Genomic DNA, 72,089 nt, shown 5'->3' on the forward strand with positions numbered 1-72,089 from the left:
TACTCATTGATCTTCACTTATATCTTTTGGAGTAGTTTGTCATTTGCTCTAGTGCTTCACTTATATCTTTTTAGAGCACGGCAGTGGTTTTATTTTGAAGAAATTGTTGAACTCTCATTCTTCACTTATATTATTTTGAGAGTCTTTTAGAACAGCATGGTTGTTTGATGTGGTTATGAATTTAGTCCTAATATGATAGGCATCCAAGAGGGATATAATAAAAACTTTCATATAAAGTGCATTGAATACTATGAGAAGTTTGATACTTGGTGATTGTTTTGAGATATGAAGATGGTGATATTAGAGTCATGATAGTTGAGTAGTTGTGAATTTGACAGATACTTGTGTTAAAGTTTGCGATTCCCGTAGCATGCACGTATGGTGAACCGTTATGTGATGAAGTCGGAGCATGATTTATCTATTGATTGTCTTCCTTATGAGTGGCGGTCGGGGATGAGCGATGGTATTTTCCTACCAATATATCCCCCTAGGAGCATGCGCGTAGTACTTTGTTTCGATAACTAATAGATTTTTGCAATAAGTATGTGAGTTTTTTATGACTAATGTTGAGTCCATGTATTATACGCACTCTCACCCTTCCACCATTTCTAGCCTCTCTAATACTGCGCACCTTTCACCGGTATCTTACACCCACCATATACCTTCCTCAAAACAGCCACCATACCTACCTATTATGGCATTTCCATAGCCATTCCAAGATATATTTCCATGCAACTTTCCACCGTTCTGTTTATTATGACATGCTTCATCATTGTCATATTGCTTTGCATGATCATGTAGTTGACATTGTATTTGTGGCAAAGCCACCGTTCATAATTCTTTCATACATGTCACTCATGAGTCATTGCACATCCCGGTACACCGCCGGAGGCATTCATATAGAGTCATATCTTGTTCTAAGTATTGATTTGTAATTCTTGAGTTGTAAGTAAATAAAAGTGTGATGATCATCATTATTAGAGCATTGTCCCAGTGAGGAAAGGATGCTGGAGACTATGATTCCCCCACAAGTCGGGATGAGACTCCAGACAAAAAATAAAAGAAAAAGAGAAAAAAGAGGCCAAAAAGGAGAAGGCCCAAAAAAACAAAAAAATTGAGAGAAAAAGAGAGAAGGGGCAATGCTAATGTCCTTTTACCACACTTGTGCTTCAAAGTAGCACCATGATCTTCATGATAGAGAGTCTCCTATGTTGTCACTTTCATATACTAGTGGGAATTTTACATTATAGAACTTGGCTTGTATATTCCAATGATGGGCTTTCTCAAAATGCCCTAGGTCTTCGTGAGCAAGTGAGTTGGATGCACACCCACTTAGTTTCTTTTGTTGAGCTTTCATACACTTATAGCTCTAGTGCATCCGCTGCATGGTAATCCCTACACACTCACATTGATATCTATTGATGGGCATCTCCATAACTCGTTGATACGCCTAGTTGATGTGAGACTATCTTCTCCTTTTTGTCTTCTCCACAACCACCATTCTATTCCACCTATAGTGCTATATCCATGGCTCACGCTCATGTATTGCCTGAAGATTGAAAAAGTTTGAGAACACCAAAAGTATGAAACAATTGCTTGGCTTGTCATCGGGGTTGTGCATGATTTAAATACTTTGTGTGGTGAAGATGGAGCATAGCCAGACTATATGATTTTGTAGGGATAGCTTGCTTTGGCCATGTTATTTTGAGGAGACATGATTGCTTTGTTGGTATGCTTGAAGTATTATTATTTTCATGTCAATATTAAACTTTTGTCTTGAATCTTATGGATCTGAATATTCATGCCATAATAAAGAGAATTACTTGGATAAATATGGTAGGTAGCATTCCACATCAAAAATTCTGTTTTTATCATTTACCTACTCGAGGACGAGCAGGAATTAAGCTTGGGGATGCTGATACGTCTCCAACGTATCTATAATTTTTTATTATTCCATGCTATTATATTATCTGTTTTGGATGTTAATGGGCTTTATTTTACACTTTTATATTATTTTTGGGACTAACCTATTAACCGAAGGCCCAGCCCAAATTGTTGTTTTCTTGCCTATTTCAGTGTTTCAAAGAAAAGGAATATCAAACGGAGTCCAAACGGGATGAAACCTTGGGGAGAGTTATTTTTGGAACGGAAGCAATCTAGAAGACTTGGAGTAGACGTCAGGGAAGCTTTGAGGTGGCCACAAGGCAGGGAGGCGCGCCCTACACCCCTAGGCGCGCCCCCACCCTCATGGGCCCCTCGTGGCTCCCCTGAACGACTTCTTTCGCCTATATATATCAATATACCCTAAAAACATCAGGGAGCAGAATAGATCAGGAGTTCTGCCGCCAGAAGCCTCCGTAGCCACCGAAAACCAATCTAGACCCGTTTCGGCACCCTGCCAGAGGGGGGAATCCCTCTCCGGTGGCCATCTTTATCATCCCGGCGCTCTCCATGACGAGGAGGGAGTAGTTCACCCTTGGGGCTAAGGGTATGTACCAGTAGCTATGTGTTTGATCTCTCTCTCTCTCTCTCTCGTGTTCTTGAGGTGGTACGATCTTGATGTATCGCGAGCTTTGCTATTATAGTTGGATCTTATGATGTTTCTCCCCCTCTACTCTCTTGTAATGAATTGACTTTTCCCTTTGAAGTTATCTTATCGGACTGAGTCTTTAAGGATTTGAGAACACTTGATGTATGTCTTGCATGTGCTTATCTGTGCTGACAATGGGATATCACGTGAGCCAGTTGATGTATGTTTTGGTGATCAACTTGCGAGTTCCGTGACCTCGTGAACGTATGCATAGGGGTTGGCACCCATTTTTGTCTTGACTCTCCGGTAGAAACTTTGGGGCACTCTTTGAAATTCTTTGTGTTGGTTGAATAGATGAATGTGAGATTGTGTGATGCATATCGTATAATCATACCCACGGATACTTGAGGTGACATTGGAATATCTAGGTGACATTAGGGTTTTGGTTGATTTGTATCTTAAGGTGTTATTCTAGTACGAACTCTATGATAGATCGAACGGAAAGAATAGCTTCATGTTATTTTACTACCGACTCTTGAATAGATCGATCAGAAAGGATAACTTTGAGGTGGTTTCGTACCCTACCATAATCTCTTCGTTTGTTCTCCACTATTAGTGACTTTGGAGTGACTCTTTGTTGCATGTTGAGGGATATATGATCCAATTATGTTATTATTGTTGAGAGAACTTGCATTAGTGAAAGTATGAACCCTAGGCCTTGTTTCAACGCATTGCAATACCGTTTACGCTCACTTTTACCATTTGCTACCTTGCTGTTTTTATATTTTTTCAAATTAAAAAAACCATTATCTACTATCCATATTGCACTTGGATCACCATCTCTTCGCCGAACTAGTGCACCTATACAATTTACCATTGTATTGGGTGTGTTGGGGACACAAGAGACTCTTTGTTATTTGGTTGTGGGGTTGCTTGAGAGAGACCATCTACATCCTACACCTCCCACGGATTGATAAACCTTAGGTCATCCACTTGAGGGAAATTTGCTACTGTCCTACAAACCTCTGCACTTGGAGGCCCAACAACGTCTACAAGAAGAAGGTTGTGTAGTAGGCATCAGAGTGGAGTCAAATTTGAAATCCTCAGTGAAGCCATCTTCGCGAAGATCGTCTTCAGAGCACAGAAGTGTGAGACTCTTCCATGCGAAGATCGTCTTCAGAACAGAGAAGTGTGAGACTCTTCCATAATCTTCATCTGATGTCTTCACATGTCATAGTCTTCAATGTGAATCTCTTCACAGACCACCAATGTCTTCAATGTCTTCACACATTTTTAGGGGTCATCTCTAGTAGGTAAACCGAATCAATGAGGGACTACTACCTGTGTTATCCTGCAATTCTCACAAACACATTAGTCCTTCAACCAAGTTTGTCGTCAATACTCCAAAACCAACTAGGGGTGGCACTAGATGCACTTACAACATCCACACTATTCAGCCAAGGATGATCAAGGCCTCATCGGCCACCATCGCTCGGGGCCGCTGATACGTCTCCGGCGTATCTACTTTTCCAAACACTTTTGCCCTTGTTTTGGACTCTAACTTGCATGATTTGAATGGAACTAACCCGGACTAACATTGTTTTCAGCAGAAGTGCCATGGTGTTATTTTTGTGCAGAAATAAAAGTTCTCGGAATGACCTGAAAATCAACAGAGAATTATTTTGGGATATATAAAAAATAATGAAAGAAAGATCCACGTCTGGGGGCCCACCACCTATCCACGAGGGTGGGGGCGTGCCCTACCCCCCTGGGCGCGCCCCCTGCCTCGTGGGCCCCCTGATGCTCCACCGACCTCAACCCTGACTCCATATATTCTCTTTTGGGAAGAGAAAACCCAGGGAGAAGGATTCATCGCGTTTTACGATATGGAGCCGCCGCCAAGCCCTAAACTCTCTCGGGAGGGCTGATCTGGAGTCCGTTCGGGGCTCCGGAGAGGGGAATCCGTCGCCATCGTCATCATCAACATCAACCTTCCTCCATCACCAATTTCATGATGCTCACCACCGTGCGTGAGTAATTCCATCGTAGGCTTGCTGGACGGTGATGGGTTGGATGAGATTTATCATGTAATCGAGTTAGTTTTGTTAGGGTTTGATCCCTAGTATCAACTATGTTATGAGATTGATGTTGCTATGACTTTGCTATGCTTAATGCTGGTCACTAGGGCCCGAGTGCCATGATTTCAGATATGAACCTATTGTGTTTTCATCAATATATGTGAGTTCTTGATCCTATCTTGCAAGTCTATAGTCACCTACTATGTGTTATGATCCGGCAATCCCGAAGTGACAATAATCAGGACCACTCCCGGTGATGACCGTAGTTTGAGGAGTTCATGTATTCACTATGTGTTAATGCTTTGGTCCAGTACTCTATTAAAAGGAGGCCTTAATATTCATTAGTTTCCAATAGGACCCCGCTGCCACGGGAGGGTAGGACAAAAGATGGCATGCAAGTTCTTTTCCATAAGCATGTATGACTATATTCGGAATACATGCCTACATTACATTGATGAACTGGAGCTAGTTCTGTGTCACCCTAGGTTATGACTGTTACATGATCGATCGCATCCGGCATAATTCTCTATCACCAATCCAATGCCTAAGAGCTTTTCCTATATTGTTCTTCGCTTATTTACTTTTCCGTTGCTATTGTTACAATCACTATAAAACCCAAAAATATTACTTTTGCTACCGTTACTTTTGCCACTGTTACCACTACTATCATATTAGTTTTTTACTAAATACCTTGCTGCAGATATTAAGTTTCCAGGTGTGGTTGAATTGACAACTCAGCTGCTAATACATGAGAATATTCTTTGCCTCCCCTTGTGTCGAATCAATAAATTTGGGTTGAATACTCTACCTTCGAAAACTGTTGCGATCCCCTATACTTGTGGGTTATCAAGAACATTTTCTAGCGCCGTTGCCGAGGAGCATAGCTCTATTCTTTGAGTCACTTGGGATTTATATCTGCCTATCATTATGAAGAACTTGAAAGATCAAAGAACCAAGATCTTTCCCTCAAATACGAGGGGAGGTAAGGAACTGCCATCTAGCTCTGCACTTGATTCACTTTCTGTTTTGAGTAAGCTTGCGACACCTAAACCTGCTTCTGCTATTAATTCTGATATGTCGCATGTTATTGATGATGCCACTTCTGCTTTGCATGATACTTATGATGAAAGTACTTCTATGCTTGATACTACTGTGCCACTTGGTGAATTTCTTGATGAACAACTTGCTAGGGCTAGAGAGGATGAAATTATTGAATCCAATAATATTGATGAAAGTGATGATGAAGATTCTCCCCTAGATATGAATTACCTGTTGTTCCTGAAGGTTATGTTATGGATGAAGAAACTGCTAGAGACTTTCTTGCTTGCAATGATATGAGTGATCTTAAGAAACTATTAGGTAAGCTGAAACAAAAATCTCTGAATGCTAGAATGAAATATGATCCTGCTTATGCTACTTCACCTATCTTTGTTACTGATAAGGATTATGAATTCTCTGTCGATCCTGAGTTAATTACTTTGGTTGAATCTAATCCTTTCTATGGTTATGAATCTGAAACTGTTGTGGCACATCTTACTAAATTAAATGATATAGCTACCCTATTCACTAATGATGAGAAAACTCGCTGCTATTATATCCTTAAATTATTTCCGTTCTCATTAAAGGGTGATGCTAAGATATTGTTTAATTCTCTTGATCCTGGTTGTGTGCGTAGTCCCCAGGATATGATTTACTATTTCTCTGCTAAATATTTCCCCGCTCATAAGAAACAAGCTGCTTTAAGGGAGATATATAATTTTGTGCAAATTGAAGAAGAGAGTCTCCCACAAGCTTGGGGGAGGCTTCTCCGATTACTTAATGCTTTGCCTGATCATCCTCTCAAGAAAAATAAAATACTTGATATATTTTATAATAGACTAACCGATACTTCCAGAGATTACCTCGATAGTTGTGCTGGTTGTGTTTTTAGGGAAAGAACTTTTGATCAAGCTGAAATTCTATTGAATGATATGTTGACCAACGAAAATAATTGGACACTTCCTGAACCAACTCCTAAGCCAACTCCGAAGAAAAGGGGCATTCTATTTCTCAGTCCTGAAGATATGCAAGAGGCAAAGAAATCTATGAAAGAAAAAGGTATTAAAGTTGAAGATGTTAAGAATTTACCTCCTATTGAAGAAATGCACGGTCTTAATTTGTCGCATGTTGAAGAAACACATGGTCTCGATAACCCGACACAGGTAGTAAAGGTAAATTCTCTCTATAGATATGATAAAGATGAAATCCCTCCTGCTAAGTTTGCTAGCCAATGTTTGGATGAATTTGATAACTTTATGGTTAAGCAAGAAGATTTTAATGCTTATGCTGGTAGACAATTGAAACATGATGCTTACATGATTGAACACTTGAGTGATTATATGGCTAGTGTTAAAGGTGAACTTAAACTTATTAGTAAACATGCTTCTATGGTTACCCCTCAAGTAGAACAAGTGCTTAAAGCTCAGAATGATTTGCTCAATGAATTAAATAATAAGAAGAATGATAATGCTGTTAGAGTTATGACTAGAGGAGGCAAAATGACTCAGGAGCCTTTGTATCCTGAGGGTCACCCTAAGAGAATTAAGCAAGATTCTCAGAGAACTACTATAGATGCACCTAGTCCTTCTAAAAGGAAGAAAAAGAAAAATTATAGGACTTTGCATGCTTCTGGTGAACCTGTTGTAGACACACCTGAGAATCCCAATGATATTCCTATTTCTGATGCTGAAACACAATCTGGTAATGAACATGAACCTAGTGATAATGTTAATGATGATGTTCATGTTCATGTTGATGCTCAGCCTAGCAATAATAATGATGTAGAGATTGAACCTGCTATTGATCTTGATAACCCACAATCAAAGAATCAATGTTATGATAAGAGAGACTTTGTTGCTAGGAAGCATGCTAAAGAAAGAGAACCATGGGTTCAGAAACCCATGCCGTTTCCTCCTAAACCATCCAAGAAAAAGGATGATGAGGATTTTGAGCGCTTTGTTGAAATGATTAGACCTATCTTTTGCGTATGCATTTGACTAACATGCTTAAAATGAATCCTTATGCTAAATATATGAAGGAAATTGTTACTAATAAAAGAAAGATACCGGAAGCTAAAGTTTCCACCATGCTTGCTAATTATACTTTTAAGGGAGGAATACCAAAAAACTTGGAGATCCAGGAGTACCAACTATACCATGCTCCATTAAAAGAAACTATGTTAAAACTGCTTTTTGTGATCTTGGAGCCGGTGTTATGCCTCTCTCTTTATATCGTAGACTTGATTTGAATAAGTTGACATCTACTGCAATATCTTTACAAATGGCTGATAAATCAACTGCTATACCTATTGGTATTTGTGAGGATGTGCCTGTTATGGTTGCAAATGTTACTATTTTAACAGACTTTGTTATTCTTGATATTCCCGAGGACGATAGTATGTCTATTATTCTTGGAAGACCCTTTTTGAATACTGCAGGGGCTGTTATTGATTGCACCAAAGGCAATGTCACTTTTCATGTTAATGGTAATGAGCATACGGTACACTTTCCAAAGAAACAACCTCAAGTCCACAGTATCAATTCTATTGGAAAATTTTCAACTATTACTATTGGAGGTTTTGAATTTCCTCTTCCTACTATCAAGAAGAAATATGATATTCTTATTGTTGGGGACATGCATATCCCCGTTGAGATGACCTAGTGTTATTCGAAAATTCTCCGGTTTCATGTTATTCGAAATGAGTTTGTTAACAAGACCTAATCAATCTTGTTAGTGGATTTCTTTTGATGAGCATGAGATGGATGAAGTTAGAAAACACAACTCTCTGTACCCTTTCTTTTTACTTTCTGTTATTTATTTTAAATAAAGCAAAAATAGTATTTTCTGTCTGTTTTTTGAATTATCCATGCAATAAAAAAATAGCCCGAAAATAGAAGTTCTCCAAATGCCCTGAAAATTAAATATGATTTTTTTCTAAAATATTTGAGAATATCTTGCACTGAGAACACAGCAGGGGAGCAAGCACATGGCCACGAGGGTCCAGGGCGCGCCCACCCCCCTGGGGCGCCCCCTGCCTCATGGGCCCATGGTGGCTCCCCTCCACTTATTCCAGCCACCACACACTCCTTCCTCCCACAAACATCGCTAGCAGCTCAAACCCGAGTCCAAGCTCATCTTGCTGCCATTTTCGATCTCCTTGCTCAAAGCTCCATTCACAAAACTGCTTTGGGGGATTGTTCTTTGGTATGTGACTCCTCCAATGGTCCAATTAGTTTTTGTTCTAGTGCTTTATTCATTGCAATTTTTTGCTGCTTAGGTGACCCTGTTCTTGAGCTTGCATGTCAAATTTATGTGGTCAAAAGTAGTTTTGATGCATGATACTGCCTCTAGGCACTTGTAGGACTAGTTGCTATCAATATTGTTGAGTTTGGTTCACTTTTATTTTGAAGTTACTACAAATTTCAGAAAAAAAATTCAGAGGAAGAAATATGTTTAGGAAAATGTACCAAGGTGGTTCTTCAAGGAAGCAAGGACCCAGACTCACAATACGCGATGCGAACGAGGAACCACCAAGGGATGCTCAAGTGCGGCCCTGTGAATGGCCGTTAGAGGACTTCATGGTTCAAGCGGGAATCAAGGAGGAATTTGAAGCTTATGTGTGTAATGCTGATCTTGAGAGCTTCGAGGCAGATAAGTGTCGTCAGTACCTCTATTTAACTGATTCATTTGTGAGAAGATTTAAATTTTCATCATCACGCAATTCTCAAACTGTCCTGTTCGATCTTTACGATAAATCTTATACCATGGACTTAGAAGATTTTAACACTGCTTGTAAACTCCCACAGTAGGGTGATGTTAGTGAACCACGCAAGTCTGAATTTAGAGATTTTCTTGCTAGTATAACTGTGGGGGGAATCTAGGGATGTGACGCAAGCTACCATAGGGAGCATTCATTTTCCTGCTATACATTATTTTGCTCTCTTCATAGGTAGATGCATTAATGGTAAAGATGAAGCATGTCACATGTGTGTGCCTGATCTTCGCGTTCTCAGAAGCGTTGTTTTAAGTGATAAACAATACAACTTGGGGGCTATCATTGCATGTAGGTTGCATAATAATCGTATTCATGGAGATTTCTTTGGTGGAATTTATGCAACCCGTATAGCTAACTTTCTTGAGATACCCATACGTGGACATGATATTGAGTTGCATCCTTCTTATCTAGATTATGATGCTATGGTTCATCATCAGTTTGTTGAGAGGAACGATCAATTTCTCCAGTACCGACTAATATTTGACAGACGACGCACCTATCACGTCGCTCTTCCTGCTCCTACTTTCTTTGACTTTCAGGCAAAGGGGAGATATGTTATAGCCAGGGAGGAGGCGACCAAGTACGAGAGGAGGGCGGAGACAGCTCGCCTCCAAGCTGCAGCTCATCAGGCAATTGCCGCTGCAACTCATCAGGCAATTTCCGCTGCATCTCAGTACGACCCCAGCTACAACTTTGGATATCTGCCAGGCCAGTCGTGGCCATAGACCAACTTAGGCCAAAAGCCTAAGCTTGGGGGAGTACGTATTTATCACTGACGTTACATTCATGTTCACATACTCATGCTAGTTGTTGGTGCTCATACTTTTTCACTGTGTCATCCATGCTAGTTTATTTCTTTTTTATACTTTCTCTTGTGTGTTTGATAAACCTTAAGAAAAAACAAAAAAAAATTAGTTGTAGCTTTTTAGCTAGTTTACTTTCCATGCTTGTAGTCGTAGTAATTAAAAAGAAAACCTAAAAAGATTTCTCGTTCTTCTTTTGCTTGTTGGGAGTGTTCCCGTGTAAATAGTTTTGTTTCTTTTCTTTGGGGGTCGAGAGAAGAAGACCATGATTAAAATGTTAAGTGGCTCTTATATGCATTATTGTTGATCTAACAAAGAGCCCGTATTACCTTGTCTTCTCTCTTGAATTGAATGCTTACAGATTCCAACTTAGTCCAACGCACGTGCATTATTATTATTATCCACACTATTCGGTCGTGCAAGTGAAAGGCAATAATGATGATTATATGATGAACTTATTGAGATGAGAAAAGCTGGTATGAACTCGACCTCTCTTGTTTTTGTAAATATGATTAGTTCATCGTTTCTGATTTAGCCTATTATGAATAAACATGTTTGCAATGACAATTAGAGATTGTAGTTGCTTATGCCATGCTTAATTAGCTAGGAGCTTATAATGGTTTGCCTTGCGTGCCAACATGCTATTAAAATGGTTGTGATGTGGTATGATAGGGTGGTATCCTCTTTTGAACGATTCGAGTGGCTTGACTTGGCACATGTTCACACATGTAGTTGAAACAAAATTAACATAGCCTCTACGATATTTTATGTTCATGGTGCATTATATCCTACTTATGCTTGCATTCGGTATTGATTAATTTTAATGCATGTTCATGACTGTTGTCGCTCTCTAGCTGGTCGCTTCCCAGTCTTTTTCTAGCCTTCACTTGTAATAAGCGGGAATACTGCTTGTGCATCCAATTCCATAAACCCCAAAGTTGTTCCATATGAGTCCATCAAACCTACCCGTATACGGTATCTACCTGACGTTCCAAGTAAATTTGTATGTGCTAAACTCTAAACCTTCAAATAAAGATTCTGTTTTGTATGCTCGAACAGCTCATGTATCAACTAGCGTTGTCTGTATCTTCCATGCTAGGCGGGTTATTCTTAAGAGTGGACTCCGCTCCTCACTCACGAGAAAATGGCTGGTCACCGGGATGCCTAGTCCCATGCTTTATGCAAATCAAATCAAAATAACTGCAAACAAAACTCCCCCAGGACTCTTATTAGTTGGAGGCACTCGTTGTTTCGAGCAAGCCATGGATTGATGCTTGTTGGTGGAGGGGAGTATAAACTTTATCATTCTGTTTGGGAACCGCTATAATGTGTGTAGCATGGAAGATATCGAGATCTGTTGGTTGTTACATTGACAATGAAAGTATACCGCTCAAAATATTATTCATATCTATTTCAAAACCGAGCTCTGACACCTCTACAAATCCCTGCTTCCCTCTGCGAATGGCCTATCTATTTATTTTTATGTTGAGTCATCATCCTCTTATTAAAAAGCACCAGTTGGAGAGCACCGCTGTCATTTGCATCCATTACTATTAGTTTACATTGAGTATGACTTGACTGGATCTCTTTTACCATGAATTACAATGTCTAGTCAGTCCTTGATCTTTAAAGGTGCTCTGTATTTATGTTTTACGATCTCAGAAAGGGCTAGCGAGATATCATCTTGTCATATCATATCATGATTGTTTTGAGAAAGTGTTATCATCTGAGATTTATTATTATTGCTCGCTAGTTGATTATGTCATTGATATGAGTAAATATTAGACCTAAGTGTTATTGTGAATATGGTTAGTTCATAATGTTTGCTGAAAACTTGAATGCTGGCTTTACATATTTACAACAACAAGAGCAAACAGAGTTTGTAAAAATTTTTCTTTATCACTTTCAGTTTATGAACTGAATTGCTTGAGGACAAGCAAAGGTTTAAGCTTGGGGGAGTTGATACGTCTCCGTCGTATCTACTTTTCCAAACACTTTTGCCCTTGTTTTGGACTCTAACTTGCATGATTTGAATGGAACTAACCCAGACTGACGTTGTTTTCAGCAGAATTGCCATGGTGTTATTTTTGCGCAGAAATAAAAGTTCTCGGAATGACCTAAAAATCAATGGAGAATTATTTTGGAATATATAAAACATGATATTACAAACATGGGTCTCATGACCCAACATACAAAGTCATACAAGCAACAAGCGAAGCATAAACCTGTCTGAGGACAGACGGCTGGAAAGAAAGAAGGCTAGAAGCTCGTCTACCTACAAGATCCTCCAAAGAAACCATACCTCCGTCTGGGATTCCCAAGCTACTCATCCAAGCCCATGTGGAATTACTAATGAGCCTGAAGTCTCCTCTGCAAAAATATAAATTAAGCAAACATGAGTACAAATGTACTCAACAAGACTTACATCAAAACTAACTACATATGCATCAGTATCAATAAAGGGATAGTGGAGTTTAACTGCAGTAAGCCAGCTTTAACTCAGTGGCTATCTTGTACTACGACTATCAGTAAATTTTTTGAGGTGAGAAAGTGCACACGAGTCCACATATTCACCATATCAATACACCATTATGGATCCGCTCCCGTCTCCCTCTGAGAAGGCCGTCCATAGCACTCACGCTTATCTTGCGCATTTTAGAGTATCCTTTTAAGTTGTCTATGAACCATATAAGTCTCCAAGTAGTCCATATCCGAGGATGCGACTATTCGAATAGATCATTTATAACTTTGCGGGGTGTACTTCACACATGTTTGCACCATTTAGCGCCTGCACAAGACATGTGCTCGGTAGACTTCCAAGCGAAAGTCGGCATGGGTGTAGACCACAACCTGACTAACCACACAAGACTCTAGTCCAGGTTTATCGCCTATCTGAGAACTGACCTGCAATGGAAGTCCGACCGATGTTTCCATTACGACCTCAAACGATGTGTATAGGGTTCCCAAGTCCACCTCGTCGGATGGTACTACGCTTGGTACACCGTGCCAAAGTGCCTGCCACATCAAAGCCTACCCCTTCGGTCAGCGCTAAGCACGGCCCCTAGCACAACCAATAAACACTAGAAACTGGTTATAACTCTTGGACAGAGATCAAGGCGATTAATAAGTCGAGTGGGGTCATATTTCAGGGCCCAATGTGTGGTAATAGTTGTTCTTGGATAACATACACATGACTCAGTTCTTAAAGACGGTCTCAATGAGACAACCCACCATGCACTTCTACATGGCCTCTCATTGCTACTTTTACCAAACCGTGTTCACACATTTAGCCCTCACACAGTAAGACATGTTCACCATCATTCCAATTCATCCCGGATGAATCAGACCTGACACAACTCTAAGCATAGCGGGCATAACAAGCAAGCATGAATGAATAGGCACATCATGGCGATGCAACTTGAAGTGGCCGAAAACAGCGCCGGCGCTGAGGTATGCGGCGGCTGGAGCTATGGGTATGCTCAGTTTGGCACTACGGAGCGTATCCGGGCTCCGCGGGTTGCTAGGGAGGTGCCGAGCACATTCCAGTACTCAAACGCAAGTGATGGCGGCTGTGGCTACGTCAACATCAAAGCCGACGGCGAGGAGTTATCGGGCTTGATGGAAGCAACGGCTATGCAACACAATCGAGCACGGGGAGAGAGAGAGAGAAGCGGTAGAGGAGCTCACAACGATCACAAAGAGATGCTCGATGTGGCGGAGGAGACGCTGGAGACAATGGATCAACGCCAGCGGTCTTCGAGCAGAGGCGGCCGGGACGAGCTCAATGGCGACGCTTCCGGGCGTCCGGCCTTGCGTGATTGGGCGAAGAGGCGCGCGAAGTCGATGCAGAGCTCGGGGACATGTAGGCGAGGCGTGGGTTGCACGATGGCTGCAATGAACTGTGACAATGCTCTCTGAGGGTGCTCAAGGCTGAGAGAGAGAGAGAGAGAGAGAGAGAGCAGTAGGAAAGACGAAAGGGCTAGAGAGCGAGGAAGAGGATAGAGGAGGCATGGGCGGGAAAGCAAGCAAGGAGGAGGTGGACGTGAGCGTGCGCGTGCGCACACGCAGCTGCTCCTACTAAGAGGTAGGGGACGATGGGGAGTTGGGTTGGGCCCCAACTACAACAGTTCTAGGCCGCACAGGTAAACCAGGTACAATTTCTGCTTTTCCTTATTTTCTTTATGTTTTCTTTTATTTATTTCTTTTGTCATTGTTTTCAAATATAACAAATTCAAACCCAGTGACAAAATTCCCCTGAATATTTTTATGTTGCACAGTAGAATTATCCAAAGGCACATAAATTATTTGAAATTATATTCTGATTATATAATATAAATACAAATACAAATACAATATCATTTAAATTCAAAGTCCCAAAAATAATTCCTCAAAAATGTTCCTAAATTTTGGTTTGATATATAACTCGCCAAAATTCTTAGAACTATTTTAAAGGCATTTTTGAAACATTGAATGCATTTTTTTGGGTTCTTTGCCCTTTATTTAGCAGAGGCTTTGAAAATTCCCTCAATTCAAAATTTTGAAATTTAAGGATGATGCATGATGCTCACAATACATGTATCCCAACTGCAATTAAACTAGCATGTTGTGTAAACAATTTTTTCAGTATGCTTGCCTACTAGCAATATGTTCAAGTTCCACCTTCGGAAAGGATCATCTACAGTTCCACTTCAAATACTCCCTTCAACATTTTTCTTAAACTCAAGAGCAGCTCTGACGACGTTCCCTCTTGTGATGATTCCAACCTTACAAACCGAAGTTTGTTTTAAGATAAATTAACTAGAGCAAGAAAAGGAGAAAAATAGCAAGGCTTGGCCCACTCACCAATTTGCCCGAACTGTCGACTACTGGCAGCCTGCGGTATTTAGTAACAAGAAGTAACCTGCATGCCAAAATATCACCACCATCTAATTAAGTTATCTTTAAGAAACATTAACATACAAGTTGGTCCATATAATCTCTGGAAACCAATCAGTGATGTACACGTACCTTGCAGCATCTTCAAGGTTAGTAGTTTCACGCACCACAAGAGGTGCAGAAGTCATAACATCACTAACTACTTTCCCATTGGTTTTGCTTAAGAGCTTTTGTATCTGATGGAAAGTCTACAGGCAGGGGTTCGAGTAGAATCAGAGAAAAGCATGAAAATAAACAATATATACTAATACAAGAAATTAAGCATGCAGATACACATGCTTGGAGAACTCATTGCATTCTGATTCGCGCCAATGTCATTTACTCTTTTTCTAACTGGTTATCAATGATTTGGTGATGTTCCATTGAAAATGCAGGCTACCTCCTGTGATATCTCACCATTCAATATGCATAGGGATTTGCACCGTTATATTAGCATGGTGTATTCTTTAATATAGCTCATTCTACATTTTCTTGTATAAGTAGTATAAGGAGGTATTCCTTGCACAGACTATCCCCTCCTGGCTCACTCATCCCCATGCTCCTGTGCCAACCCCCAACAACGAACAACGACATCATCATTAACTTATGAATCACATGCATGTGGATTTTGTTGAGATCAGAGTTTTGAATCATGCAACACATCTAATATTCAGTTTGTACCAAGCTTTTAGACTGCAATATTATTTCAACTTTACAAATATCACAAGTTTATGTTTTTGCACCCATTTTAAAATTGTAATATGGCTTCAACTTTAAAAATAATTTATGTTTAATGCATTTAAATAATTTTCAAGATGTAGTAAATGTTAAATCAAATATATTTTCATGAAGTTATGTGTCTTCTATAAAACTAAGAATCGCATCATGGGGTAACTAATAAATAGTGGATTGAGTGATTGTTAAAATTTCAAATAAAAAAGAATGAGAAATCCATATACTAGAAAAGATTAGTATATGTGGATTGAGTAACTCTTGGAAAAATCATGATACAAATTCCACAAAATCACGTCTTTCTTTTTATTCCTAGTAAAAACCCAAGAACTTCGTGATAATAATTCTAGAAAAACTACATACTAAGTTTTTCTCATGTAAAAAAGCTATGTTACTACTAATGTTGCCTGCTTTTATCTTCATGGTCCAACAAAGATGAATTAACACTGATTACATTGCATGCAGTCGTTTGTTTTCATTTATTAAAACATGGTTAATAATATAGCCAGGTGCTTGTTGTAAGCCATCATGTCATCCATAGCCATCATCTATAACCACTCATACAATAGTGTGGGCTATAAGGTTGGCTATTACATTACTACTTTTTTTTCTCTTCTCTCTTTCTCTTTCATCACATTTATTGTATTTGCCTAAAAATACGCATATAGCTAGCCTCTTGCATGAAAACCCACTTTCCTTACTTTTCACATCTCTCTCCTCCACATAAACAAAAATGTCATGTAAGCAGGCTATAAGCCCACTATTGTATTTGCTCTTAACTCATCATTACTTCTCTACAATGTCATGCGAGTCATACTTATTTGTATTAAAACTGTATTGGCTTAATAGGGAAACTAAAACGATTTCAGTCTGCATTCCAATGGTTCGAATTACAGGGAGGTGCGCCTCCATGTGCTCCTCGTCTGCATCATGTTCCATCATCTACAAAGCAAGATACTGCTATATACTTCTCCACAGTTGTACAAACAGGTACGATCCAGCAGAAGACCGAACCATTCATAAACAAAGCAGGACACTGCTGTACACGTGTCCACGATGGAAAAGAAACGATTGAACCATATTACAAAATAAAACTAGCCAGATGGTTTTATAAAGATCACTCTGAAAATTCTGCAAGACTGAGAGTGATGTTATTCCGCATCTCTTTTCCAGAGAATATGAAAAAATATGTTCGCATAAAGAATAACATGAAACTAGATTCAAATCCACACAAACCACAACCAGCGGAGTGGTAGCAATGGAGATCGAGACCAACCCAAGGCCACTCCGGGATGTCCAAACAAGCCACAACCAGCAGAGGCTCATGGCGCAGGAGAACTTGCCGAGGTGGAGATCTCCAAGCCCTCCCAGATCGGCTGGACGACAAACATGCTACCAATTAACCTTGCATTTTCCACCATAAATCCTTTCGGTACAGCCCCAAGTAGAAGGAGTTGGCCATGAAGAAGCCAAGGAGCAAGGAGGATCAGAAGAAGAAGAAGAAGAAGAAGAAGAACGGACGAAGCCTCAGCCACCGGACAACCGGCCGGGACCGGACGTCCGGAGCCTGAAGCCCCAGCCGAGCTACAGCGAGCAGACGTCCGGCCCGGACCGGACGACCGGCGACACCGCACCCGAGCCAAACGAGCGGAAGTCCGACGCCACCGGACGTCTGGCGACCGGACGACCAGCCCCTTCCGGAAATCCGCAACTTCCACATCCGAGCCAGAACCAGTGGATGACCGGCTACTACCGGACGTCCGGACGCCCGTGAGCCACCGGACGACCGGCCCCCCGCGGGCGTCCGGTACCTGGCTGTGTCCAGTTTCGGGCCTGAAGCCCATGTACCCCCTCCTTTCGCCCCCCATTTGCACTAAGACTATAAATAGATCTCATATTCATCCTAGCTAGGGTTAGCATTGGTTTAGCTCATATTTAGAGATAGAGCATTGCTCATCCACATCGGATCTACTCCACGAGAGAGACCGCGGCCCCTCTTTGAAGAAGATCCCTTTGGATTCAAGACCCATCTAAGGGAAGATCCCCTCGTGGATTCAAGACTTCCTCACGGAGAAGACCGGCTACCTTTGTATCGTCCGTTGTTGACTTTGGATCTCGTATCTTCCTTTGTGTTCATGGATCTAGCGCATGTGTGATCATACTTGTTGGTTTGAGTGTTCTCTTGTGTTCCCCTTGTGATTTTTCCCTCGTTTCCCTCGTGTTCTTCGTGTTCATCGCGAGATCCGCTCCTTTCATGAAAGATCGGCCGATTAGGGTTCCTACCCTACATGAAACGCTCAAGTATCTTAAGGGCCAAACCAAGTTGAACAAGCGTCATGCTAAATGGAGTGAATTTATTGAGTCTTTTCCTTGTGTCATCAAGTACATTAAATGTAAGGAAAACATTGTGGCGGATGCCCTTTCCCGCATATGCATGCTTGTTACTCAACTTGAATTGTATGTCATTGGTTTTGAGCATATAAAAGACTTGTATGAGCATGATCCTACTTTTGCTACTCCTTATGCCAAGTGTTTGACGCACACCTCTTGGGAATGCTATTACATCAAAGATGGATATCTTATGAGAGCTAACAAGCTTTGCATCCCCGAGTCTTCTCTTCGTTTGTTACTTTTGCAGGAATCTCATGGAGGAGGCTTAATGGAACATTTTGGACGCGACAAGACTTTTGCCACGCTCTCCAAGAACTACTATTGGCCCAAGATGTTTCGTGACGTTAACCGCTTCACCAACCGATGCTCTACATGTCACAAAGCTAAGTCTAAAGCTCAATCCCATGGCCTTTACATGCCTCTCCCAATTCCATATCAATCATGGGAAGACATTAGCATGGATTTCGTACTTGATTTGCCTAGGACTAGAAATGGGAAGGATTCGGTATTTGTCGTTGTGGACCGTTTCTCTAAAATGGCACATTTCATTCCTTGCAACAAGATAGACGATGCTTCACATGTTGCTAATCTCTTTGTAGAGAAATATTGCGTCTACATGGAGTGCCAAAGACTATCGTCTCGGACCACGACGTCAAATTCCTTAGCTACTTTTGGAAGACCCTATGCGCCAAGCTCGGAATCAAGCTACTCTTCTCCACGGCGTATCATCCACAAACCGACGGCCAAACGGAGGTGACCAACCGCACACTCTCCGCTCTACTTCGAGTACTCATCAAGAAGAACATCAAGGAGTGGGAGGAGTGCCTACCTATCGCCGAGTTCACCTACAACCGAGCAAAACACTCAACAACCGGCAAGTCCCCCTTCGAGGTCGTCTACGGATTCAACCCATTATCACCATTGGACATTCTTCCTCTACCACTCCAAGAGCGCATCAATTTGGACGCAAGTGCACGTGTGACCCATCTCAAGAAGGTGCATGAAGATACAAGACATACTATCGAGCGCCAAGTACAACGACTTGCGACCAAGCTCAACATCAACAAGCACCCCATGGTCTTCAACATTGGTGATCTCGTGTGGCTACACCTTCGCAAGGACCGCTTTCCCCAAGAACGCAAGTCCAAACTTCGACCACGAGCGGACGGACCCTTCAAGGTGCTTGCACGCTACAACGACAACGCTTACAAGATCGACCTTCCCCGCGACAAGTACAAAGTGAGCGATATCTTCAATGTCAAGGACCTCTCGCCCTTTCATGGTGATGAAGAATTTGATCCGAGGACGGATCTTCCCCAAGGGAGGGGAGATGATGCAGAGCATCCCAAGGTCATCCCTATGGACCCAACTACATCTCCTACAACACCACTTGGACCCATGACACGAGCACGTGCAAGAGCTCTCGAAACCAAGGTGACATCTCTCCTCTCACATTTCCACTTCGATGCACATGAGACATGACTACTACCTCAAACGGAGACATTGTGCATACTCAGGTATCAAGGAGTTGGCCATGAAGAAGCCAAGGAGCAAGGAGGATCAGAAGAGGAAGATGGGCGTGAAGACGGAGAAGAAGAGCTGCGGACGAAGCCCCAGCCACCGGACGACCGGCCGGGACCGGACGCCCGGAGCCTGAAGCCCCAGCCGAGCTACAGCGAGCGGACGTCCGGCCCGGACCGGACGACCGGCGACACCGCACCCGAGCCAAACGAGCGGAAGTCCGACGCCACCGGACGTCCAGCGACCGGACGACCGGCCCCTTCCGGAAATCCGCAACTTCCACATCCGAGCCAGAACCAGCGGACGACCGGCTACTACCGGACGCCCGTGAGCCACCGGACGACCGGCCCCCGGCGGACGTCCGATACCTGGCTGTGTCCAGTTTCGAGCTCGAAGCCCATGTACCCCCTCCTTTCGCCCCCCATCCGCACTAAGACTATAAATAGATCTCATATTCATCCTAACTAGGGTTAGCATTGGTTTAGCTCATATTTAGAGATAGATCATTGCTCATCCACATCGGATCTACTCCACGAGAGAGACCGCGGCCCCTCTTCGGAGAAGATCCCTTTGAATTCAAGACCCCTCTAAGGGAAGATCCCCTTGTGAATTCAAGACCTCCTCACAGAGAAGACCGGCTACCTTTGTATCGTCCGTTGTTGACTTTGGATCTCGTATCTTCCTTTGTGTTCATGGATCTAGCGCATGTGTGATCATACTTGTTGGTTTGAGTGTTCTCTTGTGTTCCCCTTGTGATTTTCCCCTCGTTTCCCTCCTCGTGTTCTTCGTGTTCATCGCAAGATCCGCTCCTTTCGTGAAAGATCGGCCGATTAGGGTTCCTACCCTACATCATTTTGCAGATGCAAAGCATGAGGTGCTACTTGAGTCAGAACCTATTCTACACCTTGTCTTCTCATTGTGCGGCTACTGAAACACCTCAGATTGCAATGACAACACATGCCACTCTCTCCTCTGCTATAGGCAATCCTGTTCAAGCTGATTTGGAGAAGAATGTTGTTCAGACCCAGGACAAAGAGGTTCAAACTGCAGACAATCTCCAGCTTACTGCTGTCTTCTCTCAGGAAGGAAGAGCTGCCAGGGAGAAACACTTTTGTCCTGCTTTACCAAACTGCCAGTCTGTCTGTTCCAGTATCTTGGACTGACTTTTTCATAGCTAAATTGCTGTCATCTGAGGATTTTGTGTGGGTAAAAAATATTCTCCAATCGAAGCTTTGGCAGTTAATCCAGGAAGGCAATTCAAATGGACTGTCTTTTCAGTTTTTCTGGTCCCTCAAGGCTGCCCATCAGAAGCCCCATCAGTGTGCTCTCTGTTTTTGGCTGGACAGAATGCTACCAAGGGTTATTCCACCCCACAGGCACTTAGATCCTCTCATGTTGTGCAAGTGGAGCATTTTAGTACTTCTGTGGTGCACATCAGGAAAAGGCAACAGAAAACTCCCCTAGTGGTCTCAGAAGTTAGGAGTGCTAGACTCAAGCAACTGGCCAGGGGCTACAAGGGTAAGACATGCCTTGACAAAGATTGTCTTGCATGTGCTGCAGATGCTCCTCCACTTAACAAGAAGGTGGTCAAGAGCCTCTATGATAAATTTGGGATGGTGGAGAGCAAGCCTCCAGTGCAGAAGAAGCAGAAAACATCCAAGAAGGTTCCTAATGATGCCAAGACCAAGAAGAACCCCAAGAAGAAGGCAGTGAAGGAAAGAGGAACTGCAGCTCTAGTCAGCTTCCTTTGTTATCCTATGGCTTATTACTTAGCCTTCCAGTTATGTTCAGTTAAAGGTCTATGTGACTATGATGATTATCTGCAGTTTGTATATGTTGTTGCCTTGGCCTGGTCCCTCTCAGGTCATTGCTATGTACCCTTGTGCACCCCACTCCCTCTATTTGTTCACAATGACCAAGCAAGCTTGGAAAGTACTTAACTGGGACATAAGAGGCGTCAATTCTCCAGATAAATGGCTGCATATCCAGAATAAGATTGATGAGAGTGGTTGTTCTATGGTCTGTTTTCAGGAAATCAACAAAGAAATTATAGACATTTCCTTCATCAGAAAATTCTGCCTAGCCAGATTTGATTGTTTTGCTTATTTACCATCAGGAGGATTACTAATTGTCTGGGCCTCATCTCAATTTTCTGGAGAAGTGCTCAACGAATATGCCCTCTCAGCAATGTTTTCGAGTCGATGAGTCGACGAGTCGCTCAGGGGGGCGACTCTAGACTCATGGTCGATGAGTCGACATGGCGACGAGTCGACGTGAGTTAAGCAGCAGCCAGGGGAGGAGCACAAGTGCTCAACAGCAGCAGCAGCAGCAGCAAGGGGAGGAGCACACCAGCAGCCACATCAACCAGGGGAGGAGGGGAGGAGCACGAGTGCTCAACAGCAGCAGCAGCAACAAGGGGAGGAGCACACCAGCAGCCACATCAACCAGGGGAGGAGGGGAGGAGGGGAGGAGCACAACAGCAGGAGCAGCAACCAGGGGAGGGGAGGGGAGGAGAACAACAGTAGCAGGGGAGGAGGGGAGGAGCACACCATAGGAGGGGAGGAGGGGAACGACAGCAGGGGGTGTGGCGGCTGGAGAGGGTTGGATCGGGGGGAGGGGGAGGGGTGGGGGATGATCGATCTAGGTTTCCAGGGGAGATGGGCCGGCCCATACTGTAAACAAAACATATAACAGTTGGGCTCAATTTAAGTGAGTCGCTCGACCCAGAAAGAGCGACTAGTCGTGACTAGTCGCTCGAGTCGCTTGACTCATACCAGGAGTCGAGTCGAGAGTGTGAGTCGAACCTGGAGCAGCGACTCATCGACTAGTCGTCGACTAGTCAAACGACTCGAAAACAAAGCCTCTTAGTTGGCTTTCAATCGACCAGATGTGGCTCATGTTGGACCCTAACTAACATATATGCTCCTTGTCAAGATGATAAGAAGCTTGAATTTCTCGCATGGCTTGATGGCATTCAAATTCCTGAAGAGGCAGATTGGTTATTAGTAGGGGATTTCAATCTCATCAGAAGTTTTGATGCTAGGAAAAAACCAGGGGGTAGTATCAATGAGATGCTTATGTTCAATGCAGTCATCAGTAAACTTGGCCTAGTGGACATACCTTTAACTAGTACCTTTAAAGGGTAGGAAATATACCTGGAGTAACATGCAGACTGCTCCTCTTCTTGAAAGATTGGATTGGTTCTTCACCTCACCAGCCTGGACCCTTTCCTACCCTAATACTCTGGCACTACCTCTGGCCATGACCACCTCTGATCATGTACCCTGTGTCATCAACATACAAACCTCTATGCCCAAGAGTAATCTCTTCAGATTTGAGAATAGATGGCTGGAACATGACCAATTCCTGCCCCTGGTAGAGTCAGTTTGGACACGAAGTACACTTTGCAGATGCAGCCAAAAGACTCAATGCAAAGATGAAAATTCTCAGGAAAAATCTCAAGGTTTGGGCCAAACTTTATCCAATCTCAAGCAAGATATTTCAGATATCAATGCCCTAGTAGCAATGTTGGATGCCCTTGAAAATTACAGAGTGCTTATTGATACAGAAACGGTTCTTAGAATGGACCTTAAAGCACAGCTCCTCAGTTTATTGAAACAACAAAAGGTTCATTGGCAGAAGAGGGGTAAAATCAAATGGGTTATTCTTGGGAATGAAAACTCACAATTTTTTCATGCCTTGGCTACCATTCAGTATAGGTCTAATTGTATTGCTTCTCTCACCAATGCTGCTGGAGACACGGTAACTGATCATGAGGCCAAAGCACAACGCTTACATGGTGCATTTTCGCGCGTGCGTCCGCGGTGTCCTCCTGCGGCAACCGTCGACCCAGTACCAGTCGACTCCAGCAGCTTTCCCCCTCCCTGCGACCCGCCGAAGCAAGCGCACCGGTCGGTCGAGGCTTCAGCGGTGGGTGAAGCATGCGGTGGCCTGCCAATGGGCCACCCCTCAAGTCGCGGCGATCGAGCCCGACGAATCTCTACGGCCTGTTCGATCTGTCGACTGGCTCCGTAGAGACCGTATCCGAGTGCGGCAGCAATGACTCGGCGGCGGAAGTCCTGATGGTCAATGGACCACGCAGTCCTCCTGGCTTCAATCGTGAAGACGGAGGTGACGGGAACGGCGATCCGTCGCGCGTTCACGAGGAGTACCGCCCCGAACCTCTCTCCTCACAGCAGAGGGAAGAACTTCGTCGCCGGAACATGGATGCCCTGCACACTCCTATAGTTGGAGAAACCCCCGAGGCCCAGGCCTTGGAGCAGGCGTGCTTGGCCAATCTGGCTGAGCGCAATCGACCGGAGAACCTCCAGCGCGCACTCGACGATCGCGCTCGACAACGTGCTTCTGAGTCCAGTCGGCGCCAACTTTTTCCACCTCCAACTCAGGTATACCGAACCCCGATCCAGAATCTAGCTGTTGCTGCCCGGATAGCGGAGTCGATCCAACCCTCCCAGTCAGAAGCTGGTCGAGGTCTGGTGCAGATCCGAGCCTTGCTCCGGGCGGCGGGAGAGCAGAATACAGTTGTATCTCAGTCGCGGGATAGGATCCACAGCAGATCCGTGATGGCAGATACAGTTCAGTCGGCCCATAGCCCAAGATCGCCTCCGAGGCGTGAGGGACGTGGGGATCGACGAGATCAGTACAGAAACCGAGAGCAGTATGATCGCCGAGTCGATCGTGATGATCGACGTCGAATGCCCACGCCTCCCCCGAGGAGCGGGTCGTACGTGCCTCGGCAGCATGAAGACAGACGCCCTCACAGTGTTGGGCGAGGTATTCCAATCGACCCCAGGGAGCCAGGCTTTAATGCGAGATCTATTCTCGTGCAGGACTTGGTCGACAGAAACAGAGCTCACCGAGAGGGCCATGATGGAGGTCCACAAACCAGCAACAGGGTGCATGTCTCTGGTCCAGAGTGCTTCAGCAGAGCTATCAGAGCTGCGGTGATTCCCCCCAACTTCAGGTTGGCGTCTGGAGTTAGTAAGTTCACCGGAGAGTCCAAGCCTGACACTTGGCTTGAAGACTACCGAGTGGTTGTCCAGATTGGCGGCGCAATGATGAAGTGGCCATGAAACACCTTCCTCTGATGTTGGAAGGCTCAACTAGAGCATGGCTGAATCAGTTAGCGCCTGGCAGCATCTATACTTGGGAAGATCTCGCCCAAGTGTTTGTCAGAACATTCAAGGGCACTTGCAAACGACCGGCGGGTTTGACAGAGTTACAGTGTTGTGTCCAGAAGCCGAATGAAACTTTAAGGGATTATATCCAGAGATGGATCACCCTACACCACACGGTAGAAGATGTGTCAGATCATCAGGCAATTTGTGCCTTTAAGGAAGGCGTCAGGTATAGGGAGTTGAATATGAAATTCGGACGGACAGGAAATATGACTCTGGCTCGGATGATGGAAATTGCCACCAAGTATGCCAATGGTGAAGAAGAAGAGTGACTCCGGAGCGGCAAGCACAAAGTAGTCGCCCACGAAGCCGGAGGAGGAAACTCCAGTCGGAAATAGAAGCACAAGGCCGAGCCAGCTGCTCCGGGTAAAGCCTTGGCTGTGGTTCAAGGAAAGTTCAAGGGGAAGCCCAAAGGGCCGTGGAACTCCAAGAAAGTAAAAGTTCAAGATGGAAATGACGTGTTGGATCTGCCGTGCCATATCCACACCAAAAAAGATGAAGAAGGTAATTTCATTTACCCGAAACACACCACTCGGCAGTGTCGGCTCCTAATCCAGCAGTTCCGAGAGAAACAGCCCAAGGAAAAAGAGAAGGAGGCAGACAAGGCTGAGGATGAGGAAGAGGATGACGATGGTTATCCCCACGTGAATTCCACTCTGATGATTTTTACTGACGTTGAGAGCAAAAGTCGATTGAAAGTCATCAACAGGGAAGTGAACATGGTCGCTCCGGCGACACCCAGTTACTTGAAGTGGCCGCAGACTGCCATTACATTCGACCAGTCTGATCATCCAGCGCACATCGCCACCCCTGGGAGGCAAGCACTTGTGGTCGACCCGGTGGTCGAAGGCACTCGACTGACAAAGGTCCTGATGAACGGTGGCAGTGGCCTGAACATACTGTATGCAGAAACATTGAAAGGAATGGGCATTCCGATGTCCAGACTCAGCGAAAGCCATATGAGTTTCCATGGTGTCATTCCAGGCAAGAAGGCTGCATCCCTCGGTCAGATTGCACTCGACGTGGTTTTCGGTGATTCCAAAAATTACCGTAAAGAAAAGTTGACGTTTGAAGTTGTGGATTTTCAGAGTGCTTATCATGCAATTCTGGGCAGGCCAGCTTATGCACGATTTATGGCTCGACCATGTTACGTGTACCTCAAAATGAAGATGCCTGGTCCCAGAGGAGTGATCACTATCTCTGGCAATCGGAAGGTGGAAGAATGCTTCCAGAAGAGCTCAAAGATCGCCGATGCCCAGATGTCTGTGGTAGAATTGCAAGAATACCAGAAAAATGCAGATCCGAGTAACTTGCTGCGAGCCAAGAAGCCAGCCACAGATTCAGCATTCCAGTCGTCTGGTGAAATGAAGCCGATTCACATTCACCCGACAGATCCCAATACTGCTCCGACTCACATTTCGGCTTCACTCGACTCCAAATAGGAAGCGCTCATCCAGTTCCTCCGTGAGAACTGGGACATCTTTGCATGGAAGCCTTCTGACATGCCGGGTGTTCTCAGGGAACTGGCTGAGTATCGTTTGCGAGTCGACCCGAAGGTGAAACCAGTCAAAGAACATTTTCGACGGTCCGCCGTCCAGAAAAGAAAGGCAATCGGGGAAGAGGTGGCTCGGCTTTTGGCAGTTGAGTTTATCCAAGAGATTTACCACTCCGAGTGATTAGCCAATGTTGTCATGGTCCCAAAGAAAGACGACTCACTTCGCATGTGCATCGATTTCAAGCATATCAATCGGGCCTGCCCGAAAAATCACTTTTCTCTCCCTCGCATCGACCAGATAGTCGACTCGACTGCAGGGTGCGAACGTTTGTCCTTTTTGGACGCCTACTCCGGGTACCACCAGATCCGTCTGTATGGACCCGACGAAATAAAGACAGGTTTTATCACCCCGTTTGGGTGCTTCTGTTATGTCACAATGCCACTCGGTTTGAAAAACGTCGGAGCCACATTCATGCGGATGATTCATAAGTGCCTGCTCACTCAGATCAGTCGGAATATGGAAGCATACATGGATGACATTGTGGTCAAGTCACGTAAAGGTTCCGACCTACTGACTGACCTTGCTGAAACCTTTGCCAACCTCAGAAGGTATTGATATCAAGCTCAATCCATCGAAATGCACGTTTGGAGTTCCAAGCGGAAAGTTACTCGGTTTTTTTGTTTCCGAACGAGGAATCGATGCTAACCCAGAGAAAGTAGGCGCTATACTCCGAATGAAGCGCCCTGTGCGTGTGCATGATGTCCAGAAGCTTACTGGTTGCTTGGCCGCCCTAAGTCGATTCATTTCTCACCTCGGTGAAAAGGCGCTGCCTCTTTACCGACTGATGAAGAAATCAAACAAGTTCGAGTAGACCCCAGAAGCTGATGCAGCGTTTGCAGAGCTAAAAGCCCTGCTTTCCACCCAGCCGGTGCTTGCTGCTCCAATCAGCAAAGAGCCTCTACTGCTTTATATAGCAGCCACTGGACAAGTCGTCAGTACAGTACTTACGGTCGAGCGAGAAGAAGGAAAAGCTTATAAGGTTCAACGCCCAGTTTATTATATTTCTGAAGTCCTGACCCCGTCAAAGCAGAGATATCCTCATTATCAGAAGCTTGTTTATGGGATTTACATGACCACGAAGAAGGTTGCACACTATTTCTCAGATCACTCTGTTACAGTCGTCAGCGACGCTCCATTGTCAGAGATTCTGCACAACAGAGATGCAACTGGTCAAGTGGCCAAATGAACGATTGAACTCCTTCCCCTGGATATCAAGTTTGAGGCAAAGAAAGCCATCAAGTCCCAAGCAATAGCAGATTTCCTCGCCGAGTGGATCGAACAGCAACTGCCGACTCAAGTTCACTCTGAGCACTGGACCATGTTCTTTGATGGATCCAAGATGCTGAACGGTTCTGGTGCTGGAGTAGTTCTGGTATCCCCCGAGGAGACAGACTCAGATATGTCCTCCAGATTCACTTTGATTCCTCCAACAACGAAGCAGAATATGAAGCACTCTTGTATGGGTTGCGCATGGCCATTTCACTCGGCGTCCATCGCCTCATGGTCTATGGCGACTCAGATTTGGTAGTTAATCAAGTGATGAAGGAGTGGGACGTCAGAAGCCCAGCCATGACTGGTTACTGCAACGCAGTGAGAAAGCTCGAAAAGAAGTTTGAGGGGTTAGAACTCCACCACATATCCCGACTGAAAAATCAAGCAGCCGACGATTTGACAAAGATAGGTTCCAAGAGAGAAGTCATCCCCAGCAATGTGTTTTTGAAATATATTCACTCGCCGACAGTTCAGAAAGATCCTTTACTGAAGAGCCCCCACAACCTAAGAGCGCCACAGATCCGACTGAAGTCAAGGTCCCAGCGTGGTCGACCTGATCATGGAGGTTATGGCCATTACTCCCGACTGGACGGTGCCCTACATTGCGTACATCCTCAGGAAAGAACTCCCAAAGGATGAAGAAAAGGCTCGACAGATCGTCCGTCGGTCTAAGGCCTTTACTGTGATAAGAGGATAGTTGTTCAGGGAAAGCGTGACTGGAGTCAGTCAGAAATGCATAGCATCAGAAGAAGGTCGAATGATCCTCAATGACATCCACTCGGGGACCTGTGGTCATCATGCGTCCTCCCGGGCCATCGTGGCTAAAGCATACCGAGCTGGATTCTATTGGCCACGAGCAAATGAAATGGCGAAAAATATAGTCGACAGATGTGAAGGCTGCCAGTTTTACTCCGACATGTCTCACAAGCCAGCGTCTGCCCTGAAGACCATCCCCCTCATCTGGCCCTTTGCTGTTTGGGGACTGAATATGGTTGGACCACTGAGAACTGGCAGGAGCGGCTTCACTCATGTGCTCGTTGCAGTCGGACAAGTTTATCAAATGGATCAAAGCTAAACATATCAAGAACCTTGATGCTAGCACCGCTGTCAGTTTTATCAGAGAATTGACGTTCAGATATGGAGTCTCACACAGCATCATCACGGACAACGGGTCGAACTTCAACTCCGATGAATTCAGAACTTTCTGCACCTCTCAGGGTACTCGAGTCGACTATGCTTCGGTCGCTCACCCGCAGTCGAACAGACAAGCAGAAAGAGCCAATGGCCTAATTCTCAAAGGATTGAAACCCCGACTGATGCGTGATCTCAAACACGCAGTAGGTGCTTGGGTTGATGAACTTCCGTCAGTTCTGTGGGGCGTGAGGACAACTCCTAATCGGTCGACTGGACGAACTCCTTTCTTTTTGGTTTACGGAGCCGAAGCAGTTTTGCCAAGTGACCTGCTCCACAACGCACCCCGAGTCGAGCTCTTCTCCGAAGAGGAAGCAGAGCAGGCCCGGCAAGATTCAGTCGATCTCTTGGAGGAGGAAAGAGAGATGGTCTTGATCCGGTCGACCATTTACCAGCAAGATTTGCATCGATTCCATGCCAGAAATGTGAAGGGTCGAGCCTTTCAAAAGGGAGATCTGGTTCTTCGAGTTGACCAACAGAAACCACACAACCTCGCCCCGACTTGGGAAGGCCCCTTCATCTTCACCAAAGTTCTTCACAATGGAGCATACCATCTTTACAGTATTGAGCATCAGAAAGACGAGCCACGGGCTTGGAACGCGGAGCTGCTCCGCCCCTTTTATACTTAAGCACTCGGTCGAATAAAATGTAATAAGAAACACCTTTTATAATTTGTTTATCAAAGACAAGAGCTTATGGTCCTATCATTAGATTGTTGTGTTCTTATTTACTTCTGAAATCCCCCAGTGGGTGGCTTAGTCGCGAATCCGTTTCGCCTAAATTCGAAAGAAAATCCTACCGAGTGAAGAGCAACCCTCCCACTCGGGGGCTTAGTTGCAGTCCAGCACTCGCCTAAGTTCTCCCACTAGGAGACTTAGCTGCAGTCCAGTACTCGCCTAAGTTTGAAAAAATCCTACCGAGTGGAGAGCAACCCTCCCGCTCGAGGGCTTAGCTGCAGTCCAGCACTCGCCTAAATTCTCTCACTAGGAGGCTTAGCTGCAGTCCAGCACTCGCCTAAGTTTGAAAAAATCCTCCCGAGTGGAGAGCAATCCTCCCACTCGGGGGCTTAGCTGCAGTCCAGCACTCGCCTAAGTTCTCCCACTAGGAGACTTAGCTGCAGTCCAGTACTCGCCTAAGTTTGAAAAAATCTTACCGAGCGGTGAGCAACCCTCCCGCTCGGGGGCTTAGCTGCAGTCCAGCACGCGCCTAAGTTCTCTCACTAGGAGGCTTAGCTGCAGTCCAGTACTCGCCTAAGTTTGAAAAATCCTACCGAGTGGAGAGCAATCCTCCCACTCGGGGGCTTAGCTGCAGTCCAGCACTCGCCTAAGTTCTCTCACTAAGAGGCTTAGCTGCAGTCCAGCACTCGCCTAAGTTTGAAAAATCCTACCGAGTGGAAAGCAATTCTCCCACTCAGGGGCTTAGCTGCAGTCCAGCACTCGTCTAAGTTCTCTCACTAGGAGGCTTAGCTGCAGTCCAGTACTCGCCTAAGTTTGAAAAATCGTACCGAGTGGAGAGCAATCCTCCCACTCGGGGGCTTAGCTGCAGTCCAACACTCGCGTAAGTTTGAAAAATCCTACCGAGTGGAGAGCAATCCTCCCACTCGGGGGCTTAGCTGCAGTCCAGCACTCTCCTAAGTTCTCTCACTATCTCATCGAAAGACAGGACATCTTTGCCTCTATCACGTGCATATTTACGTTCACCTGACAATCGCTTTCTTAATCTTTGGAGTTATTTGACACCGCTGGTTGCCGGTCACTACCTACTGCATGGTAAGAATTTGTAAGACTTTAATATTTGCTATATTATGAGCGTTTTACCACCTCGTCGCAATAGTTATAGGAATATTATTTTTGGATTTTGTTTCTTATTTCTACTAATCATGACAGAATTCAAAGTCAATTTATGGGCTTTGTCGATTGTGGGAGACTTGCCACCACATAAGAAAACACAACAACCGTCACAAGAGGAGCAACGACATCAAAATGCGCATAATCAGGTTAATGTTTCCATGCCACCCTTTAATGGTCGTTTTAGGCCTCATTTATATATTGGATGAGAGTATGAAATAAATGATATATTTGTTTCACATAATATTGATGAGTGTGTAAAATTTCAAGTTGCGGTTAGTACTTTAAGTAGCTTTGCCTTAATTTGGTGGAGTGAATATTGTCGGTTAAACCCTGATTTTATACCTAATACTTGGGATGATTCAAAACTTGTTATGAAAGATAGATTCGTTGATGTTTATTATACTCGTGGCATGATTAAAAAATTACAACATTTAAAACAAGGCACTAACACCATATCAAAATATTATGATGATTTACAAACTACTTTGTTGCGCTCATTTTTAGAAGAAAGTGAAGACAATTTTATGAATAGATTTTGGGGAGGATTAAACTGTGATATTTAAGAGATACTAATTCATGAAGAGTGTTATTCTATGGACCATTTGTCTTGTCTTGCTTGCAAAGCTGAACAGGAAATAAAACGACTTGTTGTCTACTAGGCAGACTATGACAACCGCATCCGTTGTTGTGAGGACTACATCACCTTCGCCATGTGACACATCACCACCAAGAGTGCCTACATCATCTGAGTTGACCATAAAAGGTAAAGACAAAGGTACTGATCTTCCACCTCCACATGAGTATGATGAATGCCTTGTCAATTTCAATGCACAATGTGATGACCTACCCACCACTTTGATTACACCACCTATTTTAGAGGACTACGTTGATTATTTGACTTTGCCATGTGATCAAACAAATGCAATATCAACAATGTCAAGTGCACCCATTGAATTAACTGTTGATGCAAAAGAACCATGTGAATCAGGGAATAAATCAGATTTGGATCAAATACATTTGAAAATAATTGTGCCAATGTTTAATCATTTTGATATGACCCTAATCTTGGTAGAATTATGTGACCAATGACTTATTGCATGTTTGCTTATTTAAATATGTTGTAGCATGTAAATTTGATGCAAGTAAGATATATTCATCAATGTTGGGATGGTTTGATGATGAACATTGTCAATCTTTTGATATGAATAAAAGCTTCACTTATATGTGGAAACTGAGTTGCAATATTTTCATGCCTTCTAATTCTTGTGATAATATTTTGGCTTTATATTTTATGAACTATGAAAGTTACTCATGTATATATATGTTATATGTAGAAAAACCAAAGGAAGTAAAAATGGATGACATGGTCCTTAGTACTTGGTAGACCATGACAATTTGATAAAAATTCTGTACACCATGATAGAAACAATCAATATACTCTTGTTCATAAGAATAAACATATTACTTTGCTTCCTATGCCTCCTGATTCCATTTTAAAAGATAATATTCATAGAGCTAGTAAAGCAAAAAAAAGGTAAAATAAGAGTGAGAATCAGACTGTGGCAAAAGAATTTGAGCATGAAGCTTAATAATAAATTATTTAGTGTTGTTTCTGAAATTAAATTGAAAAGTGAATGTTTACTTGCCACCAAATTATTGATGATCTAGATTTCAGCAAATCTGTTTGTTATGCTTTGTGTGCAAAGAGACATTATTTTCATTCGAGGACGTGCCTTCTTCTTTACCTCCTACAGTCACTAACATTTTGCAGGAGTTCGCTGACGTCTTTACAGAAGATGTGTCACCGGGATTACCACTTATTCAAGGGATCGAGTATCAAATTGACTTAATTTCCGGTGTTTCATTGCCATTACCACCTATTCGAGGAATTGATCACCAAATTGACTTAATTCCCGGTGCTTCGCTGCCAAACCGTGTGTCATGTCGTACCAATCCAAAGGAGATTATGCGTCAAGTACAAGAGCTACTCGACAAAGGTTACATACGCGAATCTCTTAGTCCTTGTGTTGTTCCTATTATACTAGTGCCAAAAAAATGGTACATCGTGTATGTGTGTTGATTGTAGAGGCATTAATAATATTACTATTCGTTATCAGCATCATATTCCTAGGCTAGATGATATATGAATTGTGTGGCTCTACAATATTCTCCAAAATTAATATGCGTAGTGGATACCATCAAATTCGCATGAAATTGGGAGCTGAATGAAAAACAGCATTTAAAACTAAGTTTGAATTATATGAGTGATTAGTCATGCCTTTTGGGTTAACTAATGCACCTAGTACTTTCATGAGATTAATGAACGAAGTTTTAAGTGCTTTTATTGGACGATTTGTGGTAGTCTATTTTAATGATATACTGATTTATAGCAGATCTTTGAAACAACATTTGAAACATTTACGTGATGTTTTCATTGCCCTACATGATGCACGTTTATCTGGTAACCTCGGGGAGTGCACCTTTTGCACGACCGAGTATCTTTTCTTGGCTATGTTGTTACTCCACAGGGAATTGAAGTTGATAAAGCCAAGATTGAAGCTATTGAAAGTTGGCCGCAGCCCAAAATAGTGACACAAGTAAAGAGTTTTCTTGGACTCGCTGGTTTTGATAGGCGTTTTGTGAGAGATTTCGGCACCATTGTTGTACCTCTCAATGAGCTTACGAAGAAGAATCTGTCTTTTGTTTGGGATACCGCACAGAAAGAAGTCTTCACAGTATTGAAAGATAAGTTGACACATGCTCCTTTACTCCAACTTACTGATTTTAATAAGACTTTTGAGTTTGAATGTGATGCTAGTGGAATTGGATTAGGAGGTATGTTACTACAAGGTGGTACCACCTGTCACATACTTTTCCAAAAAATTGAGTAGGCCTAATCTGAACTATTCTACTTATAATAAAGAATTATATGCTCTTGTTTAAACTTTAGAAACATGATAATATTATTTATGGTCCAAAAATTTGTTATACATTCTGATCATAAATCTTTGAAACATATAAAAAAGGGTAAAGAAAATATTATTGATGATGCATTGTGTCGTCGTTATAATATGCTTTCACAACTTATGCTTTCACAACTTGACTTCAAAATATTTGGTTTCGAGACTATCAAAGGTTAATATGTACATGATGCTGAATTTAAAAATGTGCTACAAAATTGTAAAGGGAGAATATGAAACAAGTTTGTCCTTAATAATAGATTTGTGTTCCGTGCTAACAAGCTATTCATTTCAGCTAACTCCGTTCGTCTTTTGTTGTTGCAAAAAGCTCATGAAGAAGGATTAATGGGACACTTTGGCGTCAAGAAGACGGAGAACGTACTTGCTACACATTTCTTTTGGCCAAAGATGAGACGGGATGTTGAGAGTTTTGTTGCTCGCTGCACTACATGTCAAAAAGCTAAGTCACGACTCAATCCTTATGGTTTACATATACCTTTGCCTGTATCTAGTATTCCATGAAAGGATATATCTATGAATTTTATACTAGGATTATGTCAAACAAAGAAAGGAGGGATGGCATATTTGTCATCGTGGATAGATTTTCGAAAATGGCACATTTATGCCATGCCATAAAAGCGATGATACTACTAATGTTGCTGATTTGTTCTTTCGTAAAATTATTCGTTTTCATGGTGTACGAAATACTATTGTTTCATATCGTGATACTAAATTTCTTAACCACTTTTAGAGATGTTTATGGACTAACTTGAGGACTAAGGCCCTGTTTGGTTCATAAGTCCTAGGACTTTTTTTAGTCCCAACTTATAAGTCTCAAGTCCCTACCTGTTTGGTTCCTGGGACTTAACATGGACTAAAAGACCATATTACAATTATAAGTCCATATAAGTCCCTCCTTGAGAGTCTTATTCCATAAGTCCCAAGTGCTCACTTTAAGTCCCTATAAATCCCTCCTGTTTGGTTTAGATGGGACTTATGGGGACTTTTTTAAGTCCTTAAATCAATAAGTTTCTGAAAACAAACATCCTTTAAACTGCTTTTTAGTACTACTTGTCACCCCCAAACTGATCGACAAACTAAAGTAGTCAATAAAACATTATTTACTAAGCTTAGGGTTGTTTTAAAGAATAAAAAAATATGAGAAGAATGCTTGCCTCATATTGAATTTGTTTATAATCGTTCGCTGTGTTCTAATACTAAGATGTGCCTTTTTGAGATTGTGTATGGTTTTCTATCTCGTGCACTTATTGATTTGTTGCCTCTTCCATATTCGGAGAAGGTTAATTTTAATGCTAAACAACGTGCTGAATTGATCTTAAAAATGTGTAAGTTAACTAAGAAGAACATTGTTACGGCATATCTCTCTCAAGGTAGTTTTGGTGATTGATGACAACATGTTTGCGAACTAATCTTGTGCGTTGAATTATTCACAGATTCTCCCCTGGCACGAGACGCTTTCTTCCCCTCAGAGTGTATTTCAAGACGGTGTAGCTCTTTTGTTTCTTTCTCGGTGGACTAGTTGCATAGAGGGCACCGTACTATCAAGAGGGGGTCCGCTGGGGTTTTGCTTGGATGGAATCATCACGTATACATCAGCTTCTCACCCTCCGAGTTTTTCCTGTCCATTGAAGAGATCTCTCATCTCTTCCTTGTTCTGTCTAGGTTTAAGCGGCAGTACCGCGCACCCAGCGGTAGTACCGCTGAGAAGCCACAAGCGGCAGTACCGCTTCGCAGCGGTAGTACCGCCGTGGCTCCACAGCAGTAGTACCGCTGGGGCCTGGCACCTCCGCCTGGTCCTCAGCTTTCTTGAGAGATCCCTTCTCCCTCTCTCTCGTGCCCCAGCAGTAGTACCGCACTGCCTGCGGTACTACGACCGAAGGGTCACAAGCGGCAGTACCGCTCCACAGCGATACTACCGCCCTTGACCCCTCTGCCGTAGTACCGCTGGGTAGTCTGGCTCCTACCGCCTCAATTTGAGAGGTCTTTTTCTCGTGTCGGGTTTTGCGGCACTAGTCACGGGTGTAGTGGCGGTAGTACCGTTCCAGGAGCGGTAGTACCGCCCTACCACCGCGGTAGTACCGCATTTGGGTCCGTTCCCTACTAAGTCTCCTCAGCGCGGCAGTACCGCTGGTTGGCGCGGCAGTACTGTCGCCTGGCGGTAGTACCGCCCCCTCTCAGCGGTAGTACCGCCCTGTGCGGGGCTGGTTGGTGGGGGGCAACGGGATTGTTGCCCCCACTATAAAAGGGAGTCCCCTTCCTCCTTCTCACCTACCTCTTCCTCCCCCAAAGCTCCATTTATTGCTCAAGCTCCATTAAATACTCCAAACTTCATTTCCGCCCAATCTATCTCTCTAGCCAATCAAATTTGTTGATTTGCTCGGGAGTGGTTGAGAAGGCTCCGATCTACACTTCCACTAAGGGATTTTCGATTCCCCCACTCATCCCTAGCGGATCTTGTTACTCTTGGGTGTTTGAGCACCCTAGACGGTTGAGGTCACCTCGGAGCCATATTCCATTATGGTGAAGCTTCGTGGTTTTGTTGGGAGCCTCCGATTAAGTTGTGGAGATTGCCCCAACCTTGTTTGTAAAGGTTCGGTCGCCGCCTTTAAGGGCACCAATAGTGGAATCACAGCATCTCGTATTGTGTGAGGGCGTGAGGAGAATACGGTGGCCCTAGTGGCTTCTTGAGGAGCATTGTGCCTCCACACCGCTCCAACGGAGACGTACTTCCCCTTAAAAGGAAGGAACTTCGGTAACACATCCTTGTCTTCACCGGATCCACTCTTGGTTATCTCTTACCTTTACTTGTGCAATCTCTTTAGTGTTTCTACCCTTGCTTGCTTGTACGCTTGTTGTTATTGCATCATATAGATTGCTCACCTAGTTGCACATGTAGACAACCTACTTTGATGCAAAGTTTAATTTGGTAAAGAAAAGCTAAAAATTGGTAGTTGCCTATTCACCCCCCCCCCCTCCAGTCAACCATATCGATCCTTTCAAACATTGAGCGTATGAATGCTAAATATAAACTCGCTGGAGATAAGGATAAAAAATATGTTGTGTTTGCACCTGTAAATCTTGTTTGGTTACATTTGTCTAAGAATAGATTTCATGATTTACACAAATCAAAGCTAATGCCATATATTGATGGTTCTTTTAAGGTGTTAAAGAAAATAAATGATAATACATATAAACTTAAGCTGCCTGTAAATTTTGGGATTAGTCTTACTTTTAACATTGCATATTTAAAACCTTATTTGGGTGAGAAAGATGAGCTTCCGTCGAGGACGACTTCATTTTAAGAAGGGAGGATGATGAGGACATCAATATCATTGTTACACCTACAGCCACTGTTGCTATACATACTGGACCAATTACTAAAGCTCACGCACGCCAATTGAATTATCAGATACTTTCATTTTTTGATAATAATTCTAATGTTCATGAGAATAAGATGCTGCCTAGGTACATTTATGTTGATTACTAATAAAGGACCTAGCATGGGAGAAGAGGGATGAACACAAAAACAAGATCAAGTATGGAGATAAGGCGTGCACGAAGGGAACCAGAACGGCATTTCTAATGCATATTTTAACACTTTGAAGCCTCCGTGATGACATACAAAGACAGGGATGAAATATACAAGATGTTCCTTCATAAATTTCGTCCATAGCTTATTTTAGGTGTTGCGCCACCTTGTTTTTGGGTCAGGCCCATGTAATTTCAAAATACAACCTCTTAGGTTGTTTCTAGAGTCCGTACGTGTGGGAAAACAGAAATAGGGTTAGTTTCGGATCCCTCCTCCAAGGAGTCACGAAATTCCGCCCTATTCCTCCGTATATACAGCCCTTAGGGCGTTGTTTAGACTTTTGGAATTTGTTTAGTTAAAAGTTAGCCATTGCAACTTCGTGTATTTCGTTTGTGTCCAACGACCAGACCAAGACCGCTTCCAGATCCCCACTTTTATCAATACTTCACATATATTCGCAACATTCAAATTGCATTATCATATTCTTACTTGTTCTTCGACTGCATGTAAGAATAGATCTTCGCGGTCAGGTTGATCATGCTTCCGGTATCGTCAATAACCTCAGGAGATTGGTTTAGCGATTGCTAAGCCGCAACGTCGTGCATGTTTGTAGTCGGATCGTCAAAATCATCTCCATCAAATCGATAGTTATCATCTCATCAAAAGATCAGGACACCCTCGCCTCTATCAGATTTGGAGAAGAATATCTCTCAAGACCTCCATATCTCCTAGAGATTGGAGAACTACCCTTGTTACTTGTTATTTTCACTGGTTCTTGAATCAAAGATGCACCTTAGCCTGAGGTTTGAGGAGTACTTGGTGTGGACCTTGTCCAATAGCGTTATTCTCTTGTGTTTCCTTTGGATTTGTGCCTTGTTCTTATGCTACTTTTTAAATCCACCTCCAATTCGTGAAGAACGGGCCACCCTTGCGGTCTTGCCCCGTATCAGGAGAGATTGTGCAAGCCCTGGCAGTGGTAGGAGGGCTTGGGAGAATGTCTAGCCATTCCTGCCGTGATTGTCAGGGCAAAGTCTGCATCAAGCCCAAGTTCATGTGGCTGCCAAGCCAAGGTGGCTATAAGCTCAGATCCGTTTCCACCATCGCCAGTCTGATTTGACTGAGCCCAAGCCTATCATTCCCTTTTACAAAAGTAATTTTTATTTGAGCTCTCCTACAATCCTACATGTCATCCCACATCCAGTGACAAACTACATCTACAACTTGTGTGTATGCGTATGCGCGTGTGCATGTGAGGGAGGGGGGTGGTCAAGGTAGATGCATAACCATGCGACACAATTAAGTCTATTATCCGTCCAAGCCTTTCAAAATGTACCTTCCAAGTGCTGTCCACCTCAGGAAATATGTCCGCTTCAGCCTGTCCATTTCCTAAAGGGAAAGAAATTGAAACGTTAATCAATGCAAGATAGCTGATAATATGGACAAAATATTATATAAACAAGGTGAAACTTACACAACAATTCCAAACAATACCTGATATCAAGTCCAGTGCTAACAGATCATAATCTGAGACCACACCAACCTGTTGTATGAAATAAATTGCAGCACGAGTGAATACTGTGCTTAAAAAATGTCGTATATTAACACTGCGTACAAGAACATCATGATATTAAAGCTCTATGAAAATCTACAGATTAATACCAGGGACAACATAGGTTAAGTCAATGGGATACTGGGATATACATGCTTTCAGAGTTCATGTTCATTCGACAGAACAGGAACTAAACATCCAATGGAAAAGACATTTTCCAGGTAAATGTCTCCTACTAAATATCAATATTTAGAACTATCCAGAAGAAATTGCTCGAGATGGCTCCGCTCCGCGCTCCCTAGCTCTCCCCTGCCCAGCTAGCCTCCAGCACCACCGCCGGTGACCCCTCGCCGGCTGCTCCCCCAACGCACCCCCTGCCGGCTGCTCCTACTAAATATCAATATTTAGAACTATGCAGAACAAATTGCTCGAGATGGCTCCGCTCCGCGCTCCCTAGCTCTCCCCTGCCCAGCTAGCCTCCAGCACCACCGCCGGTGACCCCTCGCCGGCTGCTCCCCCAACCCACCCACCCACCCACCCTCCTCCCTCCTACTTCCCCCGCCCCTGCCCCTGCCATGGCGGACTCCGGTGCTGACCCTGTCGACCGCCGCACGACCCTCTCCGGCGAGCGCGTGTCCTCTGGTGACCGCTGGCTCAGCTCGGAGAGCGAGTCCCCGGCGCACTCGTACAGCGACGTCGCCCGCACTCCGCCCCACCCCCCCCCCCCCCCCCCGGCCCCGCAGAGGCAAGCTCCCCCGCCCGCCAACGGTTCCATGAGGGCGCGTCCCAGGCTGCCGGCCATAAACCGCCTTGGCCCCCGCTCGGAGGTGCACCGTGTCTCAGGCGGAGACGTGGTCGACGAGGATGGATACCAACTGCCCCGGCGCTGGAACCGCCGTCGTCGCCAGCGATAGATGGCCACCCCCCAGCCCTCCGGCGCCTCGCCGACGGAGTCCCTCGCCTGAGGAAGTTGCTGGGCTCTGCTTCCGTTGCCTGGACCACCGCCACCGCGTGCGCGACTGCACCAACGACATCCGGTGCCGCACATGCCTGCAGTCTGGCCATGACTCCCGTTCCTGCGACCCGAGCCGCCGGGACAGTGCGCCACATCGTCAACAGCACAGCAACCCGGCTGCTCCGGCGCACGCGCGGTCGTCGTCCGCGCTCGTTACGTTGCCGCCGCCAGCAACCCCCGCCACGGCGCTACCGACGGCTATCCTGCACCAGCCCGAGCCCGTGCGGGTCATCATGGCGCGCACCGTCGAGATGGAGGGCGCGGAGACAGTCATGTCCCGCGCGATGGTCGCATCCATCACTGGCAATCGCCCGTCTGTCTCCACCGACGAGGTTGTTGCGCTGCTCTGGGACTCATTCGACCTCGTCGACGGCGACTTCACCGTCCACCGCCACCATCCGGAGGACTTTCTGATCCTCTCCAACTCGCTGGCCCTCAAGGAGCGCCTCGCCGGCGACCACTTCATCCGCTCGCCGCGCTTTTCCCTCTCGATGCGGCCATGGTGCAAGCTCGCACATGCCGGCTGCGGCGAGTTCGAATTCCACGTCGAACTCGAGTTGCGTGGTGTCCCTGCCCAAGCTTGGCACCTCTCCACCGCCGAGCACATCCTCGGGCAAAGCTGTTGGATCGAGCACCTTCATCCCCATACCCGCTCCCGTGCCGACCTCGCCACCTTCCGGCTATCTGGGCGCACGCACGACCCCGACAAGATCCACCGCGCTGCCATTCTGGAGGTGGTCGAGCATGTGCCGGCGGCCTTAGACTCCGACGCACCAACCATACGCACCCTGACCTACCCCATCGCCATCGCGCTGGCCCGCTCCGTCAAGATCAGGGCGCCGGCGATACCCAGACCACGAGCGCGACGCCGGCGGGACCCGTGATCCCGCTCCCGACCGTGGCCCGGGACGCACGCGCCGCCGCGGACGCAAGCGCAGATGCTCGAACGCGCCCGCTCAAGGCCAGGCCGACGGCATGGCCATGGACGACTTGGGCTGGCGCGTTGCCAAACAGGCATGGGCGGATGGTCTATCCTCGTCGCCGGCGTGGCCTTCCAGCTCCGGCGCGGCACCGCTCGCGAACCCGCCGCGTACGGGCATGCTGCCCTGGCCAGGCCAGCGCGGGGGCCACCGCCCACATCACCATGCCAGAAGAGGAAAAGGCAGCGGACAGCAAAAGCAGCAAACAACCAAGGGCCAGCCTGGCAACACTGACGCGGCCGCCGCAGACGCCCTGCTCAGCCCGGTCGGGACGCGTGTCGATCCTCAACCGGCCGCGAATTCGAATCCGGTGGCCTGCAACGATCCCCATGATGATCACGTGGGCCAAAGCTCGGGTCCCCCTGACGCTTTGGCTTGTCGGGAACTGGCCCCTGTCAGCAACGCGCATGTCGCCTCGCAGGAGGGATCTGCAGCGCCAGAGACCTGGTCGTGACAAAGCGAAGATACCGCCCCACCCGATCCAGAAGTGGGGCTGGATTCCGCTGACCAGTCCGCCTCCACCAACCCCACACGCGCGGCCTCGGGCGGGGAAACGCAGCTCCGCGGCGCCAACCCTCCCGCCCATGCAGACGGGCTATCTCCACCTGCTGCCGCTAGGCCGGCCCACAGCCCAGCGGGGACGGTAGTGCTCCTACAGCGGCCCGCGACTACACCACCTCCATTGCGGCCCTCTGAAGACCCGCTGTCCCCAAACGCTGGCGCCGTGGCTAACCAAGGCCCAAGTGGCCGCACGCCGAGCCGTTTCGCATCGCCACCAATTACGCTGCGGCGATCCCGGGGCCGCACCACGCCCGCGTCCTGGACCCTTGGGGAGTTCCTGGCCACCGCCACGAAGCACCTTAAACTTCGCCCCTCGTCGGGGACGGTCTGCAGCTACGACCTGCCAACCGAGCGCTCCTCCAACAGCGGAGCGACGCGCCCACGTGCAAATCCTGCGCACCCTCAGGATCATTGGAATAGACCAGAAGATTACTGCCGTAGAGATGAAGGCCTATGACGGCATGTTCGCGGCACCGCTGCCCCTGACGGTCCTCAAAGCCATCGCTAAACTGGTTGACCGTGAGATCCCAGTCTGCATGGCATCGACTGCGCTCGGGAGGCACGCGCCTTCGTTGCTTGCGAGGGCTAGTCCGGTCTAGGCGCGTCTACCCGTCGATCCCGCTCTCATGGATCACGGCCTTAAGATCGCTATCTGGAACGTGTGCGGCATGAACGCGCAGGCTCGCCAACACGCTATCTGTTCGCTGCTGGACACGACCGGGGCCTCCATTGTATGCATTCAAGAAACGAAAATGGAGTTGATCTACTCGGCTATTGTCCTGGATACGCTTGGTTCCGAATTCGATGACTACACATACCTCCCAGCCGATGGCACGTGGGGCAACATCTTGCTGGCGTGGAAGAGCAGGGCCGTGACCATCATGGACCCAATGTTCACCACCAACGCGATCACCGCTAAGGTGGCCACGGCCACAGGCACACCATGGTGGCTTACGGTGGTATACGGCCCCCAAGAAGATGCCGACAAGGTTGCATTCCTGCAGGAGCATCGCGACATCCGAGCCGCCTGCCCAGACCCGTGGATGGTTTGCGGCGACTTCAATCTCATCCTCCGCGACGACGACAAAAACACGGTCACCGTCAACCGGAGCATGATGGGCAAATTTCACCGTCTCACAAATGACCTCGCACTCAAGGAGATCTACCTCAACGGGCGGCGCTACACATGGTCCAACGAGCAAACACCGCCAACACTTGTGCAGCTCGACCGTGTTCTTTGCACCGCTGATTGGGAGGACGCGCACAGCGGATGCCACCTTCGATGCCTTGCGGCTATGGTGTCGGACCACGCCCCGTTGCTGCTGGACTGCTCGCCCACGCCCACCTCACACCGGCGGTTCCATTTTGAGGAATACTGGCTACGCTTGGACGAATTCCATGATGTGGTGACCGCGGCCTGGGGTGCTACGCATCACGTCGATCCCTTCCACCGGCTCATGCTCCGGCTACAGGCAATGGCGGCTAGCCTCACTAGCTGGAGCTCCAGGTCTACGGGCAACATCAAGGCCAAGCTGGCGATATCACGGAGCTCATCTCGCGCTTCGACCAAGCCCAGGAATCGCGCAACCTCTCGCCACCGGAGGCCTGGCTCCGCAAGCAGCTCAAGATATCCTACCTTGGGCTCGCATCCATGGAGCGCACGATCACCCCCCCCCCCTTTTCAATGAAAAGAAACGCAAGGCTTTTGCGTTTTCTCGAAGAAAAAAAAACTTCCTTAAGCCTTAACATACATTCAGAGTCAGAACTGAACATGAAGATATCAACCCTGTAGTTATATTACAGGTTACTGGTAGTAATTAGCAAGAACATGAAATGTGCCAACAGAAGAGGAGCTAACAGAGAAGAAAAATTAATTTCTATATGCTTGCTTCTATAATATTATTTCTAGGCACATCCATGTAGCCTAGAGTTAAGGCACAAGCTTGTTGAGGAGGTTGCCCCTCTCTTTCAAAAGAAGATAAGTGGTTCCTCGGCCCATTGTCAAATTTTTTTATATGAATAATAGCACTTTATTTTGGGAGGATAGCAATCTGGTAGACTTCAAAATAAAACCATCAGGTGCAAACGAGAAGGAATAGGCCACACCATATATGCTATATTGATGAGGATATATAATATATGCACGTCAAGACATGTAGATAACAAGGAAATTAAGTCCCATCCAGAACACATACATGTTGACTCCAAAACACATACATTCGGAACCCCGGTTGCATATCATCAACTGTCTGTTTGCTACAGTAAACTAATAGCACCACCTACCAAATTCCAGTGATCATCGGTAACAGGAAAGCCAGTTATTCGATGCTCCACCAGCCTCTCAAGAGCTGCTCAATTAGAAAAGGCTGCCATTAGGAAATGGGTGATATTCTAATGACAGAAACCAAGGCAAAACGTCAAGGCAAACAAAGCACCTTCATCTACTGAAGTGGATGGTTTCACAACATGGAGTTGTTCCCTTTTAGTCATAAAGTCACGAACAGTGTAAACTCCACCACCCTCCTGAAAAGCAAGAAATCCTGAGATCAATGAATTCTTAAAACAAACTACATACAAATACTTCCATCTGGAAACAGAAAGTCGAATAATTTATGGTTTTATGCCCAATATACATTAAATAAAGCCATGATCCTTGCACAAAAGATTAGAACCAGATACATCATCATGCAAAAGATATTTGTTGGAATGTTTCCCAGCTCAATAAATGTGATGTTGCTTGTTCTCTGAATAAACTCAGTGTTATACATTTATATTACTTTGTAATGTGCAGTGACACAAAAACATCACGCTGTCAAAAGAACATTAAAGAATAAAATGTAAACAACTAATAGCGGGACTAATACACCCAAAATAGATATAGAAGAACAACGCATAAGAGTTATCAGAACTTAAGAGAGGCTCACGAGTCGTTCATGAGAGCTTAAAAGCATTGTGTACTTTCAAATGGAAAAAATCATCAACTTTGCTCCCGATTTGTATGCGATGATGAAGCATTTGATTGTTTATTGTAAACAGTAGCTCAGTGCCAGTGCGTTGCTATGGAACCACAAAAAAGCTGAGGAGTTGGCCACATGGCATGGAAGGGCAAAGCATAAGGCTGTGTTTGGTTCAGCTTCAGCTGCCAACTTTTGGGTCCAAAAGCTAGAAGCTGAACCAAAGGGTTGGAAGGTATTTACCCACCTTTGCCACTAGTAAGTGGAAAAACATTTTGTTCTTATTCCTGCTACACAGTGCGCGTGAGAAGACAGCCACCGCCGCCACCGCCTAGGGTTGGCTCGCCGGTGGCAGCACATCCCCTCCAGCCGGCCGGCCGTGGCCGTGCCACCGCCACTGCCGGATGGAGCAGATCTCGACAGCGAGTAAATCCCTAGCATCCGCCGCCACTTCTGCCGGCCCTGCTGGCCAGAACCTCCCCAGCCCAGCAGCGCCTCTGTTCCTCCAGGCTCCAGCCGTGCCTTCCTCCCTCGAGCAACACCTCCCTCCCAGCCAGCGTGTGCGGCCCAGCAATGCCACTGCACACCGGGATGAGATGATGGTCATTTCTTTTTCTTTTTTGCAGTATTCCTGAACATGTATTCCTGGAGTATTTCTTTTGTGGACTTGGAAGTTGAAAAGGCTGTAGATTGCAGATTGTGACACCTACTTGCTTGTTTAACGAGAGTTGGTGAAAAACTGCACTAGTTACATGGGTGGTGTTGTGTGATTGCAGATTGATGAGTATCTACCTCCAGTGCTACGACAGGGGGTGGCATCAACACAAGTGATCCCATTCAAGAGGAGGAGAACGAAGATACCATAAACAATATTCGTAGTAGTAGGATAGCTAATGCTTCTTCTGTGAGGTTAGCTATGTTGATGGAGGCCATCATCATGTGAACCATACTATTTTTGTATGGTCCGTGTCTTATATAATTATATTACAGGCTCTATTTATACGTATGCAACATTAAAAATGTGTAGTTCAATTGTCTATATGTTAGCTACGAATTGTCTGAAGGGGAGCCTTGGCGCAGCGGTAAAGCTGTTGCCTTGTGACCATGAGGTCACGGGTTCGAGTCTTGGAAACAGACTCTTGCAGAAATGTGGGGAAAAGCTGTGTACAAAAGACCCAACGTGGACAGACCCTTCCCCGAACTCTGCGCAAGCGGGAGCTACGTGCACCGGGCTGCCCTTTTTTAGCTGTGAATTGTCCCAACCATAGGAGGGTTGCAAGCAGTGACTGAAACAACCATAGGACGGTTGCAAGATATGAAACTGAAATTCAGAGACACGGAAGGATGGGCATATGTTAAAAATAAGACACGAAGAGAGCTATTTGGGAAGAAAGAGGGTAGCACAATGACGTCTTTGTTTGAATAAGTAAATTTGTTTGATCTATATGAATTGTCTATTGTCATAATTTTCTTTCCAAGATGATCGTTCATTAGCCTACCAATGTACGAATTGTTGCTTTACAGTCAATTAGCATATAAACATTAGCATAGCACAATGACGTCTTTCATCGCATATTTGTTGCTTTACAGTCAATTAGTAAATTTACTTGATCTATATGCTATTCTATAGCATGCGGAGAGTTGGTTAGTAAGAGTGGAGGAGCTAAAACTCATAGCAATGTTTTGAGTTCGAGGCTAATCCCGTATTTGTTTATTTATGCCTTCTACAAGAGATTGGTCCCACGCTAAAGTAAGACGATATTTGTTTACTTATACCTTTTACAGCTGGTTCTACATATGAGTAAGTGTGCAATTGTTTATTTGTTCCTTTAGCAAGAGTGATGGTCCCCAATGAGTATGTAGTACATCTATTGAACTTTTGCAGGCTTGTTTGCCCCATGTGTGAGTACGAATGGAGAGTGAGGAGTGAACTCACAACCAACTCCAATCTTCACAGGTAGGAAAGATACAAGGACATCTAAAAAGTAAGAACCACATGTTAGAGCTTCACTAACGGTACATTAATTCTTCAAGTGGCATATGTGTCCCAAATGACATTCATAATCGTTGACAAGGATCCTAGCAGGCTACTTCCTTAACCATTTTTTTACTAGAAACATGAATGCCCTCATCACCAAAGCAGCGCAGCGCACACGCTTTTTTACTAGAAACATGAATGCCCTCATCACCAAAGCAGAGCAGCGCACACACAGGTGATCAAATGGAAAATTTGGCATACATCTATCTATGCAGATTGACATGCAAGAACATGGGCATCTCCCTAATGGCACTGTAATTGTTGGATAAGTCTGTGTACTAGGGTCTTTGTAGGGCTGCAGCACATGGTCCTTGTGGCAGTTAGGATAGAGTTCCTGACCATCAAGGACTGGCAGTTAGGATAGCATCTTAGACCAGCATCTTAGACTAGCATCTTAGACTGGCATCTTAGTAGCATCTCAGCATATGCTTGGCTGGCTAGCAGCCTATAAGTATGTATCCCCAACCCCTCAGGTTGGCATGGCATTGTGTGAGAAATAAACCAACGAAAATTGTCCCAACTCTCCTAGTGTCATCCACAACTATCAATGCTCAGGTTCAAAGGTCCAACAAGTGGTATCAGAGCCAAGTTATCTTGTACCCTGAGCATTTCTTGTGAGCAGCCCAAGTCGGTAGCAGCAGCTGCTCCATCTGCCTCTGGTTACTTTCCTCCCTCCGGACTGTCGAGCAGCAGTTCGTCTTCAACAGCCTCCTCTTCACGCAACAGCCCCCCTGCAGCGAGCCATGTCTGCAGGTCGCTCTCAGCACACGGCTACCTCGAGCATGCGGCGCCGGCAGGAGGCCAAGCGCGCCGTGGCAGAGGAGCGTGAGCGAGCAGCTGTAGCAGCAGCTGCTGCGGCAGCAAGGGTGTCGAGGCTGGCTGCAGCGGAGTTGGCAGCAGCCAAAGCGGAGGTAGAAGCAGCCAGGGCGGAGTTAGAAGCAGCAGCAGCAGCGGACGCAGCACGTGAGGCTACGGCAGATGCCAAAGCACTCCGCGGCGGCTCCGGCAGCTCCAACAGCTCCACGCCTGCGGACGACGGTGCTGACGCAGACCGCGCCAAAGTGGCGCAAGAGCGGACGGCGCAGTGGGCAGCCGAGCACGCCCGCGCTCCAGGTGGAGGTGTGCACCGCGACGGCGGCTGCAACGACCAGGACCGCGGCCTCTACGAGGTCCGGACTGTGGTCAGGGATGTTGGTCCCAGTGCTGGGTGGCCTACCCTCACTAAAACCAACTACGTCGAGTGGGCCGGGATCATGAAGGTCAGGCTCCAGGTGCGGCGCATGTGGGAGGCAGTCCAGGACAGCAACGTCGACCACCAAGAGGACCGACGGGCGCTGGACGCCCTCATCGCCACAGTCCCGCCCGAGATGCAGTTCTCGCTTTCCAGCAAGCGGACTGCCAAGGAAGCTTGGGACGCCATCGCCGCGGCACGCATCGGCAGCGACCGTGCTCGCAAGTCCACTCTGCAGGCACTTCGTAAGGAGTGGGAGAGCCTGGCTTCCAAGCCAGGTGAGGACGTTGATGACTTTGCTCTCCGTCTCAACACTCTGCTGCAGAAGTTGGTGAAGTTTGGTGATGCCACCTACACCGAGGAGAGAGCTGTCGAGAAGCTCTTTCGGTGCATCCCCAAGAAGTACAAGCAGATGGCTCGGTCGATCGAGTCCTTGCTGGACCTCTCCACGATGACAATCGAGGAGGCGATAGGTCGCCTCAAGGTCGTCGACGCCGACGAGCCACAGCCTTCCTCGGGGCCCATCACCACCGGCAGGAAGCTGCTCCTAACTCAGGAGCCGTGGGATGCCAGCCTTGGTGACAGGAAGAAGGGGGAGCCTTCTTCCACGACGGGCGGCCGCAAGCGTGGCAAGCAGCGTAAGACGCGAAGAGGCCCCCCGGGCAGGGCACAAGGACGTGCCGAAGGGGACGCCCGCGGAGGCGCCAAGGACGGCGCCGCTGGCAAGCCCAAGCCGGCACAAGACAACAGCTGCCACAACTGTGGCCAGTTTGGCCATTGGGCCAATGAGTGTCGGCAACCACGACAAGGCCAGGCTCACGTCGCACAGGCGAAGGAGGAGGAGACGGCTCTGTTCATGGCGCATGCAAGCATTGAGCTATCTTCAGCGACACCAGTCGCAAAAGCTCTCATCCACCTCGACGAGCCAAAGGCACACGCTCTTCTCGGCGATGCCTCCGGGAAGGACAAGACTACGGGGTGGTGCCTCGACACCGGCGCCACCCACCACATGACCGGTCGAAGGGAATTCTTCGCCGAGCTCGATTCCGATGCGCGAGGCTCCGTCAAGTTTGGGGATGCCTCCGCTGTGGAAATTAAGGGCGTCGGCTCCGTCATCTTCACCACCAAGACAGGAGAGCACCGGCTGCTCACCGGTGTCTACTACATCCCCGCGCTAAGGAACTCCATCATCAGCTTGGGACAGCTGGATGAGAACGACTCACGCGTGCTGATTGAGCATGGGGTCCTACGCATCTGGGATCGCCAGGGTCGCCTTCTCGCCAAGGTACCCAGAGGTGGAAATCGACTCTACGTCCTTGATGTGCAGGTGGCACAACCGGTCTGTCTCGCTGTCCGTCGGGACGACGAGGCGTGGCAATGGCATGAGTGCTTTGGGCATCTTCACTTTGAGGCCCTGAAGCGTCTAAGTGCCAAGGAGATGGTACGAGGCCTGCCATGCCTCAACCATGTGGAGCAGTTCTGCGACATCTGCGTACTGACGAAGCAGAGACGACTCCCCTTTCCCCAACAAGCGAGTTTTCGGGCCAAGGAGAAGCTGGAGCTCGTGCACGGAGACTTGTGCGGCCCGGTGACGCCAGCCACACCAGGAGGTCGACGCTACTTCCTGCTGCTCGTCGACGATCTCTCTCGTTACATGTGGGTGATGATTCTCGGCAGCAAGGGAGAAGCGGCGGACGCCATCAGGCGCGCGCAGGCTGGTGTGGAGGCGGAGAACGGCCGCAAATTGCGCGTGTTGCGCACTGACAACGGCGGCGAATTCACGGCGGCTGAATTCGCGTCGTACTGCGCCGATGAGGGCATCCAGCGCCACTACTCCGCGCCGTACAGCCCGCAGCAAAACGGAGTCGTCGAGCGGCGCAACCAGACGGTTGTGGGGATGGCTCGGGCTCTCCTCAAGCAGCGAGGGATGCCGGCTGTTTTCTGGGGAGAGACGGTGCTGACGGCCGTCTACATCCTCAACCGCTCGCCTACTAAGGCACTCGACGGCAGGACACCGTATGAGGCCTGGCATGGGCGGAAGCCGGCGGTTTCCCATTTGCGGGTCTTTGGCTGTCTTGCGTTCGCTAAGGAGCTTGGCCACATCGGCAAGCTCGACCACAGGAGCACTCCGAGAGTCTTCATCGGCTATGCGGAGGGCTCAAAGGCCTACCGCATCCTCGACCCAAAGACACAGCGTGTGCGCACGGCACGAGACGTTGTGTTCAATGAAGGGCGAGGGTGGCAATGGGACAAGGCGGTGGACGACGGCGCGACGCCGATGTATGACGACTTCATTGTCGAGTACGCTCACTTCAAGGAAGCCGGGGGAGCAAGCAGCTCCTCTCCGCCGGGCACGTCTACCCCGGCCCCCAAAACTACATCGACTCCGGTGCCCGCTACGCCGACGACACCACAACTGGCGACGCCGCATACTCCAGCCCCGGCAGTCACCACTCCGGGTTCGTCTTCATCAGCACCAACTCACGCAGAGCACAACCCGATGAAGTTCGCTTCCCCGCTCACTCACGACGAGGAGCGGGTTGACGCGTGGTATGAAGGCGAACAGCTGCAGTATCGCACGATGGATGATCTACTCGGCGACCAGCCGGTGCCGGGACTGATGCCACGTGACCTGGAGGCGCAGCTACAACTCGCGTGTGAGGACGGCGAACCACGGTCCTTTGCAGAGGCCGAGAGAGATGCGGCATGGCGCGCCGCGATGCAGTTGGAGATGGATGCGGTCGAGCAAAACCGCACCTAGGAGCTCGCTGACCTCCCCCGTGGTCACCGCGCAATCACCCTTAAGTGGGTGTTCAAGCTGAAGAGGGATGGAGCCGGCGCCATCATCAAGCACAAGGCTCGTCTGGTGGCCCGAGGCTTCTTGCAGCAGGAAGGAGTCGATTTCGACGACGCCTTCGCTCCCGTGGCACGAATGGAGTCTGTGCGACTCCTCGCGCTGGCTGCCCAGGAGGGCTGGCGTGTCCATCACATGGATGTCAAGTCGGCATTCCTCAACGGTGACTTGAAGGAGGAAGTCTACGTGCATCAGCCACCGGGTTTTGCGATTCCCGGCCAGGAGGGTAAGGTACTCCGCCTGCGCAAGGCCCTCTATGGCCTACGGCAGGCACCTAGGGCGTGAAACGCCAAGCTGGACTCCACGCTAAAGAAGATGGGCTTCGAGCAAAGCCCGCATGAGGCCGCTGTCTACCGACGGGGCAGTGGAGGAAATGCCCTGCTGGTGGGCGTCTATGTTGACGACTTGGTGATCACCGGCACCAAAGATGCAGAGGTAGCGGCATTCAAGGAAGACATGAAGGCCACCTTCCAGATGAGTGATCTGGGGCTCCTCTCCTTCTATTTAGGGATTGAGGTGCACCAAGATCACTCCGGGATCGCGCTTCGACAGTCCGCCTACGCCAAGCGCATCGTTGAGCTAGCTGGGCTCACCGGCTGCCATCCAGCTCTCACTCCGATGGAGGAGAGGCTGAAACTGAGCCGCGACAGCACAACAGAGGAAGTGGATGCTACGTAGTACCGATGCCTTGTGGGGAGCCTTCGCTCACCCACACACGGCCGGACCTAGCATTCTCCGTCGGCTATGTCAGTCGGTTCATGGAGCGACCGACGTCGGAACACCAGCAGGCAGTGAAGAGGATCATCCGCTACATAGCAGGGACCCTCGACCACGGCCTCCACTACCCTAGGTGTCCGGGGGCAGCACACTTCGTCGGGTACAACGACAGCGACCACGCCGGCGACATCGACACCAGCAAGAGCACGAGCAGGATCCTTCTCTTCCTCGGCAAGTGTCTCGTGAGCTGGCAATCAGTCAAGCAGCAGGTGGTGGCCCTGTCCAACTGTGAGGCTGAGTACATAGCGGCCTCCACCGCCTGCACTCAGGCGCTTTGGCTCGCTCGACTGCTTGGTGATCTTCTCGTTCAAGACACCAGAACGGTGCAGCTCCTGGTGGACAGCAAGTCCGCCCTGGCCCTGGCAAAGAACCCCGTGTTCCACGAACGGAGCAAGCACATCCGGCTGAGGTATCACTTCATCCGCAGTTGTGTGGAAGAAGGGAGCATCGAGGCGAGCTACATCAACACCAAGGATCAGCTCGCAGACCTGCTCACCAAGCCTCTTGGGAGGGTCAAGTTCCTCGAGCTTTGCTCCAGGATCGGGATGATTCAACACTCCCACAAGATGACGTACAAGACTTAGGGGGAGAATGTTGGATAAGTCTGTGTACTAGGGTCTTTGTGGGGCTGCAGCACATGGTCCTTGTGGCAGTTAGGATAGAGTTCCTGACCATCAAGGACTGGCAGTTAGGATAGCATCTTAGACCAGCATCTTAGACTAGCATCTTAGACTGGCATCTTAGTAGCATCTCAGCATATGCTTGGCTGGCTAGCAGCCTATAAGTATGTATCCCCAACCCCTCAGGTTGGCATGGCATTGTGTGAGAAATAAACCAACGAAAATTGTCCCAACTCTCCTAGTGTCATCCACAACTATCAATGCTCAGGTTCAAAGGTCCAACAGTAATCAGACATGCATATGCATAAACTCCGTCCTACAGAAGTAATGAGAGACACGGTTCAGCCGAGATAAAAAAAATTGTCCACATACTCCCAGGTTATCCTGCAGAACAACTTTAATTAGCTCAGGCACATACAAAGATCTTTGCGGGCAGCTAAAATGATACAATAGCAACGACATCAGTTGGAACCTATAATCCAAATATGCCGCATCCACCCGTCTGATCTAACATAGGATCGTATAAACCCCGAATCACCGCTTCTGGCAACTATCAGCATCCAATTGCAAATACGGAAAAACAGTAAACACAAGAAGCAAGGAACGGAGCTGGGCTCACCACAACCACGGAGGTGTGGTGCGGCAGGTTGCCTCTAGCGGCGGTGACCGCGAACGCGCCGACGGATGAGGCTGGGGGCCGCACGAGGGGAGCACCGGAAGACATCCGTGGCACTGCAGACAGACGAGACCGCCGCCCGCCAGCGACGGCCGGGCAATCGAAGGAGAGGAGCAGCAGCCTGGCGGCCATGGTGCTAGTCCCCTCTTCTCTCTCCCTCGAACCGCACTCGCGTCGGGTTCGCTCGCGGCTGGAAACTGGTGAGGGGAGGGAAGGCCGAGGGTGCGGAGGAACCTGTGGCTCGGCCTGCCCTGCTTGAAGAGATGAAACCCTTTTTTTTGTGGGGGGAGGGGGGCGTTAACCTATGGACGTCATAACTGTAACCCGTGTGGCATAATAAACACCCGATCGTATCCAGGAATCAGTCGTTCTAAAAAAAAGTATCCAGGAGTCAGTCCACACGACCCTGTGGGAACGAACATTAAAAATGTCAACACGTTCGAGCGCAACTACGACGGCCCACACAATCATATGTCATAACTGTTCACCCCACCCCGTGAGCCCAAACACGTGTGTAATCAACTTTAGTTATCATGTGTAATTAACTATAATTGTCATATATCATTAAATATAGTTGTCATGTGTAACTAATTGAAGATGTCATGTGTGATTAAACCATAGTTACCATGTATGGTCAACCATATTTGTTGTGATTAACTAGTTGACACATATGCATCGTGTGTAACTAATTGGAGTTGTCACGAGTAGTTAAACCATAGTTGCCATGTATGGTCAATCATAGTTGTTGTGTGTGATTAACTAGTTGACACATATACATAACTGTAGTTGCCATCTATCACCGTGCCCACACGTTTGGGCAAGCATCGTGTGTCCGTTCGGACGAGGAGCGCCCAGACATGTGGCACTAAATGATAACGCCCACACGACGCTAGGTGCTTATGTGGCTCTCAACCTAGATGGCAACTGCTTCAATATTCTTGAAAATGAATCGAACGACATTGACTGCGTTTAGGCCATGTTGATAAGTGCCACACGTGTGGACGTAATCATTTAGGTAACTTATTGACATCGGTTTTTGGCTATATTAGACTATGTCTAGATTTTGATTTCCCTGTGTATTGTACATGTATTGTATGTGGGTTGGGAAACTGTTTACGATCATCTTACCATTTAATAGCAACTTTTTATTATCCAGCTCAAGTTAAAGATCTTTGGATCCCAGGTCAAAAGAATTGGGATACATACTTAATTAACTCTCTTTTTACTCCTGAAATGGCTAATACCATTCTACAAACTCCTATCATTAATGTAAATGGTAAAGATATTTTTGTTTGGAAACTAACTCCTATAGGTGAATTCTCTTCCAAAAGTGCTTACAAGCACTGCTTCAACAATCTTCAGCTTCCACCAAGGCAAAGGCCCAAAATTGTTCCTATGGGGGTCATTTTCCTTCTTAATCAGACGTGGGAGGATAAGCAAATGGCACTAAGAGTTCAAACATTCGCTTGGATGCTTCTTATAAAAGTGCTTCCTACGGATAAGAGGGTAGGTAGGTACTCCAAACATATCAATGAAAACTGCTCTAGATGTGGCCAACTAGAAGATGAAATGCACATATTGTTTCTTTGCCCTTTTTCTAAAGCTGCATGGTTTTGCGATCCTTAGTTTATTAAACGGAATCTCTGGTTGAACATTATCATTCTATTCCTGATATAATTCGTGCTTTGGTTACATCTTAACATCCACAAATAAACTCGACTACTCTCTATACTTTTCTCTGGTGTCTTTGAAAAGCTCGGAATGACTGTCTATTTTGCAGAAAATTATGTAAGCCTTCCCAGTTGTATGTAGCATCAAATGTAACAACTGAAGCAACCAAATTAGAAGATAAGAACTCCACTCAGCAGCAAGAAAGCGATCAAGCTCAGGAGCAATTGCAAGTTTCTCCAACAACCATACATACACATGACTCTAATAATCTTGCAGGGAATGTCATCTTTTGCGACGCTGCTTGGGAGAGACGTACAGATTCAGAGTTGGGCCATGCTGGCTTAAGAGTAATCATAACCATGCAAGACAATCTGCACCTCCAACAACTGCACGTCTCTGCGCTTTCGCCTCCAGCTTCATCTGCACTCCAGGCTGAAACTTATGGGCTGCTCCTAGCTACAAAGTTAGCAGATCTTCTGCAGGTTCAAAACCCTCACTTTTACACGGACTGCTCGGTGTTAGCTTCGGCAGCAAGGTCATCAACAGTGTTTGCTGCTCCGGGATGTTGGGAGAACATACCTCTCCTTGCAGAGATCCCAGCCTCTTGTTCTTTCAACTGTAACAAGATCACTCACATCAGCGGGAGCAAGAATGTAAAAGTTGATCATCAAGCTTAGTTAGCTCTTCGTATTCAGACAAGGTCCTTAGCTATCTGTTGCTTATGTACACAAGTAGGTCAAGGTCAATGTCCTGGCAAGGACATACTTTCTGCTTCTAGCATAGCTCCATTCATGCTCCTTTCTGTAAAATGTACCTGATCCTGAATAAAGCCTTCTTTTGTTAAAAAAGAGAAATAATCCACCCATTTAGGGTTGTGCTAGTTCCCCCAAAACTTGTTTGTTTACATGGTATCAAAATAGGTCTCGATGACCACTTCTTCCGCCTCTTCAAGCACAGCCGCCGCCGCCACTATGGCCATCGTCGCCACTACAACTATTGTCGCTGCATCCCTCATGGTCATTGCGGTCTCTTCCTCCACTGCCCCGATGATCTCGTCGTTCCTATCAAGTCTTCTCGTCGGGAGTGCGTCAAGCCTCTGGTTTGATTGCTCCCTAGGTGCTGGACTGTTTGCCTCGCCACCTGCGCCTGGCTCCTCACCTTTCCTGGCACCTCCCACTACTAGGGAAAACCTTATACACAGCATCTTAGCAATAGCATTGGACAAAATGAGGCGCTATTGCTACTTAGTAGTAGCGCGTGTAAGAAAATGGCGCTATTGCTATCACTTTAGCAATAGCGCGTACTGGCAAAACGCGTTGCTGCTAAACTTGAACTGGGCGCATAGGACAGCCCCACTTAGCAGCAGCGCATATCGTACCCAGCGCTACTGCTATGCTCCGTAGCAGTAGCGCTTTTCTCGAACCCGCGCTACTACTAACCCTACCTTACCGTCCCCACGCGGCTGACCCCCTCACTCTTCCTCTCAGTCACTCTTCCCCCGCATGCCCTGCCGTCCGCCGCCGTCGCGCTGCTCCTCCTCCACCGAGGTACTCCCTCCATCCCTCCTCCTCCCACCACGCCCTCCTCCCTCCTCCTTTGGCCGCCCCCTCCTCTCTCCTCCTCCGGCCGCCCCTCCTCCCTTCTTCGTCGGTAACCCTCCTCCCACCGCCCCTCCCCCTCCTCTCTCCTCCCTCCTCCCACCCCTCCCACCCCCTCCTCCCTCCTCCAATCCCACCGCCCTCCTCCTCTCTCCTCCCTCCTCCCAGCCCCTCCTCCCTCCATCTCTATTTTTCTTGTTTTTTACTGTAGTTTTTTACTATTGTATAATGTAGTTTTTTACTATTTTTAGTAAGTGTTTAATAGAATTAGTAAGAAAATTAATAGAACTAGTTGAACTAGTTTATTTTTAGTAAGAACTAGTTTATTTTTATTTATAGTAAGTGCTTGGTTGAACTAGTTGAATTAATAGAACTAGTCTAATTAAAATTTTACTATAGAACTAGTTTATTTTTAGAAGAAAATTAATAGAACTAGTTTATTTTTAGGTGTATTAACAGAATTCTAGGTTGATTCGTTTTGAAGTGGACATGTCATATTTTGAACATGTCACATTTGTTGTTATTTTTTTAGTTAAAGCAATTATCCCGCATCGACGTCGATGATGCCTGCTTGATCAGAGGGGCCATGTCCGGGACTGGGCTCCGTCGGGCTGGTACTCGGAGGTGCTACCTTCCGGGGGCACAGCTTGGTGAGGAGCCAGCCCGTCGTTGACCCGAACCTTTTTTGGTGGCGGTCGCATGGGCCAGTGATGGTGCGGAGGCTTGAGGACCCCGCGAAGGTGATATGTCACCGTGTCATCAAGGAGGACGAGCACGTCCGTCGCTACATGGTTGCGTTGGAGGGCAGTGTTGGGATCGTAGCACAAATTTAAAATTTTCTACACATCACCAAGATCAATCTATGGAGTCATCTAGCAACGACAGGGAGAGGAGTGCATCTACATACCCTTGTAGATCGCAAGCGGAAGCGTTTCAGAGAACGGGGTTGATGGAGTCGTACTCGTCGTGATCCAAATCACCGATGACCGAGCGCCGAACGGACGGCACCTCCGCGTTCAACACACGTACGGTTGGGAGAGACGTCTCCTCCTTCTTGATCCAGCAAGGGAAGGAGAGGCTGATGGAGATCCAGCAGCACGACGGCATGGTGGTGGAAGTAGCGGGATCCCGGCAGGGCTTCGCCAAGCGCAAGCGGGGAGCAAGAGGTGTCACGGGAGGGAGGGAGGCGCCAGGGACTTGGGTGCGGCTGCCCTCCCTCCCCCTCCACTATATATAGGGGGCCTGGGGGCGCCGGCCCCTAGAGATCTCATCTAATGGGGGGGCGGCCTAGGGGGTGGCTTGGCCCCCAAGCCAGGTGGAGGCACCCCCACCCCCTTAGGGTTTCCAACCCTAGGCGCAAGGGAGGCCCAAGGGGGGCGCACCAACCCACCAGGGGCTGGTTCCCTTCCCACTTCAGCCCATGGGGCCCTCCGGTATAGGTGGCCACACCCGGTGGACCCCCGGAACCCTTCCGGTGGTCCCGGTACAATACCGGTGACCCCCGAAACTTTCCCGGTGGCTGAAACTGGACTTCCTATATACAAATCTTTACCTCCGGACCATTCTGGAACTCCTCGTGACGTCCGGGATCTCATTCGGGACTCCGAACAACTTTCGGGTTACCGCATACTAATATCTCTACAACCCTAGCGTCACCGAACCTTAAGTGTGTAGACCCTACGGGTTCGGGAACCATGCAGACATGACCGAGACAACTCTCCGGCCAATAACCAATAGCTGGATCTGGATATCCATGTTGGCTCCCACATGTTCCACGATGATCTCATCGAATGAACCACGATGTCAAGGATTCAATCAATCCCGTATTCAATTCCCTTTGTCAATCGGTACGTTACTTGCCCGAGATTCGATCGTCGGTATCCCAATACCTCGTTCAATCTCGTTACCGGCAAGTCACTTTACTCGTTCCGCAACACATCATCCCGTGACCAACCCTTAGTCACATTGAGCTCATTACGATGATGTCTTACCGAGTGAGCCCAAAGATACCTCTCCGTCATGCGGAGTGACAAATCCCAGTATCGATTCGTGCCAACCCAACAGACACTTTCGGAGATACCCGTAGTGCACCTTTATAGTCACCCAGTTATGTTGTGACGTTTGGCACACCCAAAGTATTCCTACATTATCCGGGAGTTGTACAATCTCATGGTCTAAGGACAGGATACTTGACATTAGAAAAGCTCTAGTAGACGAACTACACGATCTTGTGCTATGCTTAAGATTGGGTCTTGTCCATCACATCATTCTCCTAATGATGTGATCCCGTTATCAATGACATCTAATGTCCATAGTCAGGAAACCATGACTATATGTTGATCAACGAGCTAGTCAACTAGAGGCTCATTAGGGACATGTTGTGGTCTATGTATTCACACATGTATTACGATTTCCGGATAACACAATTATAGCATGAACAATAGACAATTATCATGAACAAGGAAATATAGTAATAACCATTTTATTATTGCCTCTTGGGCATATTTCCAACAGTCTCCCACTTGCACTAGAGTCAATAATCTAGTTACATTGTGATGAATCGAACACCCATAGAGTTCTGGTGTTGATCATGTTTTGCTCGAGGAAGAGGTTTAGTCAACGGATCTGCGGCATTCAGGTCTGTATGCACTTTACAAATATCTATGTCTCCATTTTGAACATTTTCACGAATGGAGTTGAAGCGACGCTTGATATGCCTGGTCTTCCTATGAAACCTGGGCTCCTTGCCAAGGGCAATAGCTCCAGTGTTGTCACAGAAGAGAGTCATCGGGCCCGACGCATTGGGAATAACTCCTAGGTCGGTAATGAACTCCTTCACCCAGATTGCTTCTTGTGCTGCCTCCGAGGCTGCCATGTACTCCGCTTCACATGTAGATCTCGCCACGACGCTTTGCTTGCAACTACACCAGCTGACTGCCCCACCATTCAAAATATACACGTATCCGGTTTGTGACTTAGAGTCATCCAGATCTGTGTCGAAGCTAGCATCGACGTAACCCTTTACGACGAGCTCTTCGTCACCTCCATAGACGAGAAACATATCCTTGGTCCTTTTCAGGTACTTCAGGATATTCTTGACCGCTGCCTAGTGTTCCATGCCGGGATTACTTTGGTACCTTCCTACCAAACTTACGGCAAGGTTTACATCAGGTCTGGTACACAGCATGGCATACATGATAGACCCTATGGCCAAGGCATAGGGGACGACACTCATCTTTTCTCTATCTTCTACCGTGGTCGGGCATTGAGTCGTGCTCAATCTCATACCTTGCAATACAGGCAAGAACCCCTTCTTGGACTGATCCATATTGAACTTCTTCAATATCTTGTCAAGGTACGTACTTTGTGAAAGATCAATGAGGCGTCTCGATCTATCTCTATAGATCTTGATGCCTAATATATAAGCAGCTTCTCCAAGGTCCTTCATTGAAAAACACTTGTTCAAGTAGGCCTTTATGCTTTCCAAGAATTCTATATCATTTCCCATCAATAGTATGTCATCCACATATAATATGAGAAATGCTACAGAGCTCCTACTCACTTTCTTGTAAACACATGCTTCTCCATAAGTCTGCGTAAACCCAAACGCTTTGATCATCTCATCAAATCGAATGTTCCAACTCCGAGATGCTTGCACCAGCCCATAGATTGAGCGTTGGAGCTTGCACACCTTGTCAGCATTCTTAGGATCGACAAAACCTTCCGGATGCATCATATACAATTCTTCCTTAAGGAAACCATTAAGGAATGCCGTTTTGACGTCCATTTGCCATATCTCATAATCATAGAATGCGGCAATTGCTAACATGATTCGGACGGACTTCAACTTCGCTACGGGTGAGAAAGTCTCATCGTAGTCAACCCCTTGAACTTGTCGATAACCCTTAGCGACAAGCCGAGCCTTATAGATGGTCACATTACCATCCGCATATGTCTTCTTCTTAAAGATCCATTTATTTTCTATGGCTCGCCGATCATCGGGCAAGTCAGTCAAAGTCCATACTTCGTTTTCATACATGGATCCTATCTCGGATTTCATGGCTTCCAGCCATTTGTCGAAATCTGGGCCCGCCATCGCTTCTTCATAGTTCGAAGGTTCACCATTGTCTAACAACATGATTTCCAGGACAGGGTTGCCATACCACTCTGGTGCGGAACATGTCCTTGTGGACCTTCGAAGTTCAGTAGCAACTTGATCTGAAGTTTCATGATCATCATCATTAACTTCCTCCCTAGTCGGTGCAGGCACCTCAGGAACATTTTCTTGAGCTGCGCCACTCTCCGGTTCAAGAGGCAATACTTCATCAAGTTCTACTTTCCTCCCACTTACTTCTTTTGAGAGAAACTCTTTCTCTAGAAAGGATCCATTCTTGGCAACAAAGGTCTTGCCTTCGGATCTGAGGTAGAAGGTATACCCAATAGTTTCTTTAGGGTATCCTATGAAGACGCATTTTTCCGATTTGGGTTCGAGCTTTTCAGGTTGAAATTTCTTGACATAAGCATCGCATCCCCAAACTTTCAGAAACGACAGCTTAGGTTTCTTGCCAAACCACAATTCATACGGTGTCGTCTCAACGGATTTCGACGAACCCTATTTAAAGTGAATGCGGCAGTCTCTATAGCATAACCCCAAAATGATAGCGGTAGATCGGTAAGAGACATCATAGATCGTACCATATCCAATAGGGTGCGATTACGACGTTCGGACACACCATTACACTGTGGTGTTCCAGGCGGCGTGAGTTGTGAAACTATTCCACATTTCCTTAAGTGCGTGCCAAATTCGTGACTCAAATATTCTCCCCCACAGTCTGATCGTAAGAACTTGATTTTCCTGTCACGTTGATTCTCAACCTCACTCTGAAATTCCTTGAACTTTTCAAAGGTCTCAGACTTGTGTTTCATTAAGTAGACATACCCATATCTACTTAAGTCATTAGTGAGGGTGAGGACATAACAATAGCCACCGCGAGCCTCAACGCTCATTGGACCGCACACATCAGTATGTATGATTTCCAATAAGTTGGTTGCTCACTCCATTGTTCCGGAGAACGGAGTCTTGGTCATTTTGCCCATGAGGCATGGTTCGCACGTGTCAAATGATTCACAATCAAGAGACTCCAAAAGTCCATCTGCATGGAATTTCTTCATGCGTTTGACACTAATGTGACCAAGGCGGCAGTGCCACAAGTATGTGGGACTATCATTATCAACCTTACATCTTTTGGCATTCACACTATGAATATGTGTAACATCATGTTCGAGATTAAATAAGAATAAACCATTGACCAGCGGGGCATGACCATAAAACATGTCTCTCATATAAATAGAACAACCATTATTCTCAGATTTAAATGAGTAGCCATCTCGCATTAAATGAGATCCAGATACAATGTTCATGCTCAAAGTTGGTACTAAATAACAATTATTGAGGTTTAAAACTAATCCCGTAGGTAAATGTAGAGGTAGCGTGCCGACGGCGATCACATTGACCTTGGAACCATTCTTGACGCGCATCGTCACCTCGTCCTTCGCCAGTCTCCGTTTATTCCGCAGTTCCTGTTTTGAGTTACAAATATGAACAACTGCACCGGTATCAAATACCTAGGAGCTACTATGAGCGCTGGTTAGGTACACATCAATAACATGTATATCACATATACCTTTGGTATTGCCGGCCTTCTTATCCGCTAAGTACTTGGGGCAGTTCCGCTTCCAGTGACCGTTTCCCTTGCAATAAAAGCACTCAGTCTCAGGCTTAGGTCCATTCTTTGGCTTCTTCCCGGCAGCTTGCTTACCGGGCGTGGCAACTCCCTTGTCGTCCTTCTTGAAGTTCTTTTTACCCTTGCCTTTCTTGAACTTAGTGGTTTTATTCACCATCAACACTTGATGTTCCTTTTTGATTTCCACATTGTTCAGCATTGAATATACCTCAGGAATGGTCTTTTCCATCCCCTGCATATTGAAGTTCATCACAAAGATCTTGTAGCTAGGTGGGAGCGACTGAAGGATTCTGTCAACGACCGCATCATCCGGGAGATTAACTCCCAGCTGAGACAAGTGGTTGTGCAACCCAGACATTTTGAGTATGTGCTCGCTGACAGAACTATTCTCCTCCATCTTACATCTGTAGAACTTGTCGGAGACTTCATATCTCTCGACCCGGGCATGAGCTTGGAAAACCATTTTCAGCTTTTGGAACATCTCATATGCTCCGTGTTGCTCAAAACGCTTTTGGAGCCCCGGTTCTAAGCTGTAAAGCATGCCGCACTGAACCAGGGAGTAATCATCACTACGCATATGCCAAGCGTTCATAACGTCTTATTCTGCAGGGAAAACATGTGCTTCATCTAGCGGTGCATCAAGGACATATGCTTTCCTGGCAGCTATGAGGATAATCCTCGGGTTACGGACCCAGTCCGTGTAGTTGCTGCCATCGTCTTTCAGCTTGGTTTTCTCTAGGAACGCGTTGAAGTTGAGGGCAACATTAGCGTGGGCCATTTGATCTACAAGACATATTGCAAAGATTTTTAGACTATGTTCATGATAATTAAGTTCATCTAATCAAATTATTAAATGAACTCCCACTCAGATAGACATCCCTCCCGTCATCTAAGTGATACATGATCCGAGTCAACTAGGCCGTGTCCGATCATCACGTGAGACGGACTAGTCATCATCGGTGAATTTTCATGTTGATCGTATCTTCTATACGACTCATGTTCGACCTTTCGGTCTTCCGTGTTCCAAGGCCATGTCTGTACATGCTAGGCTCGTCAAGTCAACCTAAGTGTATTGCGTGTGTAAATCTGGCTTACACCCATTGTATGCGAACGTTAGAACCTATCACACCCGATCATCACGTGGTGCTTCGGAACAACGGACCTTAGCAACGGTGCACAGTTAGGGGGAACACTTTCTTGAAATTATTGCGAGGGATCATCTTATTTATGCTACTGTCATTCTAAGCAAATAAGATGTAAAACATGATAAACATCACATGCAATCAAATAGTGACATGATATGGCCAATATCATTTTGCTCCTTTTGATCTCCATCTTCGGGGCACCATGATCATCATTGTCACCGGCATGACACCATGATCTCCATCATCGTGTCACTTTATGGTTAATGAAGGTATTGTCTTGGGGCATAAAATTTCTGAAAGAGGTATTGAAGTTTATAAAGCTAAAGTTGATGTTATTGAAAAGATGCCGTGTCCTAAGGACATTAAAGGTATAAGAAGTTTCCTTGGTCATGCCGGTTTTTATAGGAGGTTCATTAAGGACTTTTCTAAAATTTCTCGGCCTCTGACTAATCTCTTACAAAAAGATGTTCCTTTTGTTTTTGATGATGATTGTGTAGAAGCATTTGAAATACTTAAGAAAGCCTTGATTTCTGCACCTATTGTTGTGACGCCCCCGATTTGACCGTACACTAATCATACACACAAATGTGTACGATCAAGATCAGGGTATCACGGGAAGATATCACAACACAACTCTAGACACAAATTAAAATAATACAAGCTTTATATTACAAGCTAGGGGCCTCGAGGGCTCGAATACATCAGCTCGAAAACAAACGAGTCAGCGGAAGCAACAAAATCTGAGTACAGACATAAGTTAAACAAGTTTGCCTTAAGAAGGCTAGCACAAAAGTAGCAACGATCGAAAAAGGAGAGGCCTCCTACCTGGGACCTTCTAACTACTCCTCGAAGCCGAACTCCATGTAGAATCATCCTCGGGATCCTCTGGCTCCTGGAATCCATCATATGATCGCAATAACCGGGAAAGGGGTAAAAGAAGTAGCAAAGCAACCGTGAGTACTCATCCAAAGTACTCGCAAGAAGGATCTACATTACATATGCATTGGTATCAATGAAATGGGTAGTATCTGTGGACTGAACTGTAGAATGCCAGAGTAAAAGGGGGATAGCTAGTCCTATCGAAGACTACGCTTCTGGCAGCCTCCATCTTGAAGCATATAGAAGAGAGTAGATGGTAAGTTCACCAAGTATCATCGTATAGCATAATCCTGCCCGGCGATCCTCCCCTCGTCGCCCTATGAGAGAGCGATCACCGGGTTGTATCTGGCACTTGGAAGGGTGTGTTTTATTAAGTATCCGGTTCTAGTTGTCATAAGGTCAAGGTACAACTTCGGGTTGTCCTTTTACCGAGGGACACGACTATTTGAATAGATAAACTTCCCTGCAGGGGTGCACCACATTTCCCAACACGCTCGATCCCCATTGGCCGGACACACTTTCCTGGGTCATGCCCGGCCTCGGAAGATCAACACGTTGCAGCCCCACCTAGGCACAACAGAGAGGTCAGCACGCCGGTCTAAATCCTATGCGCGCATGGGTCTGGGCCCATCGCCCACTACACACCTGCACGTTGCATACGCGGCCGGTGAGCAGACCTAGCAACCTCCATTACAAAGGAAGTTGCGTTACGTGGTCCAGCCCGGCGCGCGCCACTCAGTCGCTGACGTCACGAAGGCTTCGGCTGATACCACGACGTCGAGTGCCCATAACTGTTCCTGCGTAGTTGGTTAGTGCGTATAGGCAAGTGGCTAGACTCAGATAAAATACCAAGATCTCGTTAAGCGTGTTAACTGATGTAACCGCGGACGCCAACCAGGGCCGGGCCCACCTCTCTCCTAGGTGGTCTCAACCTGTCCTGTCGCTCCACCACAAAGTAACAGTCGGGGGCCGTCAGAAACCCAGGCCCACCACTACTGGGATGGAACCACCTATCCTTTTAGCCCCCCACATTGAAATCACTTGCGGGTACTCTACGAGCCGACCCGACTTTAGTCACCACCATGTATCATGTATAATAGTGTAGTATGCATATACCCGTGATCACCTCCCGAAGTGACCATGGCCCGATAATATAGCATAGCAGACGAACAAGAATGTAGGGCCACTGATGGAATACTAGCATCCTATACTAAGCATTTAGGATTGCAGGTAAAGGTAACAACAATAGTAGCAAAGACAGGCTATGCATCAGAATAGGATTAACGGAAAGCAGTGACATGCTACACTACTCTATTGCAAGCAGTAGAGAGAAGAATAGGCGATATCGGGTTGATCAAAGGGGGGCTTGCCTGGTTGCTCTGCAGACAAAAATGGACCCTCGAAGGTGAAGTAGTCAATCATTGGTTCAACCGCGGTCTCGGGGTCTACCGGAAAGAAGTAACGGAGGGGAACACAATAAATAACAGAGCAATCAAAGTATCACAAAGAATAACATGGCAATACATGGTGCTAGATGTGACCTGACGTAGTAGTAGGTGCTACTGGCGAAGGGGGAAAACATCCGGGAAAGCATTCCCGGTGTTTGACATTTTCGGATAGACGAACCGGAGGGGGATTGTTGCACGTTCGCTATGCTAGGGATGTGTGGCGGACGAACGGACTGCATATTCGGATTCGTCTTGTCGTTCTGAGCAACTTTCATGCACAAAACATTTTCATCCAAGTTATGGATTATTTTATAAGATTTTCCAAAGTTTTTTTAAAAAGATTTTTTAATTTTCTGGATTTATTTTATTTTAAAAACAACTAAATACTAGGTACACCCGGTGCAGTGCACGCACAGGTGCACCAGAGGCTGACCAATGGGCCCCTGTTGACCTGGGTCAACTGCCCAGTCAGCCGGTCAACTAGGACAGTTAACCGGTTAACTGGGGCCATGGGGCCCACTGTTAGTGGCACTAGGAGGGGCCTCACCCCGCCACGTCAGTGTGGCGCGCGTGGGCGTGGACGCCGGCGGCTGGAGGCAGGTGCGGCGGTCGACGGTAAGCGCGGAGGGCGGCGACCGACGGTAAGCGCGTAGGGCGGCGGCCGGGGTAGACGTCGCGGGAGCGGGGCGCGCGAGGCGGCCGCGGGCGCAGCGGTTGTAGGCGACGCGGTCCAACGCAGCAGCGGCGGTCGGAGGCATGGGAGGGGTGCGACCACTTCGGCGGCTGGCCGGGTGAGGCGCGACGAAAGCATCAGGGGAGGCGCGGCCGACCAGAGCGGCAGGGCGGAGCCGGCGAGGTCGGGAGGCCAAGCGCGGTCCGCGGCAGACTGGGGCACAAGGGGGAGGCGACGGGGGCTGGAGACGGGAGCGAGGCGAGGGCGGCCAGCAGCACAACAGCAAGCAGCGAGAGGCCGCAGCGGCACCGGAGCAGCACATTAGAGCAAAGCATCAGCGGGAGGAGGCCGAGCGGCTGGCAGCGATCTGTAGCAGCAGAGCAACAAAAAGGCAGCGCGGGTGTGCGGGAGCAATGGCAGGGCGCGGTCACGGCACGCACGGGCCGCGGTGATGCGCGGGCAGGGGCGGAGCGCAGCAGCGCGGGGCGAACTACATGGGCGGCGGCGACTAGGCTACGATGTTGCGGCGAGCGCGCTCGAGCTTGAATCCGAGCTCGATAATTTGCGGGGAAGTGGCGGTGCTCACTGTGGTTGCATAGGGATGCTTGAGGTTGCCGGAGATGGTCGGGACGACGTGGAGCGAGGCGAGGCATGTGGCGGCCGTAGTCGAAGAAGATCGACGAGGGCGTCATCGTTTGGGGCGTACTAGCTCGTGTGCGCCGGTGTAGAGGACGAAGGCGACCACAGAGGAGCTCCTGGACACACTTCTAGCCGGAGAGGAGTTCGACCGCATGGACGAGGAGGGTCATGGAGACGGCGGCTTTGATGTGCGCGGGGAAGAAGGAAGCGGCACGAGGGGAGGAGGAATGGCAAGCTAGGGTTCGCAGGGCACCGAGGGGAGTCAAGTAGGACGCCGGGGGGGGGGCTGGATGCACGCCGCGTGGTGATCCCCGACCATGGACAAGCCCCAGTGTCCACGGGGTGTGGTGAACAGAGAGGTAGGGGATGAGGGGCGTTGGTACGCTGGCCCGGCTCCTGTAACCGCGGGCCTTAAGTGCTAGTAGTTTTCTCTTTTACCTTTTTTTACCTTTTTCTTTTATTTATTTCTTTTCTGTTTTCACTTATCTTTTAAGTTTATTTAGTTTTATTAATTATAGCAATAGATCCTAAATTGGTAGTTCTAATTATACCACAACCACATTAAATTGGGAACTTTAAATAAAATGGTTTTGATTTGTTTTAATAATTTCAAAGCGTTTAAATAATTGTCTTTGCTACTGTTTAAATCATTTTAGAGTATTTAAATATTTTATAAAAGTGTGGTTTATCCACCATAAATACCTATGCATTATTTGACACAACCCAAACATTTTAGTTTTAATGTTTGAAAACTTTTATAGTTCGACTTGATTTTGAATTTGAATTTGAATCAGTTTTGAACTAACACGAGATTAGCAACACTAACTGCAATGACGTGGCATCATTAACAGGGAATTACTGTAGCTTAAATATCCGGGCGTCACAATTGTTCAGCCTCCTGATTGAAATTTACCATTTGAAATTATGTGTGATGCTAGTGATTATGCTGTAGGGGCCGTTCTAGGACAAAGAGTTGATAAAAATATAAATGTTATCCAATATGCTAGTAAAACTCTAGACAGTGCTCAAAGAAATTATGCTACTACTGAAAAAGAATTTTTAGCAGTTGTGTTTGCTTGTGATAAGTTCAGACCTTATATTGTTGATTCTAAAGTAACTGTTCACACTGATCATGCTGCTATTAAATATCTTATGGAAAAGAAAGATGCTAAACCTAGACTTATTAGATGGGTTCTCTTGCTTCAAGAATTTGATTTGCATATTATTGATAGAAAGGGAGCTAAGAACCCCGTTGCAGACAACTTGTCTAGGTTAGAAAATGTTATTGATGACCCACTACCTATTGATGATAGATTTCCTGATGAACAATTAGCTGTGATAAATGCTTCTCGTACTGCTCCATGGTATGCTGATTATGCTAATTATATTGTTGCTAAGTTTATACCACCTAGTTTCACATACCAGCAAAATAAAAAGTTCTTCTATGATTTAAGACATTACTTCTGGGATGACCCACATCTTTATAAAGAAGGAGTAGATGGTGTTATTAGACATTGTGTACCTGAGCATGAACAGGAACAGATCCTACACAAGTGTCACTACGAAGCTTATGGAGGGCACCATGCTGGAGACAAAACTGCACATAAGGTATTACAATCCGGTTTTTATTGGCCTACTCTCTCAAGGACGCCCGTAAGTTTGTTTTGTCTTGTGATGAATGTCAAAGAATTGGTAATATTAGTAGATGTCAAGAAATGCCTATGAATTATTCACTTGTTATTGAACCGTTTGATGTTTGGGGCTTTGATTATATGGGACCGTTTCCTTCCTCTAATGGGTATACTCATATTTTAGTTGCTGTTGATTACGTTACTAAGTGGGTAGAAGCTATTCCAACTAGTAGTGCTGATCATAACACCTCTATTAAGATGCTTAAAGAAGTTATTTTTTCGAGGTTTGGAGTCCCTAGATACTTAATGACTGATGGTGGTTCACATTTTATTCATGGTGCTTTCCGTAAAATGCTTGCTAAGTATGACGTTAATCATAGAATTTCATCTCCTTATCACCCACAGTCTAGTGGTCAAGTAGAACTGATCAATAGAGAGCTTAAATTAATTTTGCAAAAGACTATTAATAGATCTAGGAAGAATTGGTCCAAGAAACTTGATGATGCATTATGGGCTTATAGAACTGCATACAAGAATCATATGGGTATGTCTCCGTATAAAATGGTTTATGGTAAAGCTTGTCACTTACCTCTCGAACTAGAACATAAGGCATATTGGGCCATTAAAGAGATCAACTATGACTTCAAACTTGCCGGTGAGAAGAGGCTTTTTGACATTAGCTCACTTGATGAATGTAGAACCCAGGCCTATGAGAATGCCAAACTGTTTAAAGAAAAGGTTAAAAGATGGCATGACAAAAGGATACAAAAACATGAGTTTAATGTAGGTTATTATGTATTATTATACAACTCTCGTTTAAGATTTTTTGTAGGCAAACTTCTCTCTAAATGGGAAGGTCCTTACATCATCGAGGAGGTCTATCGTTCCGGTGCCATAAAAATCAACAACTTCGAAGGCACAAATCCGAGGGTGGTGAACGGTCAAAGAATCAAACATTATATCTCAGGTAATCCCATAAATGTTGAAACTAATGTTATTGAAACCGTAGCCCTGAAGGAATACATAAGGGACACTTTCCAGAATGTTTCAGACTCCGAAAAAGAATAGGTACATGGTACGGTAAGTAAACCGACTCCAAAACAGTTCTAATGGCAATTTTTCTCCGTTTTGGAATATTTAAGAAAATAGGAAAATAAGTAGTCCGGGAAGGACACAAGGCGTCCATGGGGGTGGAGGGCGCGCCCTACCCCCTGGGCGCGCCCCCTGCCTCGTGGGCACCTCGTGTGCTCTTTAGACTCCGTTTTCTTAGACAATACTTCTTTTGGTCGGTAAAAAATCATTATATAATCTCCTGAAGGTTTTGACCACCGTATCATGCAAATATCTCTTGTCTTTGTTTCGAGCTGTTTTTCTGTCAGATCTAGATCGCCATGGCGTCTTCAAGTGACCCCAAGGACAAGTTCTTCGAGAAGGTCATCAACCCCTACCGAGGTGCTGCAACACCCTCAAACCATTGAGATGCGTGAGGGTTTGCTGCACATCCGCGATGTTGAGGGACCAAGGAGGCCCGGAAGCATGGAGGCAAGGCTCGAGGCATTGGAGCAACAAGTTTTCAAGTGCCAGGAGATGGTGGAACGTGGACTCGACTCCAATCATATAATGATTACGGAGTTCACCAACAACCACAAGCTGGATGACAAGAACACTGGGGAGGTCATCTTCAAGCTTCACGAGAAAATCGAGCACCTCCATGCCCAGATCTATGACCCGCAAAACCAAAACTGTGAGTATGAATATAGATTCAAGAGGATGAGTTTGGCTGCAGATTTGAGGATCCCGGAGACTCGATCATCCTTCTATGATGGTGAGCCTATGCCCTGGAAGATGGACGGCAAGCCCACATCATCAACAACTCCATCATCACCACCTCCGAAGAAGGAGACATAAACACATGGGTATGGGCACTCCCCTTGGAAACTGCCAATCTTGGGGGAGTGCCCCGGTATCGTATCACCATCACTTTTATCTTTACCGTTTTTCTTAGTTCGATCCTTTTGGCAATATCTTGATCTAGTAGAATAAAGTTTTAGTATGATCTAGTTGTGAGTTTTGCTTTATGATCCTTCTATGTAATCGAGTCTGTGAGCTATATATAATAAAGATTAGTGTTGAGTCAAGGGCTTGATTATCTTGCTATGATCTTGAGGGAATAGAATAAAAGAGAAGAAATAAAAAGAAATAAAGAGATCATATGGATCTTATGGAGAGTAATGACTTCACATATAAAGAGTATGATGAATAAAAATTGTTGAGAGTTGACAAGCATAGTTTTGGTCATCATTGCAATTAATAGTAAGTAATAAAGAAAGAGAGGTTTTCACATATAAAATATACTATCTTGGACATCTTTTATGATTGTGAGTACTCACTAAAATATGACATGCTAAAGAGTTGATGTTGGACAAGGAAGACAATGTAATGGGTTATGTTTTCTTACATCTGAGATAAATTATATTGTCACGGATTATCCAACATGTTGAGCTTGCCTCTCCCTCTCATGCTAGCCAAATTCTATGCACCAAGTAGAGATACTACTTGTGCTTCCAAATATCCTTAAACCTAGTTTTGCCATGAGAGTCCACCATATCTACCTATGGATTGAGTAAGATCCTTCAAGTAAGTTGTCATCGTTGCAAGCAATAAAAATTGCTCTCTAAATATGTATGATTTATTACTGTGGAGAAAATAAGTTTATACGATCTTATGATGTGGAAGAAATAAAAGCGACAGACTGCATAATAAAGGCCCATATCACAAGTGGCAATATAAAGTGACGTTCTTTCGCCTTAAGCTTTTGTGCATCCAACCATAAAAGCACATGACAACCTCTGCTTCCCTCTGCGAAGGGCCTATCTTTTATTCTTGTCTTATACTTCATGCAAAGAGTCACGGTGATCTCCACCTTTCCTTTTTACGTTTTATCCTTTGGCAAGCACAATGTGTTGGAAAGATCCTGATATATATAGCTAATTGGATGTGTGTTTTCATGAACTATTATTGTTGACATTACCCTTGAGGTAAAAGGTTGGGAGGAAAAACTATAAGCCCCTATCTTTCTATGTGTCCAATTAAAACTTCATAACCATAAATATCACGTGAGTGTTAGCAATTGTGAAAGACTAAATGATAGTTGAGTATGTGGACTTGCTGAAAAGCTCTTATCGACTCTTTCTGATATTATGATAAATTGCAATTGCCTCAATGACTGAGATTATAGTTTGTTGGTTCTCAATGAAGTTTCTGATTCATACTTGAAATTGTGATTGAATTGTTACTTTAGCATAAGAGATCATATGACTATATATATATGTTGCTGTTATAAGAATGATCATGATGCCCTCATGTCCATATTTTATTTTATCGACACCTCTATCTCTAAACATGTGGACATATTTTTTGATATCGGCTTTCGCTTGAGGACAAGCAAGGTCTAAGAATGATCATGATGAATAGTACCCCGATCGATCGAGCCGGTGGATGAATAGGACCCCTGAAAGGATCGAGAAGAGGTGTCTAGAGGGGGGGGGGTGATTAGACACTAAGTGCCAAAAGTTGCAGTTTTTAATATTCTTAAGTTTAAGTGGAGTTTAAGCACAAGTTTAACAAACACAATACATATCAAGCAAGCATGCAATGAGTATATGAGCAGCGGAAACTAAAGCATGCAACTTGCAAGAATGTAAAGGGAAGGGTTTGGAGTATTCAAACGCAATTGGAGACACAGATGTTTTTGTCGTGGTTCCGATAGGTGGTGCTATCGTACATCCACATTGATGGACACTTCAACCCACGGAGGGTAACGGTTGCGCGAGTCCACGGAGGGCTCCACCCACGAAGGGTCCACGAAGAAGCAACCTTGTCTATTCCATCACGGCCGTCGCCCACGAAGGACTTGCCTCACTAGTGGTAGATCTTCACGAAGTAGGCGATCTCCTTGCCCTTACAAACTCCTTGGTTCAACTCCACAATCTTGTTGGAGGCTCCCAAGTGAGACCTAGCCAATCTAGGAGACACCACTCTCCAAGA

General features: G+C 46.4%; 2 protein-coding genes and 1 pseudogene across 4 annotated transcripts; 2 read left to right on the forward strand and 1 right to left on the reverse strand.

Annotated features, from left to right (window-relative positions):
* Positions 1–12,342: 12,342 nt before the first annotated feature.
* Positions 12,343–52,917, reverse strand: LOC125519719 (CBS domain-containing protein CBSX2, chloroplastic-like). 3 transcript variants are annotated; one of them, XM_048684460.2, is made up of 9 exons: positions 52,558–52,917; positions 43,900–43,987; positions 43,748–43,812; positions 38,851–38,899; positions 38,693–38,745; positions 15,232–15,347; positions 15,067–15,124; positions 14,884–14,987; positions 12,343–12,594 (listed from the first exon to the last, which is right to left on the reverse strand). In XM_048684460.2, exons 1-8 carry the CDS (start codon positions 52,744–52,746, stop codon positions 14,913–14,915), a joined length of 693 nt encoding a protein of 230 aa, XP_048540417.1. In that variant the 5' UTR covers positions 52,747–52,917; the 3' UTR covers positions 12,343–12,594; positions 14,884–14,912. The 3 variants fall into 3 exon arrangements, with proteins under 3 accessions (XP_048540417.1, XP_048540418.1, XP_087392331.1); XM_048684461.2 differs by lacking the exon at positions 14,884–14,987; XM_087536205.1 differs by lacking the exon at positions 12,343–12,594 and having other exon boundaries at positions 14,742–14,987.
* LOC147959710 (uncharacterized) lies at positions 44,040–50,448 on the forward strand. The gene has a single exon (XM_087536204.1). It carries the CDS (start codon positions 47,200–47,202, stop codon positions 50,446–50,448), a length of 3,249 nt encoding a protein of 1,082 aa, XP_087392330.1. The 5' UTR covers positions 44,040–47,199.
* A 930-nt stretch (positions 52,918–53,847) lies between the features above and the next one.
* Positions 53,848–55,103, forward strand: LOC147959711 (uncharacterized; annotated as a pseudogene).
* Positions 55,104–72,089: the final 16,986 nt, after the last annotated feature.

This window comes from Triticum urartu, chromosome 7A (assembly GCF_056163025.1).
Source record: "Triticum urartu cultivar PI428250 chromosome 7A, HENAU_Tu73, whole genome shotgun sequence".
NCBI lineage: Eukaryota > Viridiplantae > Streptophyta > Magnoliopsida > Poales > Poaceae > Triticum > Triticum urartu.

Excerpts from the sequence above, each read along its gene's own strand:
- LOC147959710 (XM_087536204.1), top strand. The coding sequence starts at position 47,200 with ATGTCTGCAGGTCGCTCTCAGCACACGGCTACCTCGAGCATGCGGCGC.
- LOC125519719 (XM_048684460.2), bottom strand. The coding sequence starts at position 52,746 with ATGGCCGCCAGGCTGCTGCTCCTCTCCTTCGATTGCCCGGCCGTCGCT. Across the intron at positions 43,813-43,899 it reads ATCCACTTCAGTAGATGAAG|CTCTTGAGAGGCTGGTGGAG; the intron begins GTGCTTTGTTTG and ends CTAATTGAGCAG. Across the intron at positions 15,348-38,692 it reads AGGTGGACAGCACTTGGAAG|ACTTTCCATCAGATACAAAA; the intron begins GTACATTTTGAA and ends CCCTGCCTGTAG.